We start from the raw sequence: 59,394 nt of genomic DNA, 5'->3' as shown, positions 1-59,394 counted from the left end.
GAACCTCACCCCACGTCACTGATATATACACACACACACACACACACATACATACATACAATATATTTGATATTGAGCATATCCAATATATTTTATAGCATACCACTCTGTGCCAATATGAAGAGTGAGCCTCCAGTTCCAACCTGGCCTTGCAGGCTCATTCCCCCTGAGCCAATCAGATTGGATCATGAGAAGGAGGAAGTGCTACAGTTGCCTCAATTTTATTGAGATGACATGTTTCCTCCACAGAGGTTGACTCGTTGACTTTTTCCAGAGTACAGAATGTTTTTGAAGTGCAGCTTATGGCTGATGACTGCAAAGGAAGAGATCTCACATGGCAAACAATTTACTTGGTGTCTGCATTTTTGTGATTCCGTGATTACCAGCAAGTATAAAGTAAACCTTAGTGGCTGCTATGTCTCCTCTAGTCTCTGCTCAGCAACATGAGCCCAACACGACGGTGGAACCTGCTAAGGCTCTCTAACAAAGGCTGCTTTCTACAGCCCAAATCCACACTCAGCACCCTCTACCAGACACAAAGGATTCCTTCTTCATCCTGTTCATCCTGCGCATTCAGCTTCTCGCTCATATTTAAGAAGTGAGGACACACAGAGGCCAAGGAGTGTTTCTGGATATACAGGATAATTATGCTTCTGTCACTCAACTCTGTTATGGGCATTTATACAGAAAACCCAAAGACAGCTGTGAAGCCCCTTATAACTGTCTCTTAAAGATGAAAGCACTGAAAGAATAAAAAATTTAAGCCAAACTAATTGTAATATTTGCTGCAGTTTTTGTGGGACATCTGAATATTATACATTTAGTTTCAGAACAATATTCAGATGTAAATGATAAAAAAAAAACAATATTCTTTATAAATTGATCATATGAAAGGCTTTGGATGTTTTGCGTTTTTCTCGCAGCAGATTTTGTGTAGAAGGATGTCAGTAGGTGGCCATCAACAAAACTCTAAAATAAAATAAAAGCTTTGATTTTATTTAGTCATTTTTATTTGAGCAACTGTTTCAGAGTGAGCTCCACAAGAACCATGAGAAGGTCCTTGCTTTCCTTCTAAGCAGGGAGCTTCAGGTGTGGAAGAGGAAACAGAGGAGCCGTTTGTCAGGAGGCTGATCCAGGGAAAAACACGTTTCCCCGTTCTGCATTCTTTGGTGTGTTTATCACAGAAAAAAGCACAGAGCGGACAGCAACACATATTCAGATCATAAGACAAGATGATTCAAGATATTTAGGTGACAATAATAATATAAAATAAATAAATATTTTAATTCAGATCATCTTCAAAGAGTTATTGTGGATGGTGATGCTGTGGGCGGGAAGGGTCTCTACTGACAGTCAGTCTTGTAATGAAACTTCTGACTGAAGCCTCTTCCTGTATGACAGTCATGATGGTCATGACATGCTAACTTGTCAGTTTCTGGGCAGCAGAGACGATATCCCTGAGGACACACTGTTGGTGTCCTGGGTGACACCAAATGTCTCTCTGGGTTAGCAGAGCAACCAAGAGATTTAGAGTCCTATAAACCTCTGTCTGCCTTTATGGTTAAAAAGCCGGGCAGAGAGATGTTGGAGTAGAAGGTATGATCCTTGATCATCATGATGGATGGAAGAGTTGGTTGGAACTTCCTCTTCCTGCTCAAAAATCTACAAAAAGAAGAAACCAGAAGCAACACAACAGAGCCACACCAACATGCTGCCACCATAATGCACCAATCCAACTGGATTTTAAAGATGCTCTAAACAGTACAATCTTATACTTCAAGGTATTTTAGATTTAGAAATAGAAAACGTTGAAACACCCCTTTACTATAGCACCAAGAGAAAGCTCCAATGCAGATGAATGTTTTATTGTGTCCCAGTGGATAAAAATCATTAAAATCAATTTCTTACTTAGGCCAACATTTTCTTGTTACCAACTGCCCCAGTCTACTGTTTAATGCTTTTTAAGCCCAGTGGAGTGAATCACTTTTCCTACCAATTCATATTAATCAACTATCTATTTAAAACAACTCAAGAGCTACTTTCTATTTTCCTACAAAATTAAAGCCTGTGCATAAATTCAGGGACAAATTTTTAAACCACTCAGCTTCATGTTTGGGGCTCCTGACAGTTAAGTTTTTTTCTACTGACAGTCATGGTGACAAAGCAACTGGACAGGCCTTTGCAACACAGACTTCATTTTACGTAGAGGTAATACCTTCACAGGGCGGTGCAGTTTCTTGATAAAAATGAAAACATTTGTGACTGACCAAGAAAATCATCTTCTGCGCCATTGAATATAACAATTAATACAATGGATTAAACAACACTTAACTCTAAACATTTACCACACCATGACTTCTCCTCTCTCTTGCTTCATGAGGCCTGCATCAGCGTTGCAGCCAGGTCACACAGTGTGCTGCACACATCACCATGACATGTGATGAAAACAAACTATGAGCAATGAGCATGTTCTCTGTGTGCCTTTACCTCCACTCCTTTCTTATATTACATTTATTCACAAATTAAATCTAATTTTAAATTTAATAAAAATGTCTGTTGCAGTGCATTACAAGTGAGCAAAGCTGTAAAAAACAAACAATTTTCACCAACAGACTATTGTCCAGGGTAAAGAGCCATTCAAAAGCATGGGATCATTTGTGAACGTCACATAACTTTTTTTAGCAGATTGTTTCACCAAAGGCCTTTCATAAAGTAGCTCATGTTTTAACTGCATCTTGCTTGGATTACTGAACTCTGTGTGCTGGACTCAATAAATCCTCAGCTCAGAGGAATGAAAGCTGTTCAAAGTGCTGCTGAACACCTTCTGACAAGACTAATGAGCTGGACTGAGAAGCAGGTCTTTATATTGGGATTTCAAAACTTGACTACCAGGACAGAATGACAACGAGAAAAGATTTAAATGTGCGAAGATGTTATTCCATCTGCGTATGAATAATATATGGTTCCTCACTCAGCTGCATCCAAGTCTCTTAAGTGTAAAAGCTTCAGGCCCTTCAGCTGAAATGGATTCCATTTCGTGGAAGATTGGAGCCATGTAGGTTTTATTTTAATCTACTTCTAAGAACCTCAATATGAAATTCTGTCCATGAAAAAATAAATGGCTTAGATTTTGTTTGCAGTTATTAAGCCCCACAAAGTGAAGAAACTAGTTATGTAATCTCTATTAGCCAAGGACAGCTATGAGATTCTGATGGTATGAAAACTTTACACTTCGCTTTCTAGATGTAAACTACATTTACAACATGTGTGTAATGAAACGACCGTAACAACATTCTTTGCTTTTCATGCCATTAATAATACCACTGTGTTTAGTGTGGAAGCTCCAGGTGAGTGTGGTTGGACATCAGCCTCAGACCTCTTGAAGGTCAAGCGTCCACAGTAAACCAACCACCAACCCCTATTATGCACCAGAGTCACATCATACAAGTGAATCCACTGAGATCATTGGGTATGTGAGCTTTAAGAACATGAAGTTGTGGTTGTAGAACCAAACAGGCATGAAGCAGAGCTCTGTCTAGTTTCTTATACAGACTGGATGTCCTAATGTATTCAGAGCTTTAAAGGTAAAGTTTTTGAGTTGCAAAGTCAGCAAGTGACTGACTGCATCCAATTCTGCTGATCAACACATCTCAGATCATAAGGACACTGGATGATGATGATTTTTAGAACAGCGCTTTCTCTCAGTGATACTCTCTGGTTCTGGGTGCTGTGTAGCTAGAAGGTTTTTTGCTGTTACTTGTTTACTTTCGGCCAGTTGTTATGATATATAACCATGGCAACAAGGTATTATTTTTACGACCAGGGGCAGCTCAAATCATACCTGAACTATGACCCCAAATCCCAGGAGGTGGAATGGAGGCTTCGTGGATACAAAGAGAGATGAAGGAAGTTCAAAACATCTCTTCTATTTATCGTAACGATCAAGGATCATTTCCCAGACTCTCTCTGCTCTGCCTTCTAACCATACAATCAGACAGATTTACAGAGCAGCGGCAAAGCAAAAGACATGGATTAGCCGAGCCGCCAACAACAATATTATATCCAGGACATAATATTGTGGAACATCATCTCTGCTGCCAAGCTGAAGATCTGTTAACATGACAGTAATTAGACATGAGATCTTTCCTGCCTACATCATCATCATCCACAATGACTCTGAGCATATTTGGATGATGCGAGTTATGACATTTAATTTTCCTTTAGGAACAATAAAGTACACCTGAATTGGGTGGCTGTTAGGTGTACTAGATATTTCCCTTAAAGAGCAGCTGTAGACGTGGTAGGAAACAAATGCCTTCTTCTGATGACCAGAGGATTCCTCTAACATGAGAACATGTACTCTTACAAAAAAGTAGTTGGGTTAAGACGTTCAACTTCACTGAACCACTGAATTATGCACTATGATATCAGAGTTTTAATCCACCAGAATGAACAAATTATTTAGCAGACATAAGAAGTGTTCAAATAAATCAATGACGGCTCCTCAGGGGTTCATCTATAAAGAGGAAACACATGGTGACAACCTGAATGGTCATTGTAAGACTCTTAGAAACTAATCTCCTTTAATTGGATAGTGAAGGCTTAGAATCAGTGCTGTGACTGATTGTGATGAGCATCATTATAGTGCACAGTGAATGGCACCGCCTGAGGACCTCACTACTTTTTGTATCCCACATACAAATCATGGAGAAACAGTCTGATACATTACTGAATAGAAACACATTGTACACCTTTAGTAAGAAGATTCAGTTCAGTTTACTCATATACAATATATACATCATCTTTAGGCATTTTATAAAAACAGCTCAATTCAATCCAGACCCACAATGCTGTGCAGTTCTGGATCGAAGTTCAGTGAAATGATCAACATTTCATTTTCTACTGACATTGATTTATCACAATAGAAATTATCTTTTTATTGTCCAGCCCTAGATGAGCACAGGCAGTTGAACATGTCTGGAGTTAGCGCTGTCACAATAAGCATTAACTCAATAACTCACATGATAATATAAATAATTTTAATAATTTCCTTTATTTATTGTTCTCTTTTTCTCTCTCTCTTTCTACCAAAACCAGATGACAAAAGTCTTCAGTCCGGAGCTTCGTTCTCATCTAGCCTTTTTTTTGCAGGACGATTGTTTCCAGAGATTCATTTTTCATTTTATTTGTTGTTTCTGTTTAATTTATTTTGGATATTTAAAATGTCTTCCAGTTCCAGTGTTAAATGTTTGTTAGGATTTAAAGTTTCTTGATCTTTGAGATTGTGTTCTTACATTATTATACTGTTACCATTATATTGATTGAAAATATTGTAATTTATCGCAATAACTTCTGGGATAATTTATTGCTCAGTAAAAATTGTCACCGTAACAGGCCTACTGGGAGTTAATGACATGGAAAACACACAGGCTCAGCATGACTGTGGAACCTCCACATGGTACTCTGGGTCGTCCACATGTTTGTTTCCAGACTCAACATGCCGACTGGAGGCAGTGGGAATTTGACATGCAAGTCATCCTATTTCTACTGCTGCCTCACGCAGACACCCCTGAGCAGAGCACAAACCCTGACTGCTGACGTCAGAGACAGGTTAGCAGGAGTAATCCTTTGGTCAGGCTGGTTTCTTAAGACTGGGCTCAGGTACCGTAATTCTTCATGTTAGACCCTGAAAGGTTATGGTTCATCAAATGTTCTCTTCATGTCTCCTTACACTACATAGCTGCTAACACATTTCCTACCACCATTACTAAATGTAGGCAAGCAGCCCCCAGGCAGAAAATCTGAGTCATTCCTCTGACCGTTTATTGCACATCACCTGAAAGCAACGGCACTTCCAGTCACTGCTGTCCCCATGGTTACCCTCCAGCAAATCAAATGGTGAAGTCAAAGCATTTTTAGCTGTAAATAGTTGTTGAGGAATCCAGAAACACTCTGCGTCGCCCCAGCCAGCTGAATTAAACAGCTGCTCTGAAGCAGTCTGTTTTGTGGCAGTTTCCACACAGGGCAGCACACAGCACACTGGTCCGTTTCTAACCAGCATTCAAAATCACACTTCTAATAAAATAGACCATTTAACAGAATTATTCACAAAGCAGTTTCTCAGTGGTGGACTGCGCAGAATCAGAGAAGCTAAAAGAGAATGCAAATGACCAGAGAGTGGCTGCCAGGCGCAGGAAAGCTTAGAGAGCTCTGAAAGGCCCGGCTACTCTGGCTGCTCCGGCTGCTCTGCACGCCACTGAGGAGACTTCAGGATTAGGACGTTGACTCAGCAATGCAGCCTTGTGATTCCCATTAACTGAGTTAGAACTGCAGATTGGAGCTAGCGCTCTTTCAGTGCTCCTTAAAATAAAAGGCTATTGTTAACCCTTCCACCCTCCACCCTTCTGGATATTAAACTGCAAAGAGTGCGGAGGCCACACGGTTAAAGCACTGTTAATGTCATGTGTGCCATGATCATTGAGAGCCAATAAAAATGATAGTTGGTAGAGAAACGTTTGACTCATTTATGACCTGCACCACTAATGGGGAAGCCAGCTGATTGCGATGGCCTACAGTTCTCCAGTGGACGATCACCGATACCCTCAACAAGGAGGATGACAACAAAGGTCACTGATAAAACAAGATGGTTCTGGTTATAGACTGGTGTATCCAAGGATTTTAAAAGAGAAGCTTTGATTCAGTAAATCATGTCAAAGGATCCCAGACCAAGTCCAGATACACTCCAGTAGATGGACAAGCTTGTCAGCAAGTCCACATTTTGTAGGAAAAAACATTTCTTGTTATAAATCCTATTTATATCTAAAGGCGTTTTAACACCTGAAAGTTCAGTAAACTCAGTTCGATTTGGGTAAAAGTCATTTCCAGCTGTTGTGGTTCTTTTTCACATTGCACTGAGTCATAACAACCAAACCGTTTGAGCAACCTGTTCCCCCTTTCGCCTGTGGTGGCACTGCACCAAGAACCACTGAAAGAAACAGAATGAAAACCTCTGAAGAAGACACTGAACACAACTTCCTTCTTCACAAAACCAAATGGAATGACATCAGATTGTAGCGGTTGTAGAATTTCTCTTTTGTCTTTGGTAAAAGACCATAATCCACTTCTCCTGCTAGCATTAGACTCATATGTTTCTTTTTGGTTACATTTACCCATTATGCCCTGCAATGAAGTCCGCTTTCTGCTTTTAGAGTGGTGTCTGGTCTGATTTTATTCACACTGCATTTGAACCACGCCAGAGTTCACTTAAACCAAACCCAGACTGGAGTTTGTAGGTGAACCAGAGTTAGCTTTTATGGTCGAGATCAGAGTTTGATTCACATTCACTCCTCCCCAAACCGGACTTTCTAGGCAGAAGGACCGTTTGATTAAAGCGGACTATATGGGCTGGTGTGAGGGCATCCTAAATTAACAGAAGTAAAATTTTGACATATATAGCCCTGTGTCCTGGATCTGTTTAGCATACAAACGTTTTCAGTGATATCCCAAAGTATTGATGTGCATGTATCAGTTGCTGCTTATAGCCCTCATGTCTCTCCGCTGAATCATCCCAGACAGAGTCAGGAAGCATACCAACATTTCCTTTTCCAGTTCAAGCCAAGGAGGAGGAAAAAATGAGCATTCTGCACATTCTGTATCCAAGTGACCTGCTTGCTAGCAGAGACACAAGTTGTCTGTTCTTTATGCTGCAGAGCTATAATTCCCACTAATTCACCACTCTCGCCTCCACTTTCTGTTTATTTTTGAACTGTGAGCAGAAACATTCATTGGCGAGCCATTTCACAGCCGTAAAGTGACAGGAGACGGGTTTTGGACATGGTGGCCACAGGATGTCTGAAAATAGCAGCGTCTGACCACATACTGAGCTCTCTGAAAGGCCTCTACAACCTCCACTGCTGCTCAACCTTCAGGCTTTGGCCTTCCTGGAAAGTCTGGGGTGGATTCAGCGGCCATGGCAGCATGTTTTCCCAGCCGCAGCAAACTGAGCACAGCTGTTCTCCGACAATCGCAGAAACTGTCACCAGTTGGGATTTTAGGGAAGCAAACACACACCGGCCTTCAACATTTTGGGTGGAAACGGTTCCTGCATCGCCTGCTGAAATCCCTAAAGTCATTTCCACACATGAACACTGGAGACGATAAGGAGGATGTCATGATCTGTTGTGGATGCTTCAGTCACTGATTCCCTGACAACAAGCTTCACAGCTGGAGATTTCCCGATAGAAATGAGCTCTCCCTGCAGGAATGTGGAGAGAGACGTCGGTCTAACCTTGATCCTCCCACACCGGTGGGAAGAAATGATGCTGAACTCTAAAACCTTCTATCTCAATAATTCAGACCTTTAATAACTCATATCCTGATATTTGATCATAGATGCCATCTAAATGATATGTTGCAGGCGGAGCAGAGTGAGGCTACAGTTCACATACAAAAAACGAGCATGGAACTTTAAGTCAATTAATTTGATTAATTGTGATTAATTGATTATTGAAATAATTGTCAACTTTATTAATTAATTTATTAATAGATTAATCGCCAACTACAGTGAGCTAACTCAAAAAAAGGTAATTTGCTGAAAGATCAACACATCGAGGCAATTAAGCCAAAACTGTACAAACATATTTACATCTTGCATTTAATATGAAAATAATCTTCAATGTCTGTAAATATATTCTGCCCAGAATTCAAATGGCAACTTAGCTTCATCTGGTTCAGATTCTGTAAAAAAAAAGTCTTACTGACCACCTATTGCTATTCCAATATTAACTGGTTAACATCAAGGTAGTTGATGTTAACTACCTTGATGTAGTTAACTTTCAGTTCAGCAGAAAGGCCTGAGCTTTTCATGTTGGTGGTAGAAGGATTGTTCAGCTGCAGATGCTTTGCTACAAATGATCAAGAGTTCATTAAAGAAATGCTGTTAGTGACTTCTAGGAAGTAAATGTTTATTTGCATTTTAAAATGTATTTCTAACACTCTATAAACGTGGCTAAATAAAAAATCTGCAGAAACTGCTCATTTTTCTTTAACCAATTAATCTTCAGAATAATTGTTTACTAAAATGATCGTTAGCTGCAGCCCTAGTAGTGTATGCTAAAAAAATTTTGAAATTAAACTGCATCTTCCCTTCATTATATTTGTAACAACAAATTTAAGAAAATCTAATTTAGACAAGTGTGTGAAAACCACAGAGATGAGAGGAGGATGTCACTGATAAGCAGCAGAGCGAGCAGACGGATGAGGAGCTCCTCTCTTCCTGCCAGAAAAGTCTCTCTCTACAGCTACACTTTTCATCATAGGCTTCGGTCAGAGCTCTCTTCAGATTCACTGCTACACTGACTGGTACTGGAACCTCCTGCCCACAGCATCACCATTCACGACTCTTTGAAGATACATGCATGACATGACTGTGACATTTAATTTCTCTTTTGGGGTAACTAGAGCTAACAATCTGACCTGCAGCCCACTCCTCTCATTCATGACAGTAATTACAAAGTGCCTGGGTGCTTAACCAAAGAGGCACAGCACAAAATTTTAGTCAGGATTTCTAGACTCAGTTCATGAGAAAATTCATCATCAATATGAGAAATGAAAGCTGAGACTTCAGTCTCCCATGGAGACGGAGGCGAGGAGAGTCAGGGATGGTGTCAGCAGGATGAACCCAGAGATAAGAGCGTGTCGAGGCATCGCTCATCAGTGTGTGGGTGGATGACTTTATCCGCCGTGTATGTGTTTATGCTAACTAGCCTGGTTGTGTTGTGGTAAAACTGTAGCTTAGCAGAGAAAAAAGTGGAGGATGTGAGCAGTGCTAAGCCCCACCTCCTGCCTCTGATTGGTTGTTTCTGAGCGACTGGTGAATTTCTGCAGACTGCAGTAGGAGAACTGGGAGGAGGCAGAGGAACTGGATTTTTTTTCACAAATGATTGTTCATTGAACAATTTTCATTGTTCAATGAACAATGAAAATTGTTCATTTGTGAACAATTTTCACAAATGATTTGTTTTATGACGAAATAGTAAGTTTAACAAATATGTAAAAAAACACAAAAAGACATATTGTGTATAAAAGATGCATCCTGCAGCATTAGTCAAAAAGTGTGAGTGAAAGGTTTTGATTGGTTCCCAGCTAAGCGTTCCCAGCCTCTAGTGTGAACTTCTTCTCTGGATGCTCTGGTGATGTTCAGGAGGGAATCATGTTTCCACAACGATCTCTGACGTCAGGCAGATGACGTGTGGTGAGCCTCAACTGAGTACTTATGGCAGAGCTCCAAGACTCTGTGTTGTAATGTCAGCATTATCTCCATGGAAACAAAATGGTAAATACTGTTAACGATGTGAAAGCAGCGGGGGCTAAGCGGTGGTGCTGCAGCATGGCAGAAACTGAGTTTTTCCTGGATAGCAGTCATCACTCACACACTGCAGCTCTGTTCCCCAGTCATTAGCTCATGTTTCGGGCCATTAATACTTTTTACAAACTAAACTACTTCACTGGAAATGAACAACTGTAAATATTAGTTTAGAAGATAAGGATGGAGAGAGTGAACAGTGAGGGATAAGTAGTTGAGTTAAAAAGGTCCAACATCCGAGATACAAAACCTCCAGATCCTCCAGGACAGAATTACAGCCTTAGGAAGAAGCATTCACCCCTTTCACTTTTACTATCATCACTCCTAAATGTTTAAGATCAATCCAATTTTAATTTCAGACAAAGAGAAGCCAGGTTACATCTTAAAATTATGATTTCATTCAAGTAAAAAAAGTTCCCCAAACCAACCCAGGTCTATGAGAAAGATGAACAATTATATTAGTAATCCATTATTCTGATGATTACTTAGATACAATTTGGGAAAATTCAGCAGATTTTTCATTTTACCACTTACGTTTATTTCTGCAACATTAGAAATGCATTGAAAGATGTAAGTAAACAAATAATTGAATCCCATTTTTAACTAACAAAAGCAACATTTTATTGCCTGAAATTCAGTAAAGAATTACTTTCTTTGAACACTTGATAAGCAAAGGATGAATCTGCAGCTACACAATCCTAACATCATCATGTGAAAAGCTCAAACCTTTCATCACAGCGTAGGGCTGATCTGGACTAACAGATGAATCGTTCGAAAGCAAAAGGTGAGTAAAAAGCTCTAGAAAAAAACTCTACTGGATGGAGGTAAAAGTATTCCTACCTCATAGGACCAAACACACTGGACTTTGGCGAACCTCCTCACACACCGGCCCACCTCCACATCCTCGTGGGTGGTGTACATCTCCTGCAAGCATTCACGGATATGTGGCACCATCCTCCTCAAAACCTCACGGCTCATGATGACACCAGGACCTCCCATGCAGAAGTTCTCTCCAGGTTCCAGAGCCAGCTTTCCGAGCTCATCCCGGGCTCCCATCCCAGTCTGGCCCAGGAAGATGGCCTCACTGCTGTTGAGGCTCCGCAGAAAGCTCTCCAGCCGCTCGCTCTTGATGTACACATCGTCGTCGGCCCTCATGAACCACTCGTACTTGTCCAGGTAGTGGTCGTGCATGTACTTTAGCATCATGAAGGACTTCTTCTGAGGTGGGTAGGAATCATCCACATTCCTCAAAGCCACAATCGGAATGGGGATAGAGGTGTCAGAGCCCTCGCTGGAGAAGAACTCCACCCTACCTGGGATGGTCTGGGCCCAAGTTCTGGAAACAAGACAAACACAGACAAAAAGTGAGACAGAGCTCAGTGAGCAAGAGCTAACATTAAGATGTTTGGCTTCATATGGGGGTGACAGAGACTAAACAGCTGAAACTTGAAGTTTACATATCAAATGAAGGTTATACGTAAACTTCAATGGTTACGTATAACTTTCAAGTTCAGTTGCATAGCACATTTTAGCAACAAGGCAATTCAAAGTGTTTTGCATCATAAAAACATCATAGAGTCTTCATCATAACAGATCAGACCAGAACCAGAAGACCTGAAAGATCTGGAATGTTGATACAACAACAGATCTTTATTGTATTGTGGTGCTAAACCGTTAAGTGATTTATAAACCAACAGCAGTATTTTAAAATCTATTCTCTCAGTGAAGGACTGTAGAACTGGGTAATGTGCTCCATCTTTCTGGATTTAGTGATTTTTTTTATGTAGACGTATGAAGACATCGTTTCAGTAATCAATGTGACTAAAGATAAACACATCAATGAGTTTCTCTAGAGCTTGCTGGGACATTAGTCCTTTAAACTTGGAAATATTCTTCAGGTGATAGAAGGCTGATTTTGTAACAATATTTATGTGGCTCTGAATGTTCAGATCAGATTTCAGGCCTGATCTCTAGTTTCAACTAGTTTCAACTGTGGAAACTAGTTTAACTCTAGGTCGTCAAGTACAGAGCTTGCTGATCCACTTTGCGATAACTCTGGATCGTCCCTCTGTATGTCCAAAGATAATAACTTCATGAAAAACACATCCTCCTTTTTTCTCACCATCTGAAATTCAATCACTCCAATCTCCTCCTATTTCAGGTCAGTTAGAATGACCTACACCATGGCTTTTAAAACTGTGGGCTAAAATTAGCAGGACGAGCCCCTGAAGACTGGAGCTGGAAACCCCTGTTCTAAAGTCTTGCCTCTTCAGGAGAGAAGGAGTTCACCTACAGGCTAATGCTATCCACATTCCACCAGCAGCATCATTCAGTTCTCCTCTGGGTGTGGAGATGTGGTGACCAACTGGCCTCCTTTTTATCAAACTTTAATTAGCCTATTAATTCTTTATCAAGCAGCCAGGTGCTACAGGTATTCACATATCAGATAGACTTCAGAAGCTGGAATCAGGAACTGCTCTTGTTCCTGTGAGATAAACTGTAGCTCACACTCTTCACTTTCTACAACTCTGGTTTGTCCACAACAGTGGATCAGTCTAGTTCTGGTGACTCTGTAGCACAGAAAACTCAAATCCACCAGAAGGTGGCGCCAACAACACAAAGGAGAAAAAGAAAGAAAACTCATCCTCATACACATTTTACCAATGAGGGCTTCCATGGTCCACTGACCCCAGAAATGATAACCTCACAGCATTAAACATGAACAATGAGTAGGAATTCATCCATCCATTTTCTTTACACCCTTGTCCCTTAGTGGGGTCGGGAGGGTTGCTGGTGCCCATCTCCAGCTAATGTTCTGGGCGAGAGGCGGGGTCACCCTGGGCAGGTCGCCAGTCTGTCGCAGGGCAACACAGAGACAGACAGGACAAACAACCATGCGCACACACACACCTAGGGACAATATATACAGACCAATTAACCTAACGGTCATGTTTTTGGACTGTGGGAGGAAACTGGAGTACCCGGAGAAAACCCACACATGCACAAGGAGAACATGCAAACTTCATGCAGAAAGACCAGGGCTGGGAATCGAACCCAGAACCTTCTTGCTGCAAGGCAACAGCTCTACCAACTACACCACTGTGCAGCCCAGTGGGAATTCAGTTCACTTCTAATAAACACACATAAACATATAAACGAGGTCATAACAGATGTGCGTTTCATTACACACACTACAAACCATTAGAAGTTCAAGTAAAAGCTTTATCTGTGGATCTGAGTAGGGCTGAAACCATTAACCTCGATGAGTCAGTTATTGAAATAATCATCAACTAATTTAGTATTAAGTAAATTGATTAATCATTAACTGGTGCACACAGACTCAATAAAGGGCTGTTTGCTAAAAGAACAGCACGCTCAGAGCAAACCAAAACTGTACAACATATATACTTTTTGTATTTAAGTTGAAAAATATGTTTCACCCAGGCAGACAGGTAGAACTGATCGGGTGAAATCTCAATATCTGAGAATGATTCTGTGTATTAGATGTAATGAACATGTTTGTACAGTCCACTGATCTATTCCAGTGGAAGCATAATAGTGGACCTTTAACCAAACATTATTAATAACCCTTGAATGATTTGAAATGTCCTCCAAGCCTGCAAATGGTGGGTCCATTTTATTATTACCCATCTTATTTAATCATCCCCTCCTCTGTTCAGCCATCTGTGCACCTTTGTTTCAAAAAGCTAAATATTTCATCTCGACAATAAAACTAGTTTTTAGCAAATAAAAAGCGCCACTTGCTTTTGAAGATGTCGCTTAGAACTCTGTGAGCTGAGATCATCCAGTCCTTCACATTCTTTTCTACAGTGATGCTCTGGAGTTTATCAGCTGCTTTATTCTAGTACAAACCAGTAAACACATGCTGCCAATCAGCCACTGACAACTGAGAGTTGAAATTGCACCAGAAACCATATGCAAATTATGCAATAGCAAAAATGCTGTTGAGTTCATGTTGCAATATGACATGAAGTCATCAGAAATATAAGTTCCTTCTGCACATTGTGTCGAAACGCCTGTAGTTTAACATGTTACATAGAATCAGGAGTTTGAGTTAACAAATACAAAACAATCCCATTTAATTTACATTATGTAAAAAGGGGAATAAAAAATGATTAAGAAAACAGAGCATTGTGTTCCAGTAACAACTCATGAAATCAGCTGGAAGACTTCAGGATTAGTAGCTTCTTGGATGACCGATTAAACAACAGAAAGTGTTCCATATTAAGAGTAACAGTACGGAATTGATTAAAGCATAATTCAGAGTTCTTATTTAATTTGGTTAAAATCAAGATATATGAGCATCTATTTTGGACTACATATTTGAACGTCCAACTCCAGACAGGAGGAGTCAGTGCCTTAGCAGTCATGAACCTTGCTGTCAGATGGAGACTCTAGACCAGTTGAATGGTCTCAAACTGCTTTGCTGGAGCGCCAGAATACAACTTTTAGAAGTGTCTCTTGTCCAACACACTGGAATTAAATGGTGAAACTGCCTCACCAGCACGCAGTCAGGCGCTACAGAGCTCTGCTAATGAGCCGATATTGGAGCCAGGTGTGCTGAAGCAGACAGAGATCCAGACACTGACCCTGTGGGACTGGAGTGTGAGACCACTGCTCTACAAATTATGAATAATAATAATTATTTTCTTTATTTTGTAAGTGTTTAGATTCTGTTGAAAAATTGCTGGTTTAACAACTTTTGAGTTTGATTTCAATGCTTGGATTTATTCTTTTTTTATGACAAATGACCAAACTAAATAACTAAAGTACAGCAAATATGATGGTGCTTTAAATGGTGTCTCCAACCAGAAGGGTGGTCCACTAAGTCTAATCGTTTGGGGTCCCTACAATCTAGGGTCGCTCCTGTTTGGAAAAAGTTGAAATATTCATGTAAGCTTAAGAATAAGGATGACCACCATCTGTGTCATCCTCATCCTCTGTTTAAGCCCGTCAGCCATCCATAGTGCTGGCTCATCAGCCCTCTCCGTACCTGTGTGCTGCCACGGCCCGGCTGTTCAGGTATTTCTGAGCCGTCATCACACCCACGAATAGAAAACTCTTGGAGCTGGAATCCGGCTTCACCGTCGTGGGGGAGCCGTCCGCCTGCGGTGCCCACAGGACTCCTCCGTGTTCGTTCCTGAGCCCCCCGTGGAGCCCGCAGGCGGCGGGGTTGGCTTTGCGCTTCTGCCCGGCTCTTTTCAGCTCGGTCGCCTTGGGTAAGATGAGCCTGGAAGCCAGCGTGAAGCCGACCACCAGTCCCAGCAGAACACTAAACCATGCTCTTCGGCTTCGACCTGCCATTCCCCCAAAACTTAACCAGCTCGTCGGAAAATGCTGTCTGGTTCTAAAACAGCGGTTCTCGAAGAAAAATGTCTAGGAAATAAAACCCAGGCAGTAAAAGACGGAAGCTAAAAGCGGCTCGGTGAGGTTCCAGTGGCTCACACACACAGTCTAGGAGCAGAAAAGCGCTTTTCTTCCAGATGCCCACGTAGCATCGCAGCAGACTCCTCGAAGCCGCTACCTGAAGCTCCGAGCCCCGCCGTTGCCCGCCCCGACCAGCCAGCAGTCCTCCACCGTCCACCGCAGGGGAATCACCGCCGTGCGACGAAGGTAGCGGCTTGCATTGCAGCGAGGATCCTGTCAGGTTTGTCCCCAGCACGGTAGCTGGAATGTCTGACAATCCAGATCGCTGATCTCGAAGGGTTTAACACTGGTTTGACCCAAGTGCGTTTCCGTAGAAATGTTCCGACGCAGCGTACCACGTTTTACCGGAAATCCTTTCTTAACCACCGGAGATATGTGCAGTACATCTAATGTAGGGTTTTAACTGTGTCGATGATTATTAAAATGTGAGCAGAACCCCACGGGGTTGCTTAAATCTGTGGTTAATGTGCTGCTGCGGGTTCCAGCTGCGACTGTAAACTACCGCTTTAATATTTAGTGCCAACCCTTTTATCAAAATGTTTCTTAGGTTAAAACTGATATATCTATTTTTATTTTTACTTTGTCGTTTAAGTCGGGACATAAAACTAAAAAGAATAAGGAGTAGCACAGCTTATCTCGTGCGCCACCTAGCGGCTAAATTAATGTGAATCGCGCTTTGGTTTTGCATTGAGGGAACTGAAACAATCTTGTTTCGCATCTTCTCTATTTTTAGATAATAGTCCATGTCTCAATAACAGAGAATAAAAATAAAAATATTTCAGATGATTTTCATTATTTAACTTTGTTTGAAAAGTTCTTAACTTCTACAGCTCTTTGTGGAAACTAACATTTGCATCAAATCCTGACTGTGACCCATTCCTGCTTCTGATTTTCCTTCTGCTTCTTAAAAACTCACCACAAGTTTTAAATGTGGTTAAAATTTGGGGCCACAGCTCCAAACCTCAATATTAAATTTTAACCATATTTTGTATTTATAATGTGAAACAGACCAACACTTCTAGCACATTTGCCCCGTTTTCATCATAATAGGTCTTCTGGTTAGAAAGAGTTTCACCTGTCCTGATGTGACTCAAAAGAAGTTTGGGGCAAAAAAAAAAAAGTGTTTTTGTTCTATATAAAGTCAATAAAGTTCTTTGTAATAAAAAGTATGCGCCTGGTCACTTTGAACAAAATCTAAAAACAGGATGAATTATGACCAAGAAACCTGAAATTAAGAACTCTGTTAAAAGCACAAGATTTGTGCCACTGCCAACAATGGTTGGTAGACAGTGTTTCTATTTAGGCATGGCAGCAGTAATAATACCAATATATATTTGAAGCAAAATTGAATTGGTCATTTACAAACATCTAGCAGATCTGTCCAGATTTTGCTGAGAAGACCTGAGTGGATACATGAAAAGGTACATTCCTTTACATGAATCGGAAGTGTTTCCTTTGTACAACTTGTACATGATGTGCCTAAATAACAGTGTCACATTGGCCTGGTTCCACAGGATTCCTTCATTCTGTGGATTAGGCCTCAGTAGTATGCCGATTTACCCTCACGAAAATGTGACTGTTCAAAGAAGCATTTTCACTTTTTTTTCCCACATCATTTTACTCTAACTTGTCTTTTGTTTATTTTCAATATCTTCGTTTTTGCGAGGTGACCTTGAGTGGTCTGAAATATTATTAGAAATGGTTCAAAAGCATCTGATCTTTTGGGGGATGCTGTACTTTACCAAATTGGTCACTCCGCCAACATGCAGGGGGAAAGCTATGCATTTTTTTATATATGACTTTGACTGGGCCATTCTAAAACAGAAATGGAATAAAAACACACAACCTTAACATCAGCATTCAAAATAAATACAATTCCCCATGTTAGTTAAGATAAAAATGAACAGTTTACCTGCTGGGCAAACCCAGCTCTCCCAGCTCAATGACTGGAGTTGGGCAGAGAAACGGACACAAGGTTTCTTACACTTTAATTTGTTTAGAATCACACAGACAGAATATAAACAATATCAACTAGATACAACTGCTGCTATGATTTTTCCTCAAATCTTTCAGAAATACGCAACAACAATGAAAAAGCACCCTGACTGGGACAGATCAGCCAGACCTTCTGGTTAGAGACCATTTCAAGGAACGGCTTCATGTCAAGCTCCAATGACACCAAGAACTGAGTCCATGATCTGCTGTCATCTTAACAAAAGAGCTACTGAGGAAAGGAAAAGTGTAGTACACTCATTAAAATGCACTTTTATAATGTTCCTTCTGAAATAATTAAAGCTGCAGTATGCAACTTTTACAAAAAATATGTTAATATTTGTTGAAACTGTCACTACTTCATGACAGCATGATATGAGACAGATGTTCTGTGAAAAAAAATTGACCTATTTTGATCTCCCAGTGTGAACTAGAAACAACCAATCAGAGCCAGGAACAATATTAGTGCTGTCAATCACAATTTTGTGTAGTGCTGCTCACCCTCTTTTTCCTCTCCTTGCTTTCTGCTATGCTGCAGCTAGCATAGCATGTTGTAAATGCTCATGCTAGATAGCATGGTCACAGATGACGACACACAAAGGGTTTTCCTGTAACAGTAATTACAAGCTCATTTAGCAGCAAGTACATGAAGGATGACTGACAGCACTCAGACCCTCCTCTGGACTCTGTTTGGTTGTCTTTCGTTTGGAGTGATGCATTTCTTCAGATGGTAATAACAGCTCATGGAGGAGGTGAAGGAGATCAAGCTTTACATAAATAATCTGTTACAAACTACACAACACTGTGATAGTTTTAGCAAATTTGTAAAAACATATTTTATAAAAGTTATATACTGCAGCTGTAAAGCTTTTGTACTATGTTAAAAAATTTGGACCCAAAGGAGGAAGGAATTGTAATAATTGGAAAATTTTTACTGCAAGACAAAAATATTATTTGTAGTTTTGTTAGATCGTGCAGTGAAATCATGTGGATGATTATGTCTCTCAACAGTCTCTTGTGTGATTTTCTAAATGGGTGTACCAACATCACCAGTATTGATGTTTAAGCAGTGATCTGGAAGCAGGAGCTCTGTTTCATTGTCAGCTTGGTCCCAGCAGTCAGGGTGCAGGTTAGTCTGGAGGCGGTCAGAGCACCTCCACCCTTTAACTTCATCCGCCCCCTGAGGGTCCCCTCCTCCCTGGCCTCCAGCTACAGGAGCCTCCTTGTCCCATCAGGGGATTGTAGTCTGAAACACAGAGACAAAAAAATTTAATTGTGAGTTTATTTTACAGATACTGAAGTGAAATGTGTATTTTTATCCAGCAATCAGGCTGAGTAGAATCAACATTCACTGTACTTCAGCTGCAGCTCTGTCTCTACACACTTAGTGCTTCTAGACACCAAAGTCTAGCGACTCAGTCAGGTTCAGGCATGGATTCTGGACCAGGTTCAGATGGACCGTCACGACTCAATTTGTTTGAGCTCTGGGAGACGTTAAAGCTTGGGATGTCTTTATAGAACCTAACCCAGCTTTAAACTGAACCAGAACCTCCTCCCTGACCTGCTGCTGAGTTTCTTGGTCTCCATGGTGATGGCTGTTCCCTGAGGTCAGAGAACCAGAACATCTGGATTCATACTGAGATTAAATGTAATAGTTTACTATTAGCTGCCTTCTGACTGCATTTAATTGAGCTAACTTGTTTTGAGGGTATTTGAGTAAAGGGGGCACACTTTTAAATTATGATTTCTTAATTAATTTTATTACCATGGATCATTTTCCTTCCTGTTTGGGAAGAAACTGGGTCACACAACACACAAACAAAAAATACTGCATCAATGTAATTCTTGGCAGTTCCAGTGCCATTTAAACACCATTTGCTTACATATTCTAAACCTAATAATCCATGTTGTGTTTCTGTTGCAGCACACACAGCCTGATGATGAAGGCTGCAGGCGGTGAGGTTCTTACCGTTGGAGCGCAGTGGCTTCTTATCCATCTTTGGTTTGAGCCCAGCTGCTGCTGGGCTCGCCTCCTCTGTGTTCTGCAGGAATTGCACACAGTGAAACTACAGCAACATGAATGCAGCTGGTTCTATTCCAGCATTTACTGCTCACTTGTTCTCTCACAGCAGAAACCAGGGTTCCTGACCTAGGCCTAATATTCTGTCCTGAGACAAGTCAAGGTCAGCTCACCCCAGATAGCTTGTGTCCTTTGGAGCTCTTCCCCTGCTTCATGCTCTCCCATTCCTCGATCTTCTGCCTTCTCTTCTCTTCTTCTTGCTGTTGATAAAAAACCGTGAGTAAAAGTCTACCCCGGTTCAGGTGGCTCACCATGTAGCCCCCACTGCACCTGTCTCTGCTTCTCCTTAAAGGCAGCAGCTTTGGCATCCAGCTCCTCCTGCATCCTCCGCCGAGCTGCCTCCATGGCCTCCTGTCTCTTTGTCACTAGAGATGCATCTTCCGGAATAAAAAAGGAAAATCATGTTTGCAACAAATTCACTTCATATTTTTACTGACATGCCAGATAAAGGAGTCACAATAATGTCGTATTTCCCCCAGCCCCTCCACCCATTGCTGTGCACTGATGGCCAGCTGGCTGAATGTTCTAAAGGTCCAATTACATCAGCTACAGGAAGAAAATCATCTCAACAAAATCAGGACAGCATCTAACAAGAACATGCTGGTCCTCCCTCAACATTTATGCTGCATGGAACCAAAATATAACCAAATATAACCGAATATTTGGTTATATTTTAGCATTTATGCTAAATGAGCATCTATGCTCATTTAGCAATGTATGCCAATATCATGTAAGCCAATATCTATTGCAGTCCTTCTCAATATTAATATAAAATGGGGTTTTATTGTGAAAATGTTAAGAATTACAAAGTACTTTATTGATCCATGGGGAAATAGCTTATTTGTTGACAAGCTACTCCCATCCAAAGTGTTAAATATTAGAAAATTAGCATTACATACGACATATGACATTATAGCAATTAGTGACATAATTACATAGTAATTACTGAGGTTGATCACCGTGACTTACAGCCAGAATCGCTCAGTTATTATTATTTATTTATTTATTTACTTATTGTTAAATTCTAAGAAACTGGAAGTAGAAATGCTGTTAGAAAAGTGGCTCCACTTGAACGTTGTTACGGTGCTGATGCTGACCTTGCAGGTTGTGTGGGACGGAGTCCTGACGGCTCTGGCCGGTCCTCCTCTTCCTCAGATGCTGAATGAGCAGCAGCACTGTGACGGTGACAGCCAGCAGGTACCACCCGTACAGGGACAGGAACTCCCCAACTGCCGGGGGACAGGGAGGAAATGTTTCAACTATGCCGTGTGCTTCCCAACAACAATCCACTCAACTTATTACAGTCTAATTTCCTGACGTGTGTTTCAAGTAGAAAGACTCAACACAGCCCTTCTTAGCCAGTTTCATACGTCATGAAGCCGAGACCGGAAATGTTGTTGCTAGTTACCTGTGAAGCTCAGCTGACTCAGGTCCTGGTTCTTCAGAGGAACCTGACGGGGAGAGTTGTCATCGTCGACGTCTAATATTTCCACATCATCATCCATTTTACCCACCCACACACACGCAAACACACACCGTGTTGTTAAAAGCCCAAATCACACAGCGAGTCTGTTTTAAGCTTCCTGCTGCGGCGGAAACGTCCTTATATCAGTTCCATCTTAGCGGAATCCCAACTAACTGACACAAAACCAAAAACTATCTACTCTCAATCCAGGACATTCACGGTGACGTGTTTATCTTCGCAGCAATCTCTTCTTCATCTGGATAGTTACTTCTGTACTGGCGCCGCCACCTGACGCGGAGGCTCAATGATGACGCTTGGCTGAAGTTGAAAACAGAGACACCTTTTTTTGGGAGCTAAAACAGTCTCATTATTCACAAATGCACAGAACGCGATTTCTAAATGCGCAGAACGATTCACACCTGCACAGGATAATTTGTGTGTGCACAAAGCAATCGTTACAAATGCACAGAACAAGATTCACACTTGTATTTTGGATACAAACACAAATATATCTTGATTTAATCAATGTTTATGACACCCACTAGCAACTTCACAGATCCCTCTAATATAATTCATACTAAAACAAAGATAGCTAGTTTCTGTATTGTTCTAAGAATCAGATACAATGAAAGCCCGTCTGGTAGATTTCTTTTATTCATCTTTATAAGTTTATCAAACCCTTCAAATGATACCACAAACCAGTTTCGATTTAGCAGAGAAGTGGACAGTTTTTAATCCTATTTTGTCAGAGGGCACAAATGCTGTTGCGCTGAAATTACAAACTGGAAGTGGAAGGTTCCTGTGTTCTTATGGCAAGCCGTTTTAACATAAATTCGGTGTCGTCTAACTATCCGAAATTACATTACAGATATCTAAAAATGCATTTTGACTAGACAAAACTACATTTTGACTATCCGGAATGATAATTTAAAATATCTGTATTTACATTCTGACTAGTAAGAATAATAATTCAAGACATCTTCAATTATATTTTGACTAGTCAAAATTCCTTTCAAGATATCTCAAATAGCGTCATTGGGTCTGTCTTTTGACGGGACACATATCCGTAATTACGATTTAAGATATCTTCAACACAATTATGACTAGTCAACAATTTTAGATCTAGATTTAGATATCTGAATTAAGAATGACGTGAAGCCCCTTTGTGGTGTCCAAACAGTTGCCTGCAGAATTTTATGTTTCCTGCACAAAATTGTCAGTAAATGCCACAAATTAGAAAGAGGTCGATAATGTTGGAAATGCGAAGATAGCAAAACTTCATAAACTATAAGACTGCAAAGATTTTCCTGCTTATTCATTTCCGACAAACCGAATGCACTTAAGAACAACTTTGAAAAGCTAACACTGCTATTGTCAAAGCATTTTCAACATGAAAGTGGCGCGTTTTCAAACATCTTTCTTCGTATTCTCTATTTTTAATTGTTTTATTAAACTTTCAAATTGCTACGTAAGTTAGGGACGTTTTGAGTAGACAGAATACTAATTCAAGATATCAGTAATGTCATTCTGACTATAGTCGGAATGTCAATTTAAGATATCTTAAATAGAAAAGCTGTGTAATTCAAAATATCTCTAATTCATTTGGAGATTTCTGAAAAGGAATTTTGACTAGTCAAAATTACAATTCAAGATATCTTTAATTTAGTTTTGGCTAGTCATTATTTGCTTTTAAGATATCTATAACTTAGTCTTTACTAGTCAAAACTACATTTCTCTTATCCAAAAATACATCTAAGACCAAAATCGAGATATCTTGAATTTACTTTATGACTAGTCATAATTTAATTGTAGATTTCTGAAATGTGTATTTCAGGTAGTCAGTAATTCATTTTAGATATCTTGAATTGAAGTCACCATACAAGTCAATGGTAAATCTGACGTCATTTCGACTAGTCAGAATGTAATTAGAGATATCTCAAATAGTTATTTTGTCTAGTCGAAATATAATGAAAGACATCTTAAATCGTTAAAACGTCTAGTCACAAAACAATTTGAGGTATCTGGAATGTAAGTGCGGTAAAACAGAATTTATGTTAAAATGGCTTGCCGAAGTGTTCTGCCTAGAACCTGCCTGCTCAACACAATCTGACTGATTGGACAGTGTAGGTTTTGAATTTCTCCACAAGATGGCAGTAGTGCAAACTCTAGTGTGCAGGAATAGATTTTAACAGGGTCAGTTCAAGTTAAGTTTGCTTATAGTCGTATAGTATAATCTGTTTTACATGATAAGTCCAACTGATGCTGTCCTACAGGCCAAACAAACACTGCAAGTATAGATTTCATAGAATATGACAGACGTGTAGGACTACAACTAATACATATGCTTTAAAAATGTTTTATGTGAGAGAAAGGTTACTTATAATCTATAGTGAGATTTTCTTTAAAAAGAAGGAACCTCTGGAGCAGAACTTCTGTGATTTTCTACTATCTACTATGCTCTCTAGATCTCCAGAGAACAGATGTTATTTACCTTTTTTTTATATTTTTATTTTTTTTTACATTTTTTCTAGTCATTTGGTTTTTATGTACACATGCAAAATGCAAACTCTGTATTTTTTTTTAAGAACTCACTCAGTTGCATATTTCTTTTGATGTATGTATGCTATTTATGTTCTTCTTCTATCCATCCTAACAAGATGCCAGGGTCACCTCAGCTGATACCTGACACTAACTCCCTCCCAGATGACAGAGCTTCTCACTTTGGGACCTGACACTTTTGGCTCGTCCTACAAGTGGAGAGCCCATGGAAAGGAGACCCATGTTTCCTCTTTGAGCTGAGCTCGGCCGAGCCCCGTGGATAAAAGCCCAGCCACCTTCTTAAGCAGTGCGCCGCTGACCCCCTCTAGCTCCGCCCCTGAATAAAGACAGCCATATTGTTATGTCTACACCTCAGACCAGTAGGTGGCGGTAATAGTGCTTTAGGACTGTTTGCCAACCCCAACTTACTTACCTCCGAAGAAGACAATAAACACACGAAGAAGAAATCTTTGTTCTGGCGGTAGTGTGTGACACGTTCTGATTAGTTTGGTGAAGAAAACTTGTTCCGCCTAAAGCCTGGCACTGTTGTCGACATGGTGAAGTTATCTGCGGAGCTCATAGAGCAGGCTGCTCAGTACACCAACCCGGTGAGAGACCGAGAGTTGGACCTACGAGGTAAGCCTGAGCGCCTCCCTCACAGCGGCATCAGGCCTCGTTGCTTTTATTCAGTCGGAGAACACCAGGATAGGAAGTAGCTGTGTCTGCGGACTGCAGTACCAGGCTTTACAAGGCGTCCAGAACGGCTGCTTCACTTGCTGCCTTTTTAATTATGCTGGCTGACCCGGAGAAGCTAGGCTGCTAACTGCTAGCATGGTAGGAAGTCAGAGTCAAACTACAAGCAGGACACTTTCTGGAGTTTCCAAAACGGCTCTGAATGCTAAGTGAAAAAGCAGCTGAGGACCTGGTGTGTTTGCATAGAAATTATTCACGTACTTTAACTTTAACCTTTCCTGTGTTTTACTCTAAAGGTTATAAGATCCCGGTTCTGGAGAACCTGGGAGCGACTCTGGACCAGTTTGATACCATTGATTTCTCTGATAATGAAGTGAGGAAACTGGACGGCTTCCCTTTGCTCAAAAGACTTAAGACGTTGCTGATGAACAACAACAGAATCTGGTAAGATGTCGGATCCAGATCGAAATGATCAGATGCTGATTGGAAGTAACTGGATCCTGCCTGAGACCCGACAGGTGGTGCCAGTGATCCGAGGCTGTGGTCAGGGTTTTCAGCCCAAACACAAATAAAATCCAGACAAAAAAAGGGGGCTAAATCTCATATAGTCATATGGGTTTTATTTATTGTTGTTGTGTTTTAATTTTGGATAGTTAAAATGTCTTCCAGTTCCAATGATAAATGTTCTTTACAGAGTTAAAGTTTCCTGTTTTTTGACAGGGTGCATTATTATGTCATCATCTATGAATTACTTGAAAATAGTCTCAAAACAATATTATCGTCATCATAATAATTACTGAAGACAACTTGTTGTCCAGTGTAAGTTGCTATTGTGACAGGGCTCCATCATGTGAGGTGTTTGTGTGGCTGTTGTCTCTCATGCTGCTGTTGTTCCTCCAGTCGGATCGGAGAGAACCTGGAGCAGTCCCTGCCAGATCTCAGAGAGCTGGTGCTCACCAACAACAACATCCAAGAGCTGGTGAGTAACATTACCATGGAGCCCCAGTTTCTGCTGTTTGGAATGCGTGCATGAATGAAGGGTATAAAGTCAGAACAAACACGAGAGACTGTTGAATGAAAATTCTGACCAGAACTAGGGCTGCACTAATTGCAGTTTTCTAGCCGATCACCGATTACGATCTTTAAAAGGCCTAACCTGCTGGTTCCAGTTCTGACCGATACTGACTTTTGTTTTTGTCTGAATGTTGCTAAATACAACAACAAAGTTTCTGAGTTAGCAACAGTGGGATCACTATTGTTAACTGCAAACATTCAGACATGACCTGGTGCTGGGCTGTCAGTCAAACCTCTCACAGTAAAGCAATAGAAGTCAGTGGCTTATTTTTAGACCTTTGCTGAGGAAGATGAGATCAGTGGATAAGATTAGCTTCACATGCAAGTATCAGCCGATCACCGATCTCCCAAAATTAGGAAAGGATATCGGGGCACCAGAACAGACAGATGAGACCTCAGTGGATCAGCAGCTTATCAGGCTGAATTGGAGGATCAAGGGTTGCTGCTGTTTGGGTCATTTGCAGCGTAGAGTGTTCAGCTGGGAGGGAGCAGAGGACAGATCCTTGGATCCAAGGATCACTTTGGATTCTCTACTCAGAAAATTAGAACATCCCGAAAAAGTACAGTATTTTCCTGTCTGTCATTCCAGATAATGAAACTCATTATATAGATTCATAACATACAAAATGAAATATTTCATGTCTTCATTTTTTCCAGAACTAAAGTGCTGCTCAGTGGTCCAGGACTACAGCTGATTTAAACTGAGTCCTCCAGTTCTAATCAGTTACTGAACCTTGAGGTCTGACCTCTTGAGTTGTTAGGTTCCTGAAAGATCATTCAGTGATCTGAGTTTGAGCTTATCAATACATTGTCGTTGTTGGATTGTTCTGGTTTCTCTTATTCCAGCATTACCATGCAAGTTAAAAAGTCAATGCTTATTTTGTCTCCATCCTGCCTTAAAGGCCACATTTAGGTAGCTGTTAGGAAAGGCTGCTTACACTCAGAGCTGTTAAGGTGTATGGAAGAGGACTAGGGCAGCTAAAAATAACTTTTTTCTGAGATTCCGAGTGGCCCTAACCCTTCTCCTTACTGGTTAGAAGTACATCCTGTTGAAAGTCTGACCTGATGCTGCTCACACATCTGGGCAATTTGGGGTCTAATTAAAGTAAAGTTGAAACCTGTCCATATGCATCTCTATCAGAACTTAGTCCTCCTTTTCCTCTCCTTTCCCATCAGGGAGACTTGGATCCGCTGGCCTCGGTGAAGACGTTAACCCTCCTTAGGTAACGCTGTCACACACATGTTCAGCTCTATATAGCACTATCTGAAGATTTAACTATTTGAAGAGATTTCTTTTTTGTGCTTGAAATAAGAACATTTTACTTGGATAAAATAAGTTCTAGACTTGAAGTTTGCTTGGTAAATATTGATATTCTAGTTTCTAGCATATATTTGCTCTTAAGTAATATTTTCTTAATACCAAGCTTTTATATCTTACTGAGATAATTAAGTACAAAAACACTTAAAATAAGAAAAATATTCTAACATAAACCCTCTTGGTGAGAAAAATTATCTTGTCAGAAAGAAAACAAGCATAAATCTCCTTAAGTAAGATATTTAATCTTAATAAGATTTCAGTTTTTGCAGTGAATGGGGCTGAGTGTCTGACCCCTCTTGGCCATCACCTCCAGACATGCAGCTCTGTCCTTTCTGCTTGCAGCTTGTTGAAGAATCCTGTGACAAACAAGAAGCACTACCGGCTTTACGTCATCAACAAAATCCCACAGATCCGTGTGCTCGATTTTCAGAAAGTGAAGCTCAAGGTAAGGTCTGGTAAACCCAAAATACCAATGTATGTTAATAAAGATGAACATGTTCCTCTGACTGTGTTGTTCCAGGAACGGCAGGAGGCAGAAAAAATGTTCCGAGGCAAACGAGGCGTTCAGCTCGCCAAGGACATGGCCAGGCGAACAAAAACGTGAGTCTGATTCAACAGCAACATTTCAGGATCCTTGATGAACTGCTTCTTTTCAGCAAACCTGAACTACTGTTATACATTTAAATACATGTAGCGAAGAGGACAGCAGTTGATTCTGTCCCAGTCTCACAGATGAGTAGAAGGTTGCCTAAATGAGCTGTGTCCCTTTCAGGTTTACTCCTGGGGTCGTTCAGCCAGAGAAGAGAAGGACGGGGCCGTCTCAAGCTGATGTGGAGGCCATCAAGGTCAGTTTGTCAAGTGGGATCTCTGACCCCTTCCAGTCACACAAAAATAGATGTTTTTCCCACTTTTCCCCTTCGTCCTTTTGTCCTTGTATAAAAGGACTGATAATGACTACATTGTTTATCAGTAATGACTATCTAGATTGATAATCTAGATAATGACTGAGTCATTTGGATGGCCTCAGTGTTGCGGACATATCTGTAATCAAGGTCATAGTTTGTGTTCACTTTTTTAAAAATATATTGCAACTACACAGCCAGCATGAGGTTCTGCTTCATTTGAGAAGAACACAGGTTGTGCTTTAGCTTCCTTTCACTGTGTTGTTAATAATCTGCATCGACTCCAGCCTAGATTGTAATAAAATTTCAATAGTAGTTTTATCTGATCCCAGTGCAGGATTGGACACAATTGATCATGACATTTTAATGTCCTCATCAGCAAATTGGGTTGGTATTTCTGGCATAGTCCTCAGCTACCTTTCAACATGAATTAAATTATCTGTGGATTTTCCCAAGGTTCCATCCTTATCCTCTCCTCAACATTTACAAGCGTCATTGAAATTTTATGCAACAATAAGACAGAATATCACATGTATGCTGATGACACACAATTGTACTTTAGTCTTTCACCAGCACATTAAAGTTTGGTATTAATCTGTTTACTAACAGATTAATACAGTTGGATGTGTCAAAATCTTCAGCTAAAAAAAGATTAATCCAAAGTTTTAGTCTTTGAGCCAAACAAGCATCGACTAAAACCAGCCCCCTCCTTCTGTCTGTTGGTTTAAAAAGCTTTGACAGAACCAGGAGTCTGGGGTAATAATGGATCTGAATCTTGACAGTTACATCTAATTTCTGAAAAAGACAACATAGGACTACCTAAAAATATTTCCAAAACTAGATGACATGTTCCAACAGGACTCTGAAAAATGGTTTTAGCAGACTCAATAATTGCAGCACAGAAGGATCAGCATTTCAGTCCAGTTGTGAGATCTTCACACTGCCTGTCTATTGCTCACAGAATAGAGTTTTAAAATCTGCTAACAAACCACTTAGTAGTAAAAGCCCAGATTACATTCCTGATCTTCATCTGCTGTAAACCATGAAGATTTTAGTATCATTTGCATCAAACCTACTCTGCATTCCAAGAGTCAAACCAAAACATGCTGATCAGTGCTCTGGATCCACCGCAGGAAACTGGAGGATCTGACAGTCAGTTGTAGGGTTGGATGGTGCTGAAGTTGTGTAAATGTGTTTCAGAATGCCATCTCCAACGCTACGTCGTTGGCAGAGGTGGAGAGGTTGAAAGGCATGCTGCAGGCCGGACAGATCCCAGGACGAGATCTCAGACAAGGTGGGTTCCAACCTGCTGTTGCTGTCCTGTGTGCTTCTACTAACAGACCCGCTCAGTAGGATGTGTGGAGGTTCTCAAGAGGCAGGATTGTTCCCTCAGAGAACTACTTCAGCACTGTCTCAGAACCACCAAACCAGTGACTGAAAGGTCAATTTGAGCAAATAATCTGCTTCCAAAGACAACAAACCAAGTCTGTCCTGGTTTAGTAGCTTTGGTCTCCAGGACTCTTTCCCTCAAACATGGAATTATTTTTTTCTTTTCCCTCAAACATGGAATTATTTTTTTCTTTTCAGTATGAGGTTTTGTCTGCTGAAGTCTTAGAGGGAGTTAACAGTCTGAAGAGTAAACCTGCTAGGAAAGATTTTCTTCCGTTTTTTGTTTTTTTTTAATCAAGGTTTCTGTTTATTACTCAATTATTCCAAATATGATAGAATATAAAGAACCCAGCTGTTTACACAATCCATCGATGATAGAATGTGGAGCTGCATTCTGTTGTCACTGGACTAAAGGCCTGAAGTTTTACATTTCTCCTTCACAATTGAATATGCTTTCCAGACCCAACGAGGTCTCAACATCACAGCAGTTTGATATGAAGTCCGTTAGTCTTCTATGTGATGATGAGACAGAATCTCGTGTCTCTTCATTTGTTGAATCAGATCCCAGTGGGATGGAGGAGGAGGAAGAAGAAGAAGAAGAAGACTATAATGGTGCAGAGGTGCATATGGAGGAAGGTTACGGAGATGGCATAAACAACGGGGACCAAGCAGAGGATGAAGACATGGAGGATGAGCCACATGAAAACGGCTCCTGAACCTGCTAGGTTTTTTTTTTTTTTTTTTTCAGATTTCTGGTGTTGCACTGCAGTGTGCTGTTTTTATTTTGTATATTAACTCATTAAACAGATTTCTTGTACTCTCTGAGATTACATTCTTTTGTCAAATAAAATCTCATTTTGTTTTTTTTTCCCCCTGCAAACTTTGCTGCATTCTGTTGAACTTTTCAGCAACATCAGAAATTTTCAGGTAGTTGAGGTCCAGCCTCCTGACAGGAGGGTTCAGAAGCTGAAGCAGAGCAGCTTAGTGGTGCAGAGTTCCAGTTGGTTCAGACAGTGGATGAATAGATCACAGGGCTTGGTTTTTATATATTTTGTTTATTCTTTTTTTCTAAAATAGAAGAGTATGAAAGTAATCAAACCCCGTGAGCTTTTTCACATTACCACCATAAGCTATCATGGATTTGTACACAATTGATCAGAACAAAGTTGCAACATTCTGAATCAGGAGTAAAATACTTTCTTTTATTGTGCTTATTTATATATTTTTTGCATTTAATTTATTTGACTCGGATAGTGCACATTAATCAACTTTGTCACAAATTTTGGCAGTGTAAATATGCAGGAATTGGAACAATGTAATAAGACAACACAAAAAACACCTCACTATACAATTCACAGGACAGAACAAATGTAATTGTATTATAAATAGCAAAAACATCAGAAGATTTACACAAGAAAATAACCAACAGACAAACAGGATACAAACCCATGTCTTCCACATGATTAGCTGACCAGCTAATCAAGCATTGGTTGATTGGCTGGTCAGCTGTCAACCAATGCTTGAGTTTCTGTAGCTTCCATTGCCTCTGACCAGCGTCAGAGGTAGTTCCCTGAATGTGAGGCTCTGATAGACGCCACCTTCTGGCTTCAGAATGGTTTAGCACCCATTTCTATTAATTCCTCAGTCTACTTCAGAACCACATGTTTTATACTCTTAAGTATTTTTGAGTTATTTGTTTACCGGCTTTACAAATTCTTTTGATCAAAATGGCTGAAACTCAATCAGGTTAAACAAAGAGCATCTGAAAACAGAAATCTTCAAGTCCTACAAGAGGTGCTCAACTGGATTTACATCTGGACTTTGTCTGGACCATTAAAACACATTATTTTCTCTGATCTAACCCATTCCATAATATCTCAGGCTGAATGTACAGGGCTGTGGTCCTGCTGGAGGATGAACCTTCATCCCAGTCTCATCTTGTGCTTCTTCTAGTCTTCCATCACTGATGAAGGAAAGCATCCCTGCAGCACCATGCTGCCACCACCATGATACTGGGGATGTTCAGTAAGATCAGTGAGATGTAGAGTGTTTTCAGCCAAAAAGTTTCACGTTGGTCTACAATGCTTGTTTGAACAAAAATTATACAACTGAATATGTCATTATTATTATGACTGATCAAAATGACAGACAACAAAAGAGTCTAGTTCAATCCCTAGTTCCATCCACAGTAAATTGTCCTGATGACAGTCATTTGTTGGCAACTCTGCTAATCCACCTCATTTGCTTTTGCTTTTGCTGTTCCTCTCCATCTGATCAGAACTCCTTTTTCTAGATATTTAAAAATTGTAAGCATGGGAACAGAATGGTTGTCAGAATTTTATGTTGTTTCCAAAATGTGAGATCACATTAAAATATTAAGCAAACTATCAAAGTGTCTCCAACAAGTTTATTTTAGTAAAGGGAATGTTGTTCAAATGCCAACCGTCCAAAGTATGAGAATTTTGTGCAGGTATCTGTTTCTGTGTCCGATTCTCCCAGCTTGGCTTGAGGAAGTTCTTGACATCAAGCTAAATCCCATTTCCCCCAGACACCTGCTGCGTCTTTACTCAGTGGCTCCAGCCACATCCTGCTCTCAGTTGATCTCCTAACCCTTGGTATTTGCCCAGGACTTTAGACATAAAGCTCTCAAAGAAACAGCAGGGCACTGCTAAGAAACCAAACAACATGGCGCTGAACAGAACACACTACCTTTGGGCAAGGCGGTACCACACAGCAAACATCCCTAAGTCAGATCTTTCATGAACTAAAGGGTGGAGAGAAAAAGGATCCATGAAATCCCTGTTAAACAAGGATGTTTACAATGCAGATTTAATCCAGTCTGATATGTTAGGAATAGTTTGTGATCTATGTCTCTCAGAAAGACATACAAAGAGAAAAAATCCTTAATAAAGTGCCTATATTATTAATATTTATTGAAATGAGGAAAATTAGAGGTTTTAAAATAGTCCAAAGCCATCTCCTAACTGTTTGTCTCAAAGATTAGTTAATGTTGGAGATTTTCCTTCTCAGAAGAATTACTCTGCTGTATGGAGATGGTAAGTTATGAGGTACAGCTGTAAAACATTAAAGTTGATGCTACATTTATATTGTTCATATGAAACTCCAAAGGAGAGAAAAGGATGTGACCTGACAGCTTAACTCATGATGTCATTTATTCAAGATAGGAGTACAGAACCTTTCTAATGGATCAAAACAGCCGTAGACGCATTGCATGCACCCATTTACTTTGTAAAATCATCTTGAAAGCATATTCAAAAAATAATTACTCTTAAAATAGAACTTCTAGGGCTAAGTACAACTCCGCCATTCAGACTGTTGCATTAAAAGAGGAATTCAAAATGTTAGAAACAGAATCACACAACAAATATCACATATTGATACATGTAATCCCTCCAGGTTAACAGGGCTAGGCGATTAAATGTGCGCCACAGGATGAATATCCTGCACTGAGGGAGCTGAGTCACTCACTGACGCAGGCTCCCACACGTCAAGTTGAGTTCAGTTTCCAACATGGCAAATGTACCTCAGAAATTCTAGCAAATAACTTCAAACTATTATCAGTACCTGGTTATCCCTGCAGTGGTCATTGGGTCAGTGGTCTCCAGTCAGTGTTCACCCTGGAGAGGTTAGGGGTTAGAGGTTAGGGGTTGAAGTTAGGACAACACAGAAGGTCAGCCATGCAGACACACACTCATACCCTAACAGGTATATCTCTGGACTGGAAGTCAGAGTACCCAGAGACAAGAGTGTAGATCCCATTTCATTACTGGCGGGGTGGGAAGGGGGGGCCATAAACAAGGACATTTTTTAAGAGCAATTTTGTGGGGGTGAGCAAAGTTATAGTAAAATGTGCTTTATATTTTTTTGTGTGTTCAAGCTGCACCATCAAAACTGACTAGTAAGTAGCAATTAATAACAAAAGTGTTTTTCTCAGTAAACAACCTGTTGAGACCCATAGAAGTCAAACTAAGATTCAAATGTTGCTTAGATATGAGAGTGGTTCAGAGTCACAGATCTAATCTCTGATACACCTTTACAAAAACTTAAGGCTCTGACAAGTTTTAATAAGTAACTCCACTTAATAAAATTCCTCATAAATATTGATTTATTGCTGTGGTTCTCAATACAAGTCATGTGTTATTTAAATTATAACTTAAGTTGCTTTAAACTTTTATTTTAGTTTTTTTTCCATGTTAAAACTTATAAATATGTAGGAATTGAATATTTGGGATGGGCTGCACAGTGGTAGAGCTGTTGCCTTGCAGCAAGAAGGTTCTGGGTTCAATTCCAGGCCCTGGTCTTTCTGCATGGAGTTTGCATGCGTGGGTTTTCTCCAGGTACTCCGGCTTCCTCCCACAATCCAAAAACATGACTGTCAAGTTAATTGGCCTCTTCCAAGGCATAACACGTTAGTTTATTATGATTCAGCCAAAGTAATGAAATAACAAATTGCACTCTGATTTTTATTAATGTGTTTCACTCTATTGGGCAGTGAAAGTAAATAAAATGGGTTATATGTCTTTTGCTTTAAGTATTTACTTACTGGAGAGTTTTTTATGTTAGCGCTACAGAGCCACAGCTAACAGCCAGCTCCTCACTTCAGCGGCTCTAACGGAGCCTGTGCCGTTCAGCAGCGCCTTTATTCTGTTGACATTGTTTAAATACAATCTTTCATGATTTTTTTTGGGGGGGGGGGGGGACAATTCTAGACTCTTCCAAGATTGGGGAGGTCCGGACCCCCCCGGGATTTACGCCTATGCCCATAGAGGACCATCATATGCACAGCGACATAAGCAATGGAACAGTGCAAACACTAAGGAAAGCATGCATCCCAACGTAGTTTCTAAATCAACGAATAGGTTCAAAACAGAAGTAATCGTTGTTTTCTCACAGTGGTTGAACATAGATTAATGACATAAGCAGGAGGAAAGTACAACATGTCCACATCAGCAGTCCACCACAGACAACATGGCCCCCGGTACTGGACAATATTGATATTACTGCTGAAATATTGTGCATCCTATTTCTTCCTTCATTTCTGCGCACTCCGGACAAAAACAAATTTATCTAATTGATCATAGACCTAAAAGACAGAAACTGTGTAGCGTCTTTGATTTTGTTTCATTCCTCGTGTTTTTGAAAATTTAACAGTCCAAGCGTTTAGATATGGTACATTTTATTTTGGTAACAAAGCAAAACAAACAAACAAAAACAGGTCCAGACAGCACCAGCTGTGGTTTCTTTTTTTATCAAAGGTAAAGATCAGCAGCTATTACTCAGATGTTACTTGGGGTGTAGAAGGAGCTGGAAGAAGAAACATGCTTCCTGAGTAAACAGTTTGTAATCTTGTGTGCATCCAGCTCCACCTTTGCTGGAATATTATAAAAGGACTTGTTCTCCCATTGAGTTCTGTCATTGAGTCAACCCGTAGGACGGACATGGGCTCCCAACGGTTGCAGCCCACATCATGGCTCATCTTCCTGACTCTGCTGGTTGGCTCTCTGTCTCAGACTGGTAACACATTTCACAGCTTCACTAACAGCTCAGATAATTCTACATAAAAATGCTTCGGGTGTCTGATGTAAATGTTTTATCCTGAGAATTTTCTTCTACTTTTAATACTAATTCACGTGTTTTTATAGAAAGGAAAAATATTTTAAACTGAACCTCACAGATACCCAGGTTTTATTTACTGAGATTTGATGATGAAGCATAAATATCTGATATTCAAAATATATAATAATGTGTTCAACTAGTCAGTTATAATTTCTTGTTTTCACCACAGTAACGATCGCCCCTGCTCTTCAGACACTGGATCTGACTTCAGGTAACCATGTAAACACCAGCATTTTGGGGTTTGACTACTACTATCAGTATTATCAACTTGTTTGTCCATTCTTTTCTTTCTAACATTCTCATTCAACAGCCAACATGTCTCACCTTGACCGAGTCTGCACAACTTGGGGAAACTATCACTTCAAGACCTTCGATGGGCATTTCTTCCAGCTGGCCTCCACCTGTAACCATGTGTTGGTCTCCCACTGCGGGGGAAGCTATGAGAGTTTCATCATCCAGATGAGGCGGGGCCTGGTCAACAACACCGCCACCATCAGCAGCATCACCATGAAGCTGGATGGCTCAGTGGTGAAGTTCTCCAACAGCTCCGTCATATTCAACGACCAGAAGTGAGTTCAGTCCAGATTTCATCTCTGGTTCATGTCATGTTTGCCACAGACTGAATCTCTGCAGGAAGAGGTACAGCTACGGTTAAGTTACAACTGCATATTTACATTCATTGCTGTTCATCATTCTCATTGTTTGATATATATATATTAAGAGTTTAATCATAAACTTGTGTCTAAGTTATTAAACAGCTTAGCTTTTCAGATCCGTTTAAGGTTTAGTTTATGCCAGGGTTTTTTTTTTTATGGAAAATGTTTGGTACAACACACAGTAATTATGATTTTAATATCATTAAATTCAGGCCACAAACATCCAGCTCATTTTTACTCAACAGACTCTAAGCACTCAGTCATCAAACTTCGACCAAAAACCTGAACTCCTTTCTTTTTTTTGTAAGGAAAACATCTGAGAAAATTTCAACATCTTCATGTTTATATCCCCAAAATAAAATATTTACAATAAAATCATTTTGGATTTTAAAGTGGAAAAAAATATGGCCCCTGAATGCTTTCAACTTGGTGATTTTGGCCCACAGCGCAAACAGTTTGGATAGCTCTGGTTTAAGCAAATAGAGAACTGAGTTAACTTAGAGCTGGAATATCTGACATGAAATCCTAATGTTTTTCTCTATGCTACAGTCTCACTGCTCACATACGCCTCATACCAACATCTCTGATCTACCTATGGCATTACTGTTGTTAATTTGATTTATGTTTTTAAGTTTAGAAGGTGAAAAAATGTCTTAGCCAGTTAAAAATCCAGGATCCCTTTGAAACAAAGATGGAGAAAGTGACAGAGTTGTTTTCAGCTGCTCATCTTCTGTCTGCTGCACCTGCACAGTAAAACCTCTGCAGAGTTCATGTAGAACGCTATAAGCAGACACAACACAGAATGTTATGTGCATTGCTTAGAAAGGAGCAAAAAAGCTCAATTAATAAGACAGAAGAAAAAGCGTTTGTGTTTTCTTTTCTTTTTTCTTGTTCTCTTTTCTTTTTCTCTTTTCTTTTCTTTCTTATTTATTTTCCAGGGTTGTTCCTAAAGTTTGTGGTTTCTCAGAACTTGTCGTAAAATGTTAAAGTTCTTCAATTAAAAGATCTTGAAGTCAAAATGGAAGGGTTTACTGAACATGTTTGCTGACTGATGTTGCTTATGTCTAATGTTGAATTATTTTGCCTCAAAATGTTTCCTCACTTTTTAGCTTCTGCTCTGTGGCTCATCCTGATCCTGTGTGTTTGCTGCAGGGTGTCTCTGCCACTTGTTGCCTTCGGAGTGACAATCAAAAGGACCACATCCAGTATCTTTGTTGAAGCCAATCTTGGAATCAAGGCTATTTGGAATCTGGATGACTCCTTAGATGTATGAAGGACACAAACAGACTAAGCACATCATTAAGTCTTTCCAAGCTAAAGTTATTCAGTCTTTTACAATTAATACAAATGTGTCAGTTATGTTGGAGCATATATAGCTCTGCCCTTTGTTGTTATGAAACTAAATGTCTGCATTATATAGTACACCTTTGCTAGGAAGACTCTTCACAGTAAACTCTGATATGTATATTCCTCCATGAACATGTTTTAGTGCTCACACGTCACACATGACTTAATCTCTTTATGTGTCGTATCTTTACAGATCGAGCTGGATAGCAAATATCAGAACCAGACCTGTGGACTTTGTGGAAACTTTGATGGGATAGCTAATGATTTTATAAAAGATGGTAAGGTCATTTAATGGTAACTCAGCATTGCTGCTGGTAAGGGCGACTGTGGCTCTGTGGGAAGAGTAGTTGTCCTGTGATCAGAAGGTTGTAGGTTGAATTCCAGCTTCCTCACTTAACCCCAACTTGTCTACTAATCTGTGTAATGGGTGAATGTGACTCTAGTGTAAAGTGCTTTGAGTGGTCAAAATGATTGGAAAAAGCACTATATAAGTTCAGTCCATTTAAAATAATATTCCAATTAAATTAGCTTCTACATGCCATGAAAAACTCTGTACTTTTCCCAATGATAGACTTTAGGATTGAGAAGGCAGCACCAGATTTAAAAAGAATCCACTTTAAGCTTTCCTTGGCTGTGGGCTGAAGTTTCTGGGGAAAAAGTTAATGTTTTCTGCAGCTCTGAGTTTATTTTTAATGGAATTTAATTTGTCTGTAAAATAATGTGCTTCAATGTCTTTGTGCTTTATAAAAGATTATGATGAGAAAATACTGTAAACCGTCTGTTGTTCTTTCAGTTAGTTATTTAAGAAATCTGGATAAATATCTCAGTTTCAGAAAGACATGGAAATTATATTTATGTTTTTCCTTAGTTTGCTGAATTAATTTACTTATTGATACACACTAAGTTTGGGTTGTCCTTGCTAAATATTCTACAATCACATCTGATGTGAGAGTAGTTGCTGGTTTGTGACAGGATGGTTACTGTGTGACTGACTGTAGGGGCTGTGCTGTCTGTAGTGGACTTGGCTGAGACTTACAAGGTAAACGGGCCCACTGAGACGTGTGTGGAACCCGACCTCAGCCCGACCCGGAGCTGTGGGGATAAGGTAATGATCCAGATCATCATCAGTCACATATTAATGTCAGTTAGTGTCTGATTTAGAGTTTCCAATTCTGCTGTTGAATGAAACAGTTTACATTCAGCCCCTATTTGACCAGACGCCTCTATGGACTGAGTTGACCACAGACTGAAAGTGTTTATAATTTTCACCCCCAGCTGCTTTGTGAGGAGACCTTCACCAACGATCCGTTCAGCAGCTGCCAGAACCTCCTGGATGTGGAATCGTTTACCAAGGCGTGCATGGCAGACATGTGTAACTCAGAAGAGAATACAGAGTCCATCTTGTGCAAAACCATCTCAGAGTTCTCCAGACAGTGCGTCCATGCAGGAGGAAGACCCCAGCCTTGGAGGAACGAAACCTTCTGCTGTAAGCTCAGCACACGCAGTCTGAAGATTAGAGTCCTTCTTTGCTATTTTGTTTTAAGATTAGCTTCCTGGAGTTGATACCACAAAATGAAACAAACTGTCTTCACAGACAAGCGATGCCCATACAACATGGAGTTTCTGGAATGTAGCCGGCCATGTCAGGACTCCTGCTCCAACCCACAGGCCAGTCAGACCTGTGACAGCCATTGCCACGATGGCTGCAGCTGCCCTGCAGGTAAAGACACACTCTTGTTTTAATACGAGCATCCATGCTGAGTTATTTATTGTTCAGGCAAATTAATTATCATCTCTCCTGCCTTCAGGAATGGTGTTTGATGACATTGGTAACACAGGATGTGTCGCAGCTGATCGGTGCCCATGTCTCCATCGCAACCAGATCTACCAGTCAGGAGAGTCCTACTCATTCAACTGTAGATCCTGGTAAGCTGGGAACATACGCAACTCTACCAGGTCCATATATGGAAAGAAAATTTGAGTTAGCCAGTAGCATGTTCCCATGTGATGGGGACATATTTTGAATAATTAATTTGAAATGCGTTTTATACTTTCATGCTAATGTTGACAAGGTCGGTTAAAAAAAAGTGTCATAACTTAAAATTAAATATGTACTTTAATAGTGAGTATCTATTTGCCAAACAAAACATTTAACTTTTAAAATAATTTTCAAACGAAATATTTATTTTCCAAATAAAATATTTAACTGGCCCTAAAAGTTTAGCTATCTAACTAAATAGATTTAGTTAGCAACGAATATCTAGATTGCTAGCTAGATATTTACCTTATAAATAAATAGCTAAATTAGCGGAAGTGGATTATCAAAATGAAAGTCGGGCTTTGCGGACCCCATAGTTAACCACAGCAAAATCAGTACTGTTTTTAACACCAACACCTTTCTAGTCAATTAACTAAATTTTGCGTATGAATTTAACAGTGTTTGTGAGAAAGGCCACTGGACGTGTACAGAGGAAAACTGCTCGGGAACCTGTTCTGTGGAGGGAGGAGCTCACGTTACCACCTTTGATGGGAAAATCTACACCTTCCACGGAGACTGCTCCTATGTTCTGGCTAAAGTAAAGAGCTTTATACATCTGTATGCTTAGACAATGATTAAATTAATTTTGTAATGAACATATTTAGTGCTGAACTACACAAGTGTAACAACAGCATCAAGGCATGCTGGTTCACCGAAAGATATTAAAAAAAACAAATGAAAGATAACAAACCAGTTTATGTTGTCTTAAATATAGTTTTAAAACTTGATGTGAGTAATGGGGGTGCCCAGAGGACCAGCTGTATTGTTGCCTTGCAGCAAGAAGGTCCTGGGTTCAAATCCAGGGTGTACCTACCAGTCTCCCAATGACAAGACTGCTGCCAATAGCAGTGCCTCTTCCACCCTGCCAGGATAAGCAGACAGAGCCAACGTTTGGATGGATACCCATAAGGCTTCTGTGTTAGAGATCAAAGATCCCGGTGTCTAATTGTTTTTTTTCTGCGACAAGAAGAAAATACAGATAGCAGCAGCCATCTTTCAGCCAGCTAAGCAACAGTGTGCAGCAGTGTGTGTTGCCCTCTGTGCTATTTGGAGTCAGAAACAATAACCTTTTAAACTCACTATATATCTTGATAACCAGTCAATGCTCACACCAAAATGGGTGTGTTCTAACTGGGATTGCTATTTGTGCTGATAGGTTTTGTGTCACTGTGTTGCAGCAGAGTGATGGCTCCCTGTACACTGTGTTAGTGGACCTGGTCAAATGTGGTCTGACAGACAGCAGGACGTGTCTCAGAGCCGTTACTCTGGCCCTGGGCAGTAATGCCGTGGTAAGACGCTGACACATTAACTCCCCGGGTTATATTTCTGTTGTTTTTCATAACATGTAGACACAATGCAAAGACTTTCAGATCATTGGCTTGTGCCCACAAGCATCTACTCAAACCTGGGATAGAACTTGTAAGAACTAGTTCTAACATTGTCACTTTAAAGTTAAAATATATAAATATATGAATATTAAGACCACAGATTTTTGAGAAAACTATTAGTTTTTTGAGAAAACTACAGCAGTAGTTTTATATATATATATATATACCACCAGATGTACCACTTCTGAGAGTGGTACATCTAGCAATGTGAATTATTTTAACCGATAATTCTCTTGATTAATATTGGACTTTTATATAATCTGGCACACTAGTTTTGAAAGACAATACATATTTAGGATTTTATTCCAAATACTAATTAATGCATGTTTAACAATCTAAAATGTCTTTCCACTAAATACCAGGTCATCAAAATTCAAGCATCTGGGCAAGTCTATGTCAACAATATTCTTTCTCAGCTTCCATTGTTTACATGTAAGTGAATATTATTATTAATGTCCATCTAACACACCCACACATGATGTCCATATACATCTACACGTAGTATTTTATTCTGCTAGGGTTGCAGCCTTTTTAAGCTGACATTCAGTGTGCAGCAGCATGAACTAAAATGTATGACATCTATGATCAGTTTTTGAAGGTAATTAATGACAGAAAATGGAGGAAAATCAGAGAACTCGGACACAACAGACATGTCGGCACATCACCAGAGAAAGAGTGAGATAGAAACCCACAGGCTGTTAGAAGACAGTTTATTACCACAACACACCATGGAAATATTAATGAACTGTAATAAACATGTTGATGAAATGAAACCTGTAGGACATGTTGCTTCAGTACTGACAGCTCACTGAATGCTATGTGTTCTGATCTCTGCAGCTGAGCTGAGCGCCTTTTGGCCATCCTCCTTTTATGTTGTAATAAGCACCAAAGTGGGAATCCAAGTGATGGTCCAGCTCTCTCCTGTGATGCAAGTCTTCGTTTCAGCTGATGTGTCACTCAAAGGAGCCACATCCGGTACATCTCCATGCATTTAGGATGTAAATATGCATCTTTCAGGTTTCCAAAAGCTCATCTCTGTCCCACAATGCTCCACAGGGTTATGTGGGAACTTCAACAACATAATGAGTGATGACTTCTGGGTCATCAGTGGACTTGTGGAGGGAACCGCTGCAGCATTTGCCAACACATGGAAAACCAGAGTCAGCTGTCCTGACATCATGCCACGCTTTGGAGATCCTTGCAGCCAGGACATTAGCAGAGGTACAGATGATCTCCTGCACACAATGTTATGTTGAATGTTTTTAAAGACAACCCAAATTCAGAGAGGTAGGCAACAGGTGATGTTGGAATATTTAATAATAAAAAAAAGATGAACCAGCAAACTTACAAAATTCCAGAACCGAACAAAAATAAACCATAGCAGAAAGCCAGCCAGGAGGCTCGAGAAGAATGCAGGGAAACCAGAGCAGCAGTGGAGAGGTTATAGGGCAGGGGTGGCCAAGTCCAGTCCTCGAGAGCCACCATCCTGCAAGTTTCAGATGCATCCCTGCTTCAACACACCTGAATCAAATGACTGGCTTGTTATCAGGCCTCTGTAGAGCTGATCCCGGTCTGTTGGAGTAAGGATACTTCTAAAACTTGCAGGATGGTGGCTCTCGAGGACTGGACTTGGCCACCCCTGTTATAGGGAATAACAGGAGGAACCAGCAAGGAGTAACTGAGAAAGAGGTGCTTAAGTACTGGGAGCTTGAATGCTGGAACAAAGGAACTGGGCTGATAGCTAACGGGTTGCAGGTGTGAATGGCAAGAACAGGAGGCAGACTGAGGAGAGAGAGAGAGAGAAAGTGGCATAGGAGGCGAGGGAGAGTAAGCAGGGGACTAGGAAATGAATCTAGCATTTAAGCAAACTAAACATTATAAAACTAGAGTAACTAAACATAACTAGACACAAGAAATAAACTTAATTAGAATCACTGTGAAAGGACTGAATTAAAGAAAAATTGAAACAAGACTGAACAAAATAAGAAACACAAAATAATGAAACTAGAATCAAATCAAACAACAAAACAACCTAACAACCCGGGATCCTAACACACAATGTGTCATCACAGCTTACCACAGGCCCTCCAGGATGTTGGGTTATGCTTTTGTGATTGCTGTGGCCTAAAATTACTACTTTTGCAGCACCGTTTTCAGAAAGTTACAGTCAATGTTTAATCTTAAATTTTGCCATAACATGATCTTACAAAAAAGTTGAAGTTGTTGAAGATAACCTTCCCAATAAAGACAGAATTTTAACATAGTTAATATTTAAAGTGCAAACAATATTTTCAAATACCTTCTTGAAATAGCAGTCTTAAACCAAATAGAACCATGCCCTGAGGAGTTGCCAAAATGCAAAAGAAAGATTTCATAGTGATCATACAAGTTAACATAGTCTGATTACACAGCATATGCAAATCCTATAAAATATTTAAAAAATGTTTTTTGCAGAAAAGCAAGACACATGCTTTCATCTAGCAGGTTCAGCTTTCAAGAAACAGGAAGCTAAATTAGAAGAAGGCAAAAATCAGTAAATGAGATCTTGGCCAATAGTTTTTAAATGATAAGTACTGATAAGTAAGTAAGTAATTCTTATGTATATCACCATTCAAAGATCAAAATCGCAAATGCAGATTAAAGAAAGTAAAACAAAGATACACAGATAAAACACGATGCCAAAATAAAATACCAAATTAATCAGTAGAAAGGTTTTCTGGACAAAATCTACTTTTCACATTGGTACTATCAGCGGCAGCTTGAGTATGAGCCTTAGTCCCAAAATCTCAGAAACATGTCTATGTGTGAAGTGACATCAGCCTGGATGCCTTTCATCAGAGAAATACTACTGTTTTTTTCAAGATACACCTTTTATTATATTATATTATTATATTTATTTATATTTGTGTGTTACAGAGAACTATGCACAGTACTGGTGTTCCAAATTGACTGATCCGCTGGGAGTGTTTGCCCCTTGCCACTCTGTTGTCAGCCCCAGCTCATACAAAGACGTAGGTTTGCAAACATGAAGCATTGAGCGTGTATAAAACTCTTCTACTGTCAGCCTTCTCCATGTCCACTTTGTGTTTGAGCAGAACTGCATGTACGACGGCTGTAACTGTGAAAAAAGCGAAGACTGCATGTGTGCTGCGGTTTCCTCATATGTCTATGCCTGCTCAGCAGCAGGAGTCCACATCAGTGGCTGGAGGGAAACCATCTGCGGTGAGCAAAAATCAGTGAACATGTTTTCACTGTTCGGAAACATATCCTTCTGCTGGGTAGATCGGACTGTTTGATGAACCTTTTCTCATTTTTTCAATAGGAAAATTTAGCGAATCATGCCTATCAGAAACAGTTTATGAGTACAACATGACCTCCTGTGGTCGGACGTGTCGTTCCCTCAGCCAGGCTGATTACTCCTGCCAGGTCAACTTCACCTCCGTGGACGGCTGCGGCTGTGCTGAGGGAACTTACATGAATGAAGGGGGACAGTGTGTGTCCAGTGCGAGCTGCCCCTGCTACGATAAGGACACCTTTATTCCTGCTGGACAGGCCATCATCAAAGATGGAGTAACATGGTAACGACTCACAGATGCTCATTGGAGATTTTCATATTCACATAAATATGAACTGTTTTATCATCAAAGAACATGTGCTTTAAAAATAAATTGGGGGCAAGATTAGCAAATCCCCTAATCTTGCCCCCAAGTCCTTTAAGTCTTGGGGACTTAAAAGACTTGTCCAAGTCCTTTAAGTCCAAGTCCTTTAAGTCCATGTAGATTAAGTTTACTAAGTTGTCAATTTAAGCAAACATAAATAAATTAAATTTGACAAACTTTATTTGACTGCATGTAACAAATCAAATTTTTTTTTAAGTTGGTGCTCCATTTTCTTTTGGTCAGTAAACTGACAGAGAGTAGGGCAAAAAACATGGAGTTTAATGCAGTCAGCTTGTAATGCCTTGTCAAGGCTGTTTGGGATCAGATCACTACATCCCCACATGCCTCATAATTCATATTGATTCTGTTTGCCTTGTCCACAGTGTCTGCAGACATGGGGTCCTCAGCTGCTCAGGAGGAGCCAGACTACAAAGTAGGTTTCTGTATGTTACATCCATCTATGGGAGGGTAATTTTGTGGTGTTTATACAACTAACACTTAATTGCAACCTATAATGAGGTTTGTAAACAGTGCAATATTTCATTCTTTAGCAAAGGACGTCTTAGTCCATAATCTGTAGTTTTAACATAATCTGCACTCAATTTCAATCTTCAGCCTCTACATCATGTGTCGCCCCCATGATTTATTTTGATTGCTCCACTGCTCAGCTTGGCACCACTGGGGCTGAGTGTCAGAGGAGCTGCAGCACGGTGGACATGCCTTGTGTAAGTACAGCAAAGTATTTCAGTTCAAAAAAGCATTTTGATGTAAATCCACGCACCTTGTTCAGCCTAACATCTCTTCACTCTTGCCGGGAGCAGATCAGTACAGGCTGTACATCTGGATGTGTGTGCCCAGAAGGCCTGCTGTCAGACGGAGCAGGAGGCTGCATCAATGAGACAAGCTGTCCATGTGTCCACAATGGACACGTCTACCAGCCAGGACAGACTCTCACAGTGGACTGTAACACCTGGTATTTGAGGCATTTATGACCTTTGACCTTAAGAACTGTAGCACAGATATTAACTCTTTCATGCCAATTCTCTCCCTTCCAGCTCTCACATCTGACATTCATATATTTGTTTGATTTATTTCTGTTTGTATGTCACCACAGCTCATGCAGCGGACGAACGTTCACTTGTACCAATAATGTTTGCAATGGAGTTTGTGGGATCTATGGAGATGGTCATTATATTACGTTTGATGATAAAAGGTTTGACTTCAGTGGACAATGCGAATACACACTCCTACAGGTAAGAAGGCTAGTGGACAAATCAACATTGTTTATTTGTCAGACTTAAAATCTTTAAATGTGATGTATGTTGATGAACAAACCTGTCACTAATACACACTGGTACAATAAATAATAAACATACTTGGACAGTCACCTTTTAGACATATTGAGGAGTTGAAATCAATCTTTCTCTAACAATAGAAGTGAATTCTGGAGCCTGTTAGCGGAGAAAACTATCAGCTATATCAATAATTGACTTTTTTTTTAAATTATAAGAAGGGAACACAAAGGAAATCCTATGACTGTATTACTGTGTGTTCTCACTCAGGATTATTGCAGCCCTGGTCAGGGAAACAGAAGCTTCAGTATTATCACTGAGAATGTTCCATGTGGAACCACTGGGACCACATGCTCCAAGACCATTAAGATCTTCCTAGAGGTAAACACACCACACTCATTCCATCTACACCTGTGATCTAGTTGTTAATATCTTCCAACTGCTGGACAAGGAGAGAAGATTCTGACAGCATGACAACCTGTAGCAAAAATACCACCGCCTCATCTTAGCATAGTCCTAATCTTTCATCAAAAACCAGAGTTTATATGTAAAGTTTTTAGCATGTTATGTAATAGTATGTAGGGAGTTGGGAAAAACATAAACCCTGCCAATCTTTGACATGTGGAACAAAATATATACAAGGAGAAATAGAAAGTTTCATATAGAGTCTGTGCAGTGTTTAACATTTTATGTGGTTTTTGTTTGCTTTGTAATCTTGATGTGTACAGGATAATGAATTCCATCTTAAAGATGACAGTTTCCAGGTTATAAAAGGAAACATCAATGTTCTCCCTGTTTCTGTACAAAAAATGGGTATTTACCTGGTGGTGACCGTCCAATCAGGGCTGGTAGTCATGTGGGACCAGAAGACCAGCCTTTTCATTTCTCTCAGTCCACAGTTCCAGGTAAATCATTAAGTGTGTGTGTTGTGATTAACTAAATCTCAGCTTGGTTCTTTAGGTTTTATTTTAGATGACCATAAGCTGGCCAAATAAAAGAACATACTATCAAAATACTTACACATGAACACAAATCCTTGCATCATTTCATTTGATATTTAGACCAACACTGATCAATGCTGGATATTTTTACTGAACTGGTAATGTACCTGATGATGATAAGTTCAAATCATATCAAATTTGTGACTGCTCTGTTGTTTTCACCATGCCAGGGTGAAGTGTGTGGCCTTTGTGGGAACTACGATGGCAACAGTAAAAATGATTTTACCACACGCTCTCAAGACACTGTGACAGATGTTTTAGATTTTGGGAACAGCTGGAAAGTGTCATCTAGTTGCTCTAATGCCCAGCTTCTCAGTGATCCCTGTGCCTCCAACCGCTACCGGGCAGCCTGGTCTCAGAAGCAGTGCAGCATCATAACCAGCGCCACCTTCCACAGCTGTCATGCAAAAGTAACATGCACACAGCACAGCTACACCTAATTGGATCCATGTTTACATAAATTAAAAACTGTAAATGCTCCACTCCTTGGGAGATTAGATAGTTTTTTCTTCTTCTCTTCATCTTTATCACTACATGCACAGATTGCCTCTTTCTTTGCATGGTGATCCAGCTACTGTTTATTTATCTATCTAAAACATCCCGTTTTAGAAAAAAATTACCAGGCACTGTTAGATGAAATTCCACTCAGTCAAGTTTATGTTATACCATGCTTAAGAATATAAAGCACTCAAACAGGACAGAGTAAAAGCTTTGAGTAAGGCTCATAGTAGAGTTTGTCAGAGTCCACATATTTGTCTTGTACCAAGGATAAAGGATCCTGAACAGTGGAGAGACAGTCTGGCTTCTAACCTTTGGTGTATATCTTAACTTTACCGCATGATAAAATTTCCACCACAAGCCTAACAAACTTTATTTTAGAATGTTTTAAACATGGAAAAACTTGATGGGAGAATATTTGTAGTTTTTCTACAAAGTCTATTTATTGGCCTCTTTTAAACTTCTTTCAAAATATGTAAAAGTATACCTTACATGAGTATAATTAGAATGAGAAAGTCAACATGTTTGATGTAACTGCTTTGTGTTTAAGGTTGATCCTGGCCCATACTATGATTCTTGTGTGAGAGACTCCTGTGCTTGTGACACTGGAGGTGACTGTGAGTGTTTCTGCACCGCTGTGGCTGCCTATGCCAAAGCTTGCAGCACAGCTGGAGCCTGCATCAGCTGGAGAACTCCAAAGTTGTGCCGTAAGTTTGACCATCACAACTGCTGTCACGGTGATGGAGCTATTCGATGATGTAACAAAATCAAAAATTGGATTTTGTTTAATTTCAAGATAATTTCAGCTTTACAAAGCACCAGTTCAAAACTTTAGTAATCTCAAAATGCACACAAATAAATCACATGTAAATCAAATTAAATACATATTTCAATATAACTGACTTTTTAAGTACCAATGAAATTATTCCAATTTGAATGAAGTAAGCCTTTAGCCAGTGTAACTAAAGGCTTACTTTAGTTACACTAAAGTAAGCCTTGCTTTAGTTACACTAAAGTAAGCCTTTAGTTACATGGAAACAGGCAGTTTCCAGTCATGCAAAACTTTATTTTATATTAAAAAATTATATAAAAGGTCCATATTTTGTGTCTGCTAGCTATTTTCTGTGACTACTATAACTCCCCTGGTGGCTGTGAATGGCATTACAAGCCTTGTGGAGCTGACTGTATGAAGACATGTAGGAATCCCTCAGGAAACTGTACCAAACTCATCACTCACATGGAAGGTAAACATTTGTCCAGCATGCTAGTTAAATAACTTGTAACTTTACTTACATCACATTTTATTAAACAGTATTTCAGATAAGACAAAGTATTTTGAAGGTAAGCTAAGGAAAGTTGGGTTACTGTTACTAAATAATATTTATACCACAACTTAATTTCCCTACAATATTATGTATAGTAGTCAAATCATTAAGAGTGAAAAATTAAGATGCAAGGAAGCTAATGTTTAGTAAAAAGTGACTTGTTTTTCCACATTGCAGAAGGCATGTGTTATGTTTTCACTGAGTGAGTCGTAAAAACATCATGATGGAAAAGTCAACTCCTCACTTTACACCTACATTGGACATTTCATTCCCCATTAATTAACATATATACTTTTGTATTACATAGGTTGCTATCCACAGTGTTCTCACACCAAGCCATTCTTTGATGAAGACACAATGAAATGTGTGAACTGGGACCAGTGTGGATGCTATGATGACAAAGGCATCCATTACAGCACAGGCGAGAAGGTTCCATCCAACAGCTGTTACACTTGGTATGTCTCATATAACATTGATCATTGTATTAGCATAACTGGTCCAGTAAACACTAATAGATTGGTGTATGCTATCTGCGTATGCTATCTGATTCATACATGCATTGTCATACTATATAAGGTTATATAACTAGACTTTGTGGGTTTGTGTGGTCTTTATTTTGGGCTACGTTCCATCTGGGGCTTCATACAATAGTGTGAATCTTAGTTAAGGATTTGTAGTTTTCCCCAACTGTAATTTAGCATTTATTTTTGTTATTACTTGGACAACTTCTTCTTGAATTGTCTTCTCTGCTGAATCTAATGTTTATTTGGGGTTGTTAGTTTTTTGCCTATGACCAAAGCTAAGGCATTTGTCATAGGCAAAGGTAGGCAATGGTATGCAAAGGTATGCAACTTCTATAAAAAAGTATTTATTTATTTACTTATTTTTTACATATTTGTTAAACTTTCACTTTTTTGTGTCAGTTTGACAGAAAAAAATGAGCTCCTCTGTCTTCTCCAAGTGCTATCAGTAATTATTGAGAAATAAACCGCACATTCAGAAACACCCAATAAGAGCCAGGAGGAAGTTCTTAGTCTTATTTAGTAACAGTAACCCAGCCTTAGTCTGGGCCTCCTTACTTTGGCTGCTACCCCTGCGACCTGCCTCCAGATAAGCGAAAGAAAGAAAGAAAGAAAGAAAGAAAGAAAGAAAGAAAGAAAGAAAGAAAGAAAGAAAGAAAGAAAGAAAGAAAGAAAGACAGACAGACAGACAGACAGACAGACAGACAGATAGATAGATAGATAGATAGATAGATAGATAGATAGATAGATAGATAGAAAAAAGAAAGGAAAGATGTTCTTTGTACTGTCAATCATACTTGTGTATTCACAGCCTAGGCAATAGCATTGTCCCAAGAGTAGAACTTATCATGAATGAGAGGCTCTACAGCAATGATGACCCATGAAGAACTCATGAGCAATTTTCCTGCAACAGTAAGATGTTTTTCTGCCATTAGTAGATTAACAGAAGTTGTTGAATCCACAACTGGAGTACCAGGAATCATGTGAACATTAGTACATAGAGTTTTAATTTGTGAATATCTTCCTCCTGGCACTGACAGGTTGTTTTTGACAGGAAGTGGTGCAATTATGCACATTGCAATAGTTGCTAAAGGAGGAAGAGGAGGAACGTGATTTTTTTCCGTCTCCTGTCATACCACGTAGTTACAGTTTTAATAAAAATGTAAAAAAACTGACTTTAAAGGTAAAGGTTACATTTTGCAGTTACATGTGGAACTTTTATTTGTGTGAGATAAATTTTTAGAGAAATTTTGAAAATAAAAATCCAAAAGGAAACACTCTGTTTTTAACCAGTTAATAAAAAATAGTGGGATTAACACAATGTTCTATTTTTCAAAGCTCCTGTACATTATCTGGGATAATATGTATCTACAGTGTTGATTGTGAGTATATGTTGAAATTTATAGTAATCAGGATATCTAATAAATGTTAATACTGAAATTATTATTTTGTTTAGATTAACAATGTAATATATCTACCTACAGCATGTACATGCACAATTAATGGAAAAACTTACAACTTCGGTGCCACAATATACAACACTTCGGATGGTCTGGGAAACTGCATTACAGCTGAATGTGGCGCTAATGGAACTGTATCTAGAAGCATGTACATATGCATGAATACTACAACCGCTGGGCCTACAACAACTCCATTTGAATTTAGCACAGGTTGGAGACTGACTATAATTACTACAAAATGCTATGATAATGTTTGACTTTGAAAAGTTTGCCATAAATGTTTTATTATATGTTGGTCTTTTTTCTAAAGCTTTAAGATCTACGTCAACAATAAACATCACATCAAAAACAAAAGGAACGACTAAACTGAAGGACAAAACTACCCCACAAATAACATATGCCACAAAAACAATAATGACAGCTAGGAAAATCACAACAACTTCCAGAATCACCAGCGCAATTGCAACAGAAGCTTCTGAAGCACCTACAACCCAAGCTCTCTCAACAATTGTAGGTACAAGAAAGCCTGTTGATGCAACCTCTGGTCAATTAACATTCTCCACCACAGCAATTGATGAAACCACAACTTCAGTGCCAGAGGCAACAAGCAGAACTAGTGAAGCTACAACGGTATCATCAAAGCCCTCTATTCATACAACGACTACAGAAGGCCCTGTTACATCCACCCAGAGAGCCACAACTGAATCTGTCGAAACTACATTCTCAGACACAACAACAGTGAAGATTGGAACGACAAAACCCTCTAAAGTTGGCACAACAGGCCCAGTGACTGGCTCGATAACAGAAGTTGTTGAGTCCACAACTTTAGTAGCAGGAATCATGTCAACAAGCCAAGAAACAACACTTGTTACATCGAAACCCTCTGTTGTTACCAAAACCACAACAAAACCTTTCGGAAGCACAGGAGCAATTACAACAAAATCTTCTGAAGCATCTATAACCAATGGTCAATCAACCAATGTAGGTACAAGAAAGCCCGTTGAAGCAACCTCTGGTCAATTAACATTTTCCACCACAGCAATTGTTGAAACCATAACTTCAGTGCCAGAGGCAACAAGCAGAAGGAGTGAAACTACAACAGTATCATCAAAGCCCTCTATTTATACAACGACTACAGAAGGCCCTATTACATCCACCCAGAGAGCCACAACTGAATCTGTGGAAACTACATTCTCAGAAACAACAACAGTGAAGATTGGAACAACAAACCCCTCTAAAGTTGGCACAACAGGCCCAGTGACTGGCTCGATAACAGAAGTTGTTGAATCAACAACTAGAGTACCAGGGATCATGTCAACAAGCCAAGAAACAACACTTGTTACATATAAACCCTCTGTTGTTACCAAAATCACAACAAAGCCATCCAGAAGCACAGGAGCAATTACAACGAAATCTTCTGAAGCATCTACAAGTCATGGTCACTCAACCAATGTAGGTACAAGAAAGCCTGTTGAAGCAACCTCTGATCAATTAACATTCTCCACCACAGCAATTGTTGAAACCACTACTTCAGTACCAGAGGCAACAAGCCGAAGTGAAACTGCAACGGTATCATCAAAGCCTTCTATTCATACGACTACAGAAGGCCCTATTACATCTACCCACAGAGCCACAACTGAATCTGTGGAAACTACATTCTCAGAAACAACAACAGTGAAGACTGGAACAACAAACCCCTCGAACGTTGGCACAACAGGTCCAGTGACTGGCTCCATAACAGAAGTTGTTGAATCCACAACTAAAGTAACAGGGATCATGTCAACAAGCCAAGAAACAACACTTGTTACATCGAATCCCTCTGTTGTTACCAAAACCACAACAACACCCTCCGGACCCACGGCAGCAATTACAACAAAATCTTCTGAAACATCTACAAGTCGTGGTCACTCAATCAATGTAGGTACAAGAAAGCCCGTTGAAGCAACCTCTGGTCAATTAACATTCTCCACCACAGCAATTGTTGAAACCACAACTTTGGTACCAGAGGCAACAAGCAGGATTGAAACTACAACGGTATCATCAAAGCCCTCTCTTTATACAACCACTACAGAAGGCCCTATTACATCCACCCAGAGAGCCACAACTGAATCTGTGGAAACTACGATCTCAGAAACAACAACATTGAAGAGTGGAACTACAAACCCCTCACAAGTTGGTACAACAGGTCCAATCCATGTAACTGTTCCACTCACAATCACTCGTACTTTAACTCCTACACCTACAACTAGCTCAATATTTGAGTCTTTCCCGACACATCATAGAAGTACAACATATTTTTTTCCTTCAGTATCATCACAAAAATCTCCCTTTCGTACAACAAGGGTTACAATTCAGACAGAGTCTACAAGAATATCACCCTTTATTACACGCTCTGAAACAACTTTTTCTGTAATAACCGGACAGTTACAAACATCAAGCGTACTTACAAACCCATCCATAAAAAACACAACTTCCTTAACCACTGAAAGCCCAGTAAGTGCTACAACTGTCATTGCACCCATTACTCAGACACTCCCAGGAAGTACAACAGTTTATCCACCTACATCAACTACGCAGACAACCGCAGCAACTTTTCCTTCATCTTCACAACTTACCACAGGTTCTTGTGTGTGTAATGTCAACGGAACATCTCATCATCCTGGTATGTTCTTTTGCATCCTAATGTTTATTTTTCTTTATTTTTATAATATTTTCAACATTTAGCATTTTCAGATATGTGTTATTAATGTATCCTGACCCCACTAGGGACAAAGTTGTATAGAAACTTGGATGGATGGATTTAATTAATGTAATAAATATGAATAATCCTTTATAAATTTTCAGTTTCACACATGAAATTACAAATCCCTGATAAAATCACAAAATTTCATAGATAATACAGGGTGGCCCACGAAAAAGCAGCCCGCCTTTCTGCCAAAGTGCCAGGAAGGCGGGCTACTTTTTTTTTTTTTTTTTTTTACTCTTTCGTACACTTTTCAAAGTGTACGCTAATAACCCGAAAACTTTACTGCAGTTGAAAGACAATATCCGTAATGCAATTCAGAGCATTGGTGCCCCAGAGTTGTGTCGCATAGATGACAATTTGTTAAGGCGCACCCAAAACTGCATTGACGCATTAAGGGATCATTTCCAGCACTTTCTGTAAAGAGTGAGTAAAGATTTTGGCATTTCAAGTTCTTTCTTTACGGAAGGCCGCCAGTAATACTATAATAATGAGGGCTACTTGTTCGTGGGCCACCCTGTACAAGTAGACAAACACTACTGGAATTGGTTTTGTTTTCTTCCGTTTTCAAAATATATCTTATGTATACATGTATAACTATCTTTTGTTTTTTTTATCTGCTACATAAACAATTTGGTCACCAGTGACTTATTCATTACAGAATTTAAAACAAACTTGTCAGATTTATCTGGCACTGAATCCTGTTGTCTTCTTGTAGTTTTTTTTAGGGAATCAGATTTACAGATGACTTTTGAGGACTTTATACAAGGCCGCCAAAACAGTTTTATAAAATTACATTATATGGGTAATTATTACAGGAATAGAGAATACAGATATCTTCTCAAACTTATCCACATTTCATGATACTCTGTACAGCTTTTAGATTGATAAGACTATTTTAGTTTTAATTAAGCAATACGTTTGTAAATTCTGAGTACAACAGCTAAATCTTTAAAGGTTGTAATATTTATCTTAATATAATAAATCTTCAGTATTCACATTTTTTATCTTTATTTCATTATTACCCTTGCATTTAAAATGTAATGAATCCATTTTTTTATTTAATGTTCTAAACTTTGCTCTATAATCTTTTATTCACAGGAGACTTGTTATACAATGTTTCTGATGGCCTTGGGTGGTGTTACAGTGCATACTGCAATGCATCCTGTAAAGTTGAAACCCAATCCAGCCCATGTCCAACCACGTCAATGTCTAGCACTACTGCACATTCTTCTACTTCATTACTGAGCTCAACAGCAAAGCCCCCAACTTCAAGCTCTGGAGTCCTGACCACAGTGACAACATTAGCATCTGCAGCTACTCTAGAGTGCTCTGATGTGTATCCACCAAGACAAGTACGGCATTAAAATGTCATCAGCTAATTAATCAATAATTGGTTCCAACACAGATAGATATTTTTGCAACAGTCAGAGTACAGCGTACAACCAAAGATATCCAGATCCCGATCAACTGAGGGAATATTACAAATAATTTATGCGTTAAGATATATACATTTCACGAGTCAATTCTGCAGTATACTTTTCATCATGTTGGATTACGATGACAAATGTTCTGACTTGATCTATGCAAAATAATTGGTATTTCCAGTCCCAGACAACTCTGGAGTTTGCAAGAACAAATCCATTCAGTGATAAACGATAACTCACCCCTGTATTTGACTTTTGATTTTTTTTTTTATTAGAATGGAGAGTCCTGGAATACTAGCAATTGCACCACATCTACTTGCATCGAAGGCAAGGTAACGGTCATAGCTACAGTCTGTCCAAATGTAACCCTACCCATCTGCACCAATGGGAGGAAACCTGTCAAGATCTATGAACAAAATGGATGTTGTTTACACTATGAATGTGAATGTAAGTTTAAAATTGAATCGTTACGTAATAATTTGTCTGCTTTATATCTTTATATCTGGTCCTTTATATCTTTGCATTTAGTGTTCCATTTGAACCAGATGAAATACCTTTGTAGCATTAAATTAGCATTTCATATATTCTTATTAGTTAATAACATTTCACAAAAATACAATCATATTGGCAGCACCTGCTAATGTCATGTTTTTTTTTTTTTAATTTTTGAACTTTTCTCTTTCTCTTCCTAAAGGTGTATGTAATGTGTGGAGTGGATCCAACTACTTGACATTTGATGGACAAATGTATAATTTTCAACAGAATTGCTCTTATTACTTGGTTAAGGAGATTATTTCAAAATATAACTTAACGATTACTAGAAGCAATAACTGTGACCCTTCAGACAGCACATTCTGCCCTTTGGCTCTAAGTGTCACATATCAATCAATAAAGGCAGTTTTGACTCAAGTGAAAACTTCAGGAACACCAACCAATGTGGTAAGCAGCAGTCTAACTGGAACAATTTCAGCTTGTGATATTTTTTGTATAGATAAGATGTAATAAATATTCTGCATAATATGACGTAATTGACAATTGTTACGACTTCACAACCTTCCTTAACTTGATGTTTTTGTTGTTTTTGGGGTCCTACAGGTGTATGTGAATCAGAAACGTGTCTATCCAGCATATAGAAATTCTGTCATGCTACTTTATGGCACAGATATGGAGATCACAGCACTGATACAAGATATCAACACAAAAATTGTCTATAGGGGCTCCTCTTTCAGTATTGACCTTCCTTATTCTCTGTTTGGGGGAAACACTGAGGGACAATGTGGTGAGTTATCAGAGAGTTTGCTATCAGTCATGTTTAGTAATGATTATTTGGACATATGAAACAAAAGACAATGGATTGAATGGGAAAATCATCTCACTTGGAAAGTTAGGGGTACATTTATATTTACACTTATTTAGGATGACAGTATCTGAGAATGATCCAAAGGTCAGTGAATGTAGCAAGACCCAAATCAGACATGACTTCATTTTGATTCCAACCCAAATCAAGTAGGTAGAAAAGTTTTAAACAGCCTTTGTTTGTTTGTTTTTTGTAAACTAGACAGTTCCTGCCTATTTGCTTCCTGTACATTTTCTGTTTTAGAATGAATATCAACTGGTTAGATGGTCTTTATTTACTAAGAGGTTTAAGAATATTTCACACTTACAATTGTGCAATTTTATTGTAGATATTGAAATGGATTTAATGGACATTTTCCTTCTATAGTGACAAATAAAATGAAACATATTTATTCCATATATTAAGGATGGAATATTTATTTCCTTCCACAGGACGAAAGAAACAAGTTGACATGTTGTCTGAACTGCTTGTGAATTTCCAGAGAATGTCCAGAGAATGACTTCTTTGAGTTTCCTAGCTCTGCCACTAACTGCTTCCTTTGTTGGTAGGTATCTGTGACAACTCGCAGGCCAATGACTGCCGTTCTCCAAATGGCCAGATAGAAAGCTGCTCAGAATCTGCAGGACTCTGGACTCTCCCCGGGATCAGCTGTGTCTCCCCAAGCCTCCCTTCAGTTACTGCAACAACACAACCTCTAACATCTTCATCACAGCACCCAAATCCAACAACACAACCAACCTGCAAACCTGCCATCTGTGAGCTACTTATGAGCAGGTCAGAAAAACGCAAAACATGCAATTTATTTTTCATAAATCTTGTAAAATTCAGCTTGATTTAAAGAGGAACTCACAATATACTCAAGGGGGATCTGTCACAGGAATCAAGTAAAATATGTTAAACCATTTAATTTGACAAAAAAATAAATATCCAACCACTCAATATGAAATTTGTTGACTTTTAGCAACAATGATTTTTACAAAAACCACAAACTAAAAAAAATAATAATAGTTATTCTGACAAATAGATCAGTAACCAATAATCCCTGAAAAATAATATTAGGTTAGATTTAAATCACTCAGTTTGTCAGTAAAGAAAACCAAATACTTAAATGTCCAAAAATTCCCATTCCTTTAAAGAGAATAATGTCCACAAAAGAGTTCCATATCCTCAAAAAAAACTAAACAAAGTCCTGGAAGAATTTCTCCATTTAATCCAAAGTCCCAATCCAAAATGAAAAAACTCAAAGCGTCCTCCCCTAACTCCCCAAAAAAATGAGAAAGAAAGAGTGGTACCACCAAAAATTCCCAAAAAGAAAAGTAAAGTCCAGATCTCACCGGGAGATTCTTTCTTTCCTCCCCAGTGGCATCCTCTTGCACCTGGCGGCGTTTCCTGGGTGCAAGCTCCGATCCAGCTTCTAAAGCGCACAATCTGCGGCGCTGGGGCGAACCTTGATTGCTGTTTTATATTTTTCCTTTGATTTGTTACTTATTTTAAACTTTCAGTCAAATCAAGTCGCCCGCTGCACAGATCTGACGTTGAGCGTCTTCCTCTCCAGTTGCGCCACTGCGTGCCGACACACTAATTTCAGCCACACCTAAAACCAGCATGATCCTGCCCAAAATCAGTTTTAAAAGTGGAAATTCGGAGTTATTTTACAATGAAATAACAGCAACTGTTATACAAACCAGATGATACATTTACTGTTTAATGTATTTACTCAAAAAACAGAAACAAACATAGTGGTTATGTTACAATCTGTCTTTATGTTTATTATATTTCAAGTGATATTTGCAAAAACTTGAAATTAATTCCAGTCGTTTTTTCTGCATCTCCTAGCTTCATATGAATGGCACTAAGTCTTAAAATACATGATTCTTTCATGTATGTTTGAGAAATCCCTTAATTTGACCAAAATTACAAACATGTCAAATTTCAAAGTCAAATTTATTTATATGTTTGATATGTACAGTGTTTTTATAATAACTGAAGGTAACATAATTACTTGATTGTGCTATAAAATGGAACCTTGTGCCTGGAAAATACACAATGCCACCTCTTTAAGGGTTATGCAACACTTGCTCTAAGACAGGGGTTAAACTGAGCTGTCAGTTTTTTCTTATTCATGTATATTGAATTACAGTTTTTTGAATTTGTGTCTGCAACTTTTTTAGCCATTTTCTGCTATTCTAATATGCAACTATGGTCTTTGTAGTTTATTCACCCCATGCCACTCATTCATATCCCCTGCACCATTTGTGAGCTCTTGTACCTATGAAATTTGTAATGGTGGTAATGACACATGCTCCAGCCTGGCAGCGTATGCTGCTGAGTGTTCCAATGCAGGAGTCTGTATTGACTGGAGGAGTGACACCAATGGACTGTGTGGTGAGACATTTAGTCATTATCACATATCTCATCTTTTAGAGATATGGAATATATTAAAGTTAACATGATTATATTTTATAGACCACAGATGTCCAAACAACAAAGTGTACATGGCTTGTGGCCCCTCAGTAGAGCCAACATGCAATGACAGGTGCAGTAAATATTTTCTCACTCTACTACATTTGTATTATTCGTTGCAGGTTGCTTATTGTTCTTTGTAGATGGAAAATTCAGAGATAAATAAACTTACTTGTTGCACAAAAGCTACAAATGTCAGCATGTCTAATATAGGATTTCATTTTGCATCAGAAAGTAGTGCATAACTGTGAAGTGAAAGAAAATGTCCAAGTCTTGCTTTTATTTCTCAATTGAATTTAAGTTTGGACTTTGACTGGAACCATCCCAAAATTTGACCATGCTTTGATCTAATCATTTAGCAATGTCTCTTTTCAATCAATGATGAATTGAACAGAGCTTTATGAGATGCATTGTGTCCAAACTTTTTGTCACATAGACCAAAATCGTCGTATTTGCAAGCCAAAAAAAAAGGAACTAAGCTAAAAAGTCTTTTTTTTTGTAGGAAGATGATGTTATTCTCTACAGATCCAAAACTTAAAAAGGATTTTACACATTTGCTATCTAAAAAGAAAGGCATCTAATTTCCAAATTATTTTATCTCAGTTTAATATATTGATTCTCTGGTATAAAAAAGGGACTTGGGTCACTTTCTTTCAAATCACTTGCACCTTTTGGTTTAATAAATTAGATAAAAGCTGATTTGGATGCAGCAAAGTTTGCTTTTTGGTTAAAGTATCTAGATAAATGTAGTTCTACTTAGAAATGTTTGGTTGTAAAAGTACTAACACTGTGTTGTACTTAACATTTTCTATTGTAAGAAAATTTTGTCTGTAATTATTTTCCTACAAAATGTGAAAAAGTTCAAAGGGTGTGAAGGGTGAAGATTAAAAATGTAATCAGACCTCGGCAGTAACCCACCTTTCCATTAATCCCATCAGATACAACAGGAAGTTTCAGGCAGATGTGACATCATCTGCCAACTACACCCAGGAAGGCTGCTTCTGTCCTCAGGGCACCACGTTGTTCAACATAGTATATGACACATGTGTTGCTTCCTGCGGTAAGATGATTGAGAAAAAAACACTTTTAGTGAGTCTTCAGAGAATTTTAGGTTCAGACTGACTGAACAGTCTTAGTGTTTTGATGGGAGATCCATTTTTATCATCTGTTTCTCATAAAGTTCAGGAAATTACACATAAATTAACACAGCTTTTAAAACACTTGTTTATACAACTTACTTTATTATGATGTTGTAAAGGACTTTGTTTTTATGCTTTTTTATGCACAAGGTTTTTATGAAGCACTTTGAACTCCCTTGCT

General features: G+C 39.3%; 5 protein-coding genes and 1 long non-coding RNA gene across 6 annotated transcripts in view; 4 read left to right on the top strand and 2 right to left on the bottom strand.

Annotated features, from left to right (window-relative positions):
* Nucleotides 1–779, top strand: part of LOC106960775 (uncharacterized) — a 5,268-nt gene extending 4,489 nt beyond the window's left edge. The window contains exon 2 of the long non-coding RNA XR_001427645.1: nt 429–779. This is a non-coding gene — a long non-coding RNA (uncharacterized LOC106960775). The remainder of the gene's footprint in view (nt 1–428) is intronic.
* Nucleotides 1–16,310, bottom strand: part of chsy1 (chondroitin sulfate synthase 1) — a 38,509-nt gene extending 22,199 nt beyond the window's left edge. Inside the window, exons 1-2 of the mRNA XM_015054069.1 lie at nt 15,378–16,310; nt 11,204–11,699 (exon numbers count right to left, since the gene is read on the bottom strand). Of these exons, the coding sequence (XP_014909555.1) occupies nt 11,204–11,699; nt 15,378–15,688 (807 nt within the window). The 5' untranslated portion in view covers nt 15,689–16,310. The remainder of the gene's footprint in view (nt 1–11,203; nt 11,700–15,377) is intronic.
* Nucleotides 16,311–17,782: 1,472 nt separating this feature from the next.
* selenos (selenoprotein S) lies at nt 17,783–21,651 on the bottom strand. Its single transcript, XM_015054070.1, has 6 exons — nt 21,292–21,651; nt 20,981–21,112; nt 20,154–20,260; nt 19,997–20,083; nt 19,773–19,845; nt 17,783–19,049 (listed from the first exon to the last, which is right to left on the bottom strand). The coding sequence occupies exons 1-6, from the start codon at nt 21,386–21,388 to the stop codon at nt 18,973–18,975; spliced, it is 573 nt and encodes a 190-aa protein (XP_014909556.1). The 5' UTR covers nt 21,389–21,651; the 3' UTR covers nt 17,783–18,972.
* Nucleotides 21,652–24,285: 2,634 nt separating this feature from the next.
* Nucleotides 24,286–30,090, top strand: snrpa1 (small nuclear ribonucleoprotein polypeptide A'). The gene is made up of 9 exons (XM_015054074.1): nt 24,286–24,522; nt 24,876–25,023; nt 25,480–25,558; nt 26,830–26,876; nt 27,314–27,416; nt 27,492–27,571; nt 27,744–27,816; nt 29,074–29,167; nt 29,824–30,090. Exons 1-9 carry the CDS (start codon nt 24,441–24,443, stop codon nt 29,976–29,978), a joined length of 861 nt encoding a protein of 286 aa, XP_014909560.1. The 5' UTR covers nt 24,286–24,440; the 3' UTR covers nt 29,979–30,090.
* A 5,124-nt stretch (nt 30,091–35,214) lies between these two features.
* LOC106960770 (mucin-5AC-like) lies at nt 35,215–49,508 on the top strand. The gene is made up of 26 exons (XM_015054066.1): nt 35,215–35,468; nt 36,708–36,822; nt 37,096–37,180; nt 37,919–38,007; nt 38,178–38,388; nt 38,497–38,622; nt 38,711–38,828; nt 39,340–39,478; nt 40,119–40,229; nt 40,691–40,760; nt 41,166–41,303; nt 41,385–41,549; nt 43,245–43,339; nt 43,424–43,550; nt 43,651–43,906; nt 44,371–44,420; nt 44,603–44,712; nt 44,809–44,960; nt 45,102–45,240; nt 45,550–45,660; nt 46,008–46,184; nt 46,451–46,690; nt 47,329–47,485; nt 47,894–48,022; nt 48,411–48,558; nt 49,436–49,508. Exons 1-26 carry the CDS (start codon nt 35,215–35,217, stop codon nt 49,506–49,508), a joined length of 3,585 nt encoding a protein of 1,194 aa, XP_014909552.1.
* Nucleotides 49,509–50,581: 1,073 nt separating this feature from the next.
* Nucleotides 50,582–59,394, top strand: part of LOC106960779 (intestinal mucin-like protein) — an 18,300-nt gene continuing 9,487 nt past the window's right edge. The window contains exons 1-10 of the mRNA XM_015054075.1: nt 50,582–51,801; nt 52,270–52,746; nt 53,929–54,182; nt 54,530–54,701; nt 54,949–55,193; nt 55,350–55,533; nt 56,160–56,385; nt 57,824–57,996; nt 58,078–58,147; nt 59,013–59,134. Coding sequence (XP_014909561.1) covers nt 50,925–51,801; nt 52,270–52,746; nt 53,929–54,182; nt 54,530–54,701; nt 54,949–55,193; nt 55,350–55,533; nt 56,160–56,385; nt 57,824–57,996; nt 58,078–58,147; nt 59,013–59,134 — 2,800 coding nt within the window. The 5' untranslated portion in view covers nt 50,582–50,924. The remainder of the gene's footprint in view (nt 51,802–52,269; nt 52,747–53,928; nt 54,183–54,529; nt 54,702–54,948; nt 55,194–55,349; nt 55,534–56,159; nt 56,386–57,823; nt 57,997–58,077; nt 58,148–59,012; nt 59,135–59,394) is intronic.

Source organism: Poecilia latipinna, unplaced genomic scaffold (assembly GCF_001443285.1).
Source record: "Poecilia latipinna isolate Pla-1442-1.1 unplaced genomic scaffold, P_latipinna-1.0 Scaffold1227, whole genome shotgun sequence".
NCBI classification, from domain to species: domain Eukaryota; kingdom Metazoa; phylum Chordata; class Actinopteri; order Cyprinodontiformes; family Poeciliidae; genus Poecilia; species Poecilia latipinna.
This window is presented reverse-complemented; position numbering and strand designations above follow the sequence as displayed.

Coding starts and splice junctions, on each gene's coding strand:
- LOC106960770 (XM_015054066.1), top strand. CDS start 35,215: ATGTCTCACCTTGACCGAGTCTGCACAACTTGGGGAAACTATCACTTC. Junction 38,008..38,177: donor CCCGGAGCTGTGGGGATAAG/GTAATGATCCAG, acceptor TTTCACCCCCAG/CTGCTTTGTGAGGAGACCTT. Junction 43,907..44,370: donor ATCAAAGATGGAGTAACATG/GTAACGACTCAC, acceptor CCTTGTCCACAG/TGTCTGCAGACATGGGGTCC.
- selenos (XM_015054070.1), bottom strand. CDS start 21,388: ATGGATGATGATGTGGAAATATTAGACGTCGACGATGACAACTCTCCC. Junction 20,261..20,980: donor CGTCCCACACAACCTGCAAG/GTCAGCATCAGC, acceptor TTATTCCGGAAG/ATGCATCTCTAGTGACAAAG. Junction 20,084..20,153: donor TTAAGGAGAAGCAGAGACAG/GTGCAGTGGGGG, acceptor TTTTATCAACAG/CAAGAAGAAGAGAAGAGAAG.
- snrpa1 (XM_015054074.1), top strand. CDS start 24,441: ATGGTGAAGTTATCTGCGGAGCTCATAGAGCAGGCTGCTCAGTACACC. Junction 25,559..26,829: donor ACAACAACATCCAAGAGCTG/GTGAGTAACATT, acceptor CTTTCCCATCAG/GGAGACTTGGATCCGCTGGC. Junction 29,168..29,823: donor AGGACGAGATCTCAGACAAG/GTGGGTTCCAAC, acceptor TTGTTGAATCAG/ATCCCAGTGGGATGGAGGAG.